At 31.9% G+C, this 72089-nt stretch overlaps 8 protein-coding genes, 1 long non-coding RNA gene and 2 pseudogenes across 10 annotated transcripts; 7 read left to right on the top strand and 4 right to left on the bottom strand.

Moving 5' to 3' along the window:
* Positions 1–911: 911 nt before the first annotated feature.
* On the bottom strand, positions 912–3273 carry LOC114125423 (uncharacterized). The gene is made up of 5 exons (XM_050203915.1): positions 2328–3273; positions 1945–2267; positions 1757–1889; positions 1409–1690; positions 912–1342 (listed from the first exon to the last, which is right to left on the bottom strand). Exons 1-5 carry the CDS (start codon positions 3271–3273, stop codon positions 912–914), a joined length of 2115 nt encoding a protein of 704 aa, XP_050059872.1.
* A 14689-nt stretch (positions 3274–17962) lies between these two features.
* Positions 17963–19024, top strand: LOC126551142 (THAP domain-containing protein 11-like). The gene is made up of 4 exons (XM_050203914.1): positions 17963–18131; positions 18304–18424; positions 18490–18633; positions 18910–19024. The coding sequence occupies exons 1-4, from the start codon at positions 17963–17965 to the stop codon at positions 19022–19024; spliced, it is 549 nt and encodes a 182-aa protein (XP_050059871.1).
* Positions 19025–23720: 4696 nt separating this feature from the next.
* Positions 23721–24628, top strand: LOC126550613 (uncharacterized). Its single transcript, XM_050202443.1, has 3 exons — positions 23721–23819; positions 23899–24151; positions 24386–24628. Exons 2-3 carry the CDS (start codon positions 24083–24085, stop codon positions 24626–24628), a joined length of 312 nt encoding a protein of 103 aa, XP_050058400.1. The 5' UTR covers positions 23721–23819; positions 23899–24082.
* On the bottom strand, positions 23809–24692 carry LOC126550619 (uncharacterized). Its single transcript, XR_007604694.1, has 4 exons — positions 24553–24692; positions 24376–24481; positions 24210–24300; positions 23809–23942 (listed from the first exon to the last, which is right to left on the bottom strand). It is a non-coding gene; the product is annotated as an uncharacterized LOC126550619 (long non-coding RNA).
* Positions 24693–29142: 4450 nt separating this feature from the next.
* Positions 29143–29953, bottom strand: LOC126550609 (uncharacterized). Its single transcript, XM_050202439.1, has 2 exons — positions 29468–29953; positions 29143–29388 (listed from the first exon to the last, which is right to left on the bottom strand). The coding sequence occupies exons 1-2, from the start codon at positions 29900–29902 to the stop codon at positions 29362–29364; spliced, it is 462 nt and encodes a 153-aa protein (XP_050058396.1). The 5' UTR covers positions 29903–29953; the 3' UTR covers positions 29143–29361.
* A 6048-nt stretch (positions 29954–36001) lies between these two features.
* LOC114121461 (uncharacterized) lies at positions 36002–41913 on the top strand. The gene is made up of 4 exons (XM_050203912.1): positions 36002–36352; positions 36470–37736; positions 38251–39330; positions 41870–41913. Exons 1-4 carry the CDS (start codon positions 36002–36004, stop codon positions 41911–41913), a joined length of 2742 nt encoding a protein of 913 aa, XP_050059869.1.
* Positions 41914–41957: 44 nt separating this feature from the next.
* On the top strand, positions 41958–43973 carry LOC126551141 (uncharacterized). Its single transcript, XM_050203911.1, has one exon. It carries the CDS (start codon positions 41958–41960, stop codon positions 43971–43973), a length of 2016 nt encoding a protein of 671 aa, XP_050059868.1.
* Positions 43974–45013: 1040 nt separating this feature from the next.
* Positions 45014–46340, top strand: LOC126550605 (uncharacterized; annotated as a pseudogene).
* Positions 46341–53957: 7617 nt separating this feature from the next.
* On the top strand, positions 53958–54831 carry LOC126551140 (uncharacterized). The gene is made up of 3 exons (XM_050203910.1): positions 53958–54097; positions 54156–54654; positions 54714–54831. Exons 1-3 carry the CDS (start codon positions 54025–54027, stop codon positions 54829–54831), a joined length of 690 nt encoding a protein of 229 aa, XP_050059867.1. The 5' UTR covers positions 53958–54024.
* A 3823-nt stretch (positions 54832–58654) lies between these two features.
* Positions 58655–59588, top strand: LOC126550608 (uncharacterized). Of its 2 annotated transcripts, XM_050202437.1 has the most exons (5): positions 58655–58783; positions 58862–58945; positions 59005–59097; positions 59157–59243; positions 59334–59588. In XM_050202437.1, the coding sequence occupies exons 1-5, from the start codon at positions 58702–58704 to the stop codon at positions 59546–59548; spliced, it is 561 nt and encodes a 186-aa protein (XP_050058394.1). In that variant the 5' UTR covers positions 58655–58701; the 3' UTR covers positions 59549–59588. The 2 variants fall into 2 exon arrangements, with proteins under 2 accessions (XP_050058394.1, XP_050058395.1); XM_050202438.1 differs by lacking the exon at positions 59005–59097.
* Positions 59589–59855: 267 nt separating this feature from the next.
* LOC126550603 (putative nuclease HARBI1) lies at positions 59856–62147 on the bottom strand (annotated as a pseudogene).
* Positions 62148–72089: the final 9942 nt, after the last annotated feature.

Here is a 72089-nt window from a genome sequence, read left to right as displayed (position 1 = left end):
ACCATCGGAAGATAGTATACGGCAAAATAATAAGTCTCTATTGGACTCTGAAAGTCGTATTTCACAGCTATTCGATAATTATTCAGAGACCGCTACGTCGATCGGTATTACCAAGGGAGACGTCATTCGTGTTATCGATACAATTAGTCATATAACTCAGGAATTGGAGGAAAATTCTCTTTCGGAACACGGGTTGTTTATTGCACAGCTACACGCACGTTTGAAGACTGTCGAGGAAAGTTATATTAAAAAAAGTTAATTACACTTGAACGAATCAGATCCGAGTTGTACTAGCACTACTAGCACCTGCTACTAAAATATACATATTATCGTGATATGCATAACACGTATCTACGTATATACTTATATAAATACTTGATATCGAGGGACAATAATTTCAGTTGACCTTTATACACGATCGCGTTTGCTAGTCCTCACACTAACAATGTCATCGTCGGCTATCGTGGACATTCAGTGCGTTCTTGGTGCCGGCAATAAGTACATGATAAAATAAATGTCTGTAGTCGACACGGCAGAAACCTGGGTGAGCCAACACTGGATTTTTAAAAATTCAAACTCTAAACAGGACAACAAGAGCCAGAAAACGAATAAATGGCTCGAACGTAATTATCATCAACTATCCACGGAATACGGTGAGGTCGAGTACGAAGAAGTAGGCAGAATATTGAATTCATTGAAATTCGATTGCATTTTCGTGAAGGGTGAGCAGAAAAAACAACTTCTCACGGAGTATATACCACACGTCGCCGTCGTCAACATCGAAGACTTGGGTTGTCCTCGATTGGATCAAATATGTGATGGTGATGTAACTCTACCCCGCTGTATATTTCATATGGAGTTTAATCCTAAACAATGTACATTCTACAAAGTTTACGCCATACGTAAATGGTTCAGACATAACTCTTAAAAATATGTATTTTAATTCTACGTATGGCGGACGATGACTTACGGCACGGCCAGTCACGGCATGGCCATTCACGACACGGCCATTCACGGACACTCACGGTACGGTCTGGCATTGATATACTGTGCCGCTTCAACGTCATGTGATTTCGGACCACATGCCCTCGAATCCCCTTGGCCACAAGTTTTTCGCCCCCCTCGATTTTGTACGCGTAAGATTTCGCGCGGAGTGCGATGAATTCGTACATAGTACGCCCAGCCGTTTCGTCCTTGAACGATCCCGGTATTTTCTTACGCGTACCGACGTAGCAGGGGTGGGTGACGAGGAGATTCGAGGTGTCCATACGTTCGAGGAGTGCGGGGTTGTCCACCAGGTCCTTGTAAAAGTCTTTCGTGTTCACTCGATACACCAGGGAATCTATATAAAAAGCATTACGTATGTTACATATAAGAGTGTAAATAATATTTATTATTTGCTAAATACCTGTATCCATGTACATCAGTCTAATCGAATCGTTGTAATGCCGCCGCATCACGTTGTAATGATAGTCGTACATTAACTCCTTGCTTATTTCCAGGACGGCAAACCCTACGTAAATAGGTTTGGAGAAATATACCTCACTCGTTTGCAATGATACAGCGGCCAGATTCTCGGTGTACGTGGTCACGTGTTTGAACGTTGGTTTATTTACAAGTTTCCGCATTCGTCGCGGGCAGGATACCAATTCCATGGCGATACGGTTCCGAACGCATTCCATAGTTTTCCCTGTAAATTCGAATAATAATATAATACAGTCCGATTAATGACGAGCTGTCTGATATATTTATTTACCGAACACCGCGTTATTAAGCAGTTTGTAGAAATCACGTTCAAATTCGTTGCCAGCCTTCTTTCTCATCTCGGTATTTAAATTTATATATTTAGCAAGCCACTCCGACTGTCGGAATTCCAACACCCTGTGAACCTATTATAGAGATTAATTTCACGTAATTTAATTTAAGGAAAAACAAGTATATTACTTTTTCCACTATCAGTCCATTAGCAATGGCCTGCTTTAAATTCCTATAGTGAACAATATACCGCTCTTTACGTTCAAGGGTGGCCATTAATTTGTTCACTTTCGATCCTGGAGGCACACCGTTCCGTGGTAAGAAGGGGAGATCGTTGTGCGCGTCATGCAGGTTATCGGGATAAGCGATATCGACCTCGTAGACACGTCCAACGTCGGATTTGTCGGTCATACCGTCCAACAGCTCTAGAGAGCGATCCAAATCCCCCTCGTACCACTTGAACCCTCCGTAGGGCATGTATTCTCCCATGGCATACCCGTACAAGTTGTTGCCTGTTATACAAGGTTTTAAGTTAGTGTAAATAATTAATTATATAAACGATGTATATTTACAATCCTGGTAAACGAGCCATGACGGTGGCTTCTCAGCATCGTATCCCGGTGACTTGGGATTGTTCGCTCGACAGTACCGTTCACTGGCCTGAACCAACCCCCCTCTAATCCCCTGTTCCATAAACAGTTTCATGTCGTAATCCGTGAGTAACTCCAGTGAGACGCCCGTATACCTCAACATGGCGTCGAACGTAAACCCCGGCGCCGTATAATAATACACGGGGTCGAGGTTATACGTCGACATGCATAGGTCGCGGAAGTTCTCCATCACGTCGACCAGAAGGAGAACGTCCACCTTCAGGTAGAGGTCGCTGTAGTCACCGAGAGTCGTGCAGTTGAAATGTTGCCACACCTCCATAGCGTGCACGTAGTCCTCTTCACAAACGTGCTTCTCGGACAACATGCTGTAAAACTCGCGTTTCGGCGTCAGCGCGGTCTCCTCAAGTCTCGACCATTTGTCGGTATACTCGTACGGAAACACGCCCTTTCGCGTGACAAGTGGCATATCGGCGGGCTGGAACACCTTGGCGGTCTCCCGGAACTTCTCAAAGTCACCGGGCTTCGTGAGGAGGTTCCCGGCCAGCTCGGCCAGGCTCGAGACCATGAACCGACACGAGTCCAAGAACCTCACACTGAAGTCGGGCATGACGCGCTTCGAGAACGAAATGTAGTTCTCCTCGGTGTTGGGGATCACCGTTATCGACTCCTTATCGTAATCGAATTCGGTCACGATAAAATGTGCGTCATATTTCGAGAGGTTGTGAAGGAAGCACTGCACAAACTTGGGTGTGACGAGCATGAGGTTGCACGGCGAGCAGAGCGTATGTCTCAGCCATCCCGACAGATGACAGTGGTCGGCGACTTTCCGCCTGGTCTCAGTGAACGCTAACTTGCACATATCGCACACACTCTTCGCGTTGTGCGCACGTAACTCCTCCACACTCATTGAAATCGGCACATTAGTCGCCTTCAGTAGATCACCCAACCTGGTGGTCACGCGATTCCGAGCCGCGGTATACAACCGGCGTTTGCGGTATGCCGTATTTTTCCATCAGCGCTACGGGTACGTCTGCCGCCGCCCTGACAAAGTACCCGTAGCTCATCGGATGATGTGCGTGTATCCCGTCAGTGCTAGCCCCCACCCGCTCCGTCTGTTTTTCGAGTAGGGCTTCAAAATCAGCGTATATCACAAATGGATGACGCTGCATGTTGGCCCTCCCCTTAAACTTGAGCACTTTCCCCTCCTCCGGCATAACTGGTAAAATCGGTTTATTAAGTCCGCATAACCGCATATTATGTTGTTGGAGAGCCTCATAACCGCGTAATTTATTTTTTTTAACCTGCTCATCGAATGATGTGAAACATCTCTTACAGATAAAAAGTCGACTCTCATGAGATGTTTTCTGACTCCGCACCAATCGAGAAAAATTAGAAATGTATGTATAGTGCATTCGTTCTGAGCCTTCAAACACGAGAAGGTCAAAATGTTCGGCCTTCTCGTTCTCGACAACTCTGATTGGATACACTACACTCCCTTTACTTACTTTTTCCCCCTTACCCACCTTTCCCCCCTTACCGGGTTTCAATCCATATACGTTTACCGACACCCCTTTATTCCGTCGTTCAAATATATGGATTTCCGAAATAAGTGTCGGGGAGGATAGTTCGGAAAAATCGTACCGATGCTCTTCATTATAATAGTTTTGACCTACACGATTATGGTTGACTACTGGAACGTGTCTGGCTAGAATAGCCCACTTGAAGCAGTCATCGTCAATATTCATTGGATATACGAAGACCCTCCAAGAGGGGTATGTTCATAGATACCTAGCAGTAAGCCATCGATACTAGATAGTGTGAAGCCCGACCCCTTTTTTATATAACGATCTTCCTCGGACATGAGCACTGCAAAGTCCTCATCGACCATAGCACTCATATCACTATTAATGTACGCCTCCCTCGACACGGTTTTAAAAGCTCTGTCCTCGGCTGGTAATTCCCTATGTGCGTACACGCTCTCCAACTTCAAATTATATTTGATCGGGTTAATACGCACGCAATAATTGATTTTTTCAATCAACTCGAGTTTTATCGAGTCTAAAAACGCCGGATAACTCACAAAGTTCTCGGTATTCCCCCTATAATACCATACTACGGTTCTATCAAGTGCAGAGTCGAGTTCGATAAAACCCGGCGTATTAACCATTCCTATGAGGGCTTTTTTAAACTTTACAATATTACGCGCCGAGTTGGTTTTAGTGCGTTTAACTGACGGAGCGGGAGGAGTGGGGGCTTGCTGTGGAATGGAATCATTCACATTTGACGTGGATGCAACACTATCTACGATACCCACCGAACCTTATAGAAATAATAATAACAATTATTATTATTATCGATTCCAATACATTTTAATAATATAATAATTACTACACACTTAATGACTGCTGATGCTACTGCTGCTGTCCGACTGCAATACCCATAGCCAAATTATATTCAGAACCATACTTAACAAAACCTATTAAGAATTAATTATAGAATAAAAGATTTTTCTTATGTAATCTATACTAAACATACTATATATTATTTTCATATAAATTAATATAAATTAATATATATATAAATATTTAAATTATTTATTCCTTAATTACACACTCTAAACAATTTTATATTCATATAATATTACCATAATAATTTTATGGAAATGAGCGCTATTAAATAATTATGAATATTAATATACAAATTTAGCAATGAAATATATACTAGGAAAACGATGAATTATTATTATTTTAATTTAAGCTAGTATCGGTTATTCGTTTATATTATTTTTCAATAAATAGAAAATTCGATATTCGTAAATATAAGCCACTAATTTTATATATAGATAAATACTTAATAAAATACATACCATGTTTTTTCTGTACGTGATCGGCCAAATTACTTTGACGGGTGAAATCTTGTTTGCAAGGACCGCATTGAAATTTAATTTGTTTGTGAGATTTTTCATGTCTCAACATATTAGATTTTACAGTGAAAACTTTTTCACAAACACTACACTTAAACATTTTCACGTAAGAAGTCTGAACTGATAACAATAGTAAACTGTAGACTGCTTTCAAGAGCTTGAAGAACAGTATAACTCCTTTGAGTAAAATCAGGTCTCTTATATATGATACATTTTTCCCACCCATATATCTATACAACGTATGATAAATATATAATCACATGCCAAAATGGAAAGTGATGTCCTACACATAAATAGCCTTTTCCTAATGACTTGTAGTTGAAAGAGAAATAATATATAACTAATAACAACAAGGTGTTATAGAAATGTCAAGTTGTTATAATATTAATACTGCAGGTGATAATGTATAACATGGGGTACATGGAAAAAACCTCTACGTGGTGTACCCCAGGCAACGTTTCTAACGGCTAATTTTTCCAAACCCAGGCGCATATGATCTCTACAAAACTAGATAAAAAACGGCCCTTATCAGGGCCAGCACTGACGATCGCCTCATGTAACATTGAGGGTATAAACTCAAATAAGGAAGAACTGCTTGCTGAATTATGTAAAGAAAATTCATGTGACGTGCTATGTGTGCGAGAAACACATAGGAATGAAGGTATGAATAATCCAAGAATCAATGGGATGAAGCTCGTTGCAATACGCCCACACAGGAAGTATGGAAGCGCTATATTTGTCCGCTCCTCAATTGATGTAACGACAAGCCAAATAACAGAGATAGATGACATTGAGATTCTCACTATAGAAGTTGGAAAATGCACTGTGACCTCTATTTACAAACCTCCTAACTCAACATTTGCATTCGACAAACCAGCTAACTTCGACACTAAAAATATTCACATTATTATAGGAGATTTTAATAGCCACCATACCAACTGGGGGTACGACGAAACAGATAATAATGGCGATAAAGTTGAAGTTTGGGCAGAGTCCAACAGGTTAACACTAATCCATGACCCAAAACTACTACCATCATTCAACAGTGGTAGATGGAAAAAAGGTTATAACCCCGATATAATATTTGTAAGCGATATGATAGCTCCCCAATGAACAAAGAAAATCGGAAGACCGATATCACACACGCAACATCGACCCATATTGTGCAAAATTACAGCAGTGATTAAACCATGTGACACTCCATTTTTGAGGAGATATAACTTTCAAAAAGCAGACTGGTACACCTTTACTAAAGCCCTAGATGATGCGGTAACCACACTGGAACCAGTAAACGAGAACTATGAACCCTTTACAAAGTTAGTAAAAACCATCTCCAGAAAATACATACCAAGAGGCTGCCGAATAAAGCACATCCCAGGGTTAACACCTGATTTAGTAGAAACTCTAGAACAATACACCGATAAATATGAGGCCGACCCATTCGATGAGGATACGATAGAAAAAGGAGAAGAACTAATGAACTTATTAACTGAGGTGAAAAGGAAACGCTGGTGTGACCTACTAACAGAAGTAGATATGAAAATGAGTAGTAAGAAAGCATGGAACCTCATTAAGCACTTAGACAGTAATCCAAGAGAAAAACCAAAGGTTCCATTAATAACACCAAACCAAATTGCACACCATATTCTAATGAACGGTAAAAATAAAATGACAAAACCCAGACCTTATAAACCGAGGATTATACGAACGGAAAACAATGAAACGCATGAACTTGGAAATCCGATCCTACTTACGGAACTTGACGATGCTATGGAGACACTAAATAATGGGAAAGCGGCCGGTTTAGATAACATGTTCTCAGAACAGATAAAACACTTTGGAAAAACACAAGACTATGGCTGCTAAGTCTTTTTAATAATATCAGGAGTACTTTAAAGATCCCGAAGATCTGGAGGAAGGCGAAAGTAATAGCTCTGCTGAAGCCAGGTAAGGAACCTGATACTCCATCTAGCTACCGGCCAGTCTCTCTATTATGTCACACATACAAACTACTCGAAAGAATTCTTCTAAACAGACTATGCCCTGCCATTGATGACCAACTCATAAAGGAACAAGCTGGTTTCCGTCCGGGGAAATCATGTACGAGGCAGGTATTAAACCTAACCCAATATATTGAAAATGGGTTCGAAGAGAAGAAAGTTACCGGGGTATCCTTTATCGATCTGTCGTCCGCGTACGACACGGTTAACCATTGCTTATTGCTTTCTAAAGTATACCAGATAACCAGAGACTACAAATTTACGCAAATCATCCAAACATTACTGAGTAACCGAAGATTTTTTGTAACACTAGCCGGGAAAAACAGCAGATGGAGAAATATAAGAAATGGGCTACCACAGGGAAGCGTTTTGGCCCCCACGCTTTTTAATATCTATACCAATGACCAGCCCATATCTACGGATAACAACATAAAACACTATGTATATGCAGATGATTCGGCAATTGCTGTACAAGAAGATAGTTTTGAAGCAGTGGAAACAATACTTTCTAAAACACTGGACCGTTTAGGAAACTACTATAGGGCAAATTATCTGAAGCCAAATCCTAGTAAAACCAATGTAAGTGCTTTCCACTTGAGAAACAAGCAGGCCAACAGAAAACTGATAGTGAAATGGGAAGATGTAGAACTAACTCACTGTAGCACACCCACATATTTAGGTGTGACATTGGATAGAGCACTAACATACAAGACCCATTGCGAAAAAACGAGTAAGAAAATCAATACCCGGAACGGTCTTATACGGAAATTAACGGGATCAGCATGGGGCACACAACCACATGCGTTACGGGTTTCAGCGATGGCACTATGCTACTCAGTAGGGGAGTATACATGCCCGGTCTGGAGAAGCTCTACTCACGCGAAGAAAATAGATATCGCCTTAAATACAACATGTCGACTAATCACAGGATGCCTAAGAAATACACCAATGGACAAAGTTTACCTACTAGCAGGTATTCCACCACCATCAGTTCGACGTCTGATATCCTCTAAAATTGAACGCGGTAAACAAAAAAGAGACACGAGGGACCCCATGTACGGCCAAAATGACCCCACTTCTCGTCTGAAATCAAGAAAGTCCTTCCTAAAGATAACTGAAGAGCTAACGGAAACACCTTTACTAAGCAGGCTAAATGAGTGGAAAAAACTGATCACGGACACCAATGGTAAAAGATGGTTGGAACCAGCAGAAAGATTACCTCATGGTAACAACCTAGACTGGCCGGTATGGAAGACACTGAACAGACTGCGTGTTGGTGTAGGACGGACAAAAGAAAATATGAGAAAATGGGGATATGGAGAACAAGACATAACTTGTATATGTGGGCAAGATCAGACAACGTCACACCTACTTGTCTGCCCAAGAGGGCCAAGTCCATGTACACAAGAGGACCTTATGATAGGCAACAAGAAGGCGGTAAATACAGCCATATACTGGACCAAAGAAAATATATAATTAGCACGCAATACTTGTTACCATTATATTAGTGTGTTATTATTATTCATATTTTACTTATTTGATATTATTTATTTAGTTTTGTTTTTTTTAAATTACAAGTTTGTTTTAAATTTAATTATATGATGCCTGACACGAGAAAAAAAAATGTATAACATAGATATGTGATAATCTTAATCGTTTTGTTTACCATTACTTTTAAATCGTTGTAGAGTTAATAGCTGTATTGAAATGTTATAGATGAAATATGAAAGTATACGTGACACTTTCATTTTTCACATCTATAAAAGATAATGAGACCTCATCAATAATTACTTATTTATGTTATATATTATATTATTAATCGGCTACTAACTCTCAATAAACTAAAATTAACTAATACACTTTTTTTAAACGAATGTATCCTGCACATGATTTTAAATATCCGTAAATTTTTAACTAAATTGTATTGAGTATATTGAATTCGACTACTTATAATTTTTGGGGGGGAGGGGTAATGTAGTGGATAGGAATGGATGGGAGGGGGCATGGCCGTGCACGGCATGGAGGGGAGGGGCAAGGTCGGGAACGGCATGGAGGGGCATGCCATTGATAGGCATGGCGGGGCATAGCACGCGCACGATAGGGAGGGCGGGGTACCTGGATCTCCTGGATTTGCGGGGGATACAGAACCGACTAAAACATACTACTTGAACAGAAATTAAATTAAAATTAAATTTTATCGAGATTAACAGATATTTACCTAAAGAAAAACAAAACTTATAGGTGTGTAAAAGTATCCAGCCTTGTTTAAATTTTAAAGCTATAATATAAGAAAAACTTGTAATTCCCCCTCTGACCAAAAAGACCTTTTTTTACACTTGTATAATATTTGTGCCCACAATAACACAACCAACAATCATTGCCGGCATGTTCCTCGAAATCAAAATGTACACCTACCAAAAACATATTACTCGAAAACTATGTTCACTGCTCTTCCTGTTCGCCTCCAAGGTAGAAACAACCACATGGTACGGCGGTCGCTCAAAACCAGCCTTCCACTCCACGGCAATACTCAGTTGTACAGTGCCAACTAATAAATATACATAATAAAGAAAAACAAAAATAAGAAGAAGAAAAACAACAAAACAAACACAACATACCATAAAACTCGTATTATATCGCCACAGTTATAATTTCCGAGCGATTTGAAAGATCGCAAAACAGCTACTGAAGTAAAATATTACACAAGAAATAACACAAAAAAACACATCAGCAATTCAAAACACCAAAACACAGATCAAGCATATTCTACTACAACATATTTCAGACATTACAACTTCATAGTTCCATAGGAAGAAATGTATGAAACAAATTAAAATTTGTCAAAACATCAGTAGTCATCAATAATAAAACAAATATATTTATGTAAAGCAACCATCTATACAGTTTGGCCAACAAACACAAATGCGACCTGTTTGCGCCAAAGTGCCGCGCAAAAGTAATGGTAGGACTGCGTACGTTGCCCCAACTGTCGGCTTGTGATTGTTTCTGTTATCAAGCTGATGGTGGACGGCGTACGACAGTCCGTTATTTTTTCTTAAAATTATTATTTTGTACAATTTTATTTCATTATGGTTTTGTCCACTTTTTTCTATTTTTATTTTTTATTATTTTGTTTATATTCTTTCTGCTGCGCGACAGTGTCATCAATTATTTTGCTAAACCTATTATTTTATTGTATCTCGATGACACTGTCCGCAGAAAAGGTTATAAAAGGCTGGACGCACCAGCTCCGATTGCCTTTTTTCATTTATTCGTCGGTCTGCAGACATAGGTCTAGTCTTTTTTTTTGTATCAAAGCACATGCCAGAGTTTTTCCTTATTTTTTTGGCATCCTCAAGTATTATATTCAACTCATTGGTCTGGTAAGATATCGTTCTGAGACGATCTCTCTGCAATTATTATATTATATTTTTCTTTGTAGGGTGTTCATTGTTTATACATTTCTTGTTTGTGGCGTGTTGTCCTGTGAATTAGTCGTCAGCGGTTACCTAATTGGTCGCACGTGTGCGGTTGTTCATAACATTGTATTTTTGTATATTATTATTATTCATACGTCCCCGGCACGGTCGCGTGGGATAAAATCCACCAACTAAGGTAACCGCCTGTGTTATTACTGTGAGTACTTTGTTTCATTATATATTTATATTATATTCATGATGTGCTAATCAAGCACTTTAATATTTATATTCTGTAACGTTATTTGCAATGTGCTAATCAAGCACCTTAATATTTATATTTTATATTTTGTAATGCAATGTGCTAATCAAGCACTTTAATATTTATATTTTATATTTTGTAATGCAATGTGTTAATCAAGCACTTTAATATTTATATTTTGTAACGTTATATGCAGTGTGCTAATCAAGCACCTTAATATTTATATTTTGTAATTTCATATGCATTGTGCTAATCAAGCACCTCAAATCACATTCATATTATATTCATAGTGTTTTGTATTGATTTATATATTTAATTTTATTATGTTATTATATTCAAATCATTCACATTAATTTTGTTTTATTATTATTTTTGTTATATAATTTAATACATGGTGTGAAAGCACATTAAGTGTTATTTCTTACTAGCATTTAATGCGAGTAGCGCCAACACGACCATTCACTTATTACAATCAAATTACATTATTTTTGCACGGAGCAGAGGAATAAAATATGAGGTCATATTTTTTGTAATTTCGGGGACTGTTGTATTAGGATTTAACGAACTTCAATAATTATTAAGCAATAATAAAACAAAACATTTAAATAGGTTAAGATAACAATTGTGAAATATGGTGTTGATAAACTTTTATATTTTAGCTAGCATAAGTAATCTAGTAAACAAAACATAGTAGTAAGAAATGTAAATAAAAATTGTTATTAATCGGGTTAAAATAATAATTACGTAAGCTAAGGTGTATGAATTGTACATTTAGTATATAAGAGATATGGTTAAGGCAGCAAAGGGGTCAGTGGTGGTGATCGTGTGACTCGATCACCACCGGACGTCGTGTTCAAATAAAGTACTTTGCGTTATTTTGTATTTAACTTTATTTTGGTATACTCCCGAGTATACGACAGTAGGTATATAATATATAATATATTATATATTTATATACCTACATTACATTGGTACGAACTACCAGGTAGTTCATAAATATGTAGTGCTGTATAATATAAGACAACATTGGTGTATAAATTATAATTTGGAAATTGGAATCAACTATAGCTTAAAAAAATGTGCACTAGAACAAAAAAATATTGGAAAATTAACTATTGGTCTTGAAATTAATTAAAAGGAATTTGTTAAAAGGGTCCAGAGTTACATTTTTGACTGAACTAGTATATAATATTCTATATATTATATTATAAATTATAATAATATATAGGTATATTCTATTTTTAAATATTAAATACAAATGTGGTATTATTTTCAAAGACAAGTGTTATATTATTATAATTAATTTAAATAAAATTATAATTATATTTAATTTAAATAAAATGCTCGAAAAACTATTCATAAACAAAATTACTAAATAGGTACATACTTTTCAATTAAAGCTTTCAAATTTGTAAACTACAAATGAGTGTTTGGATGTTGGACCCTCAAATGGGAAATTAAATTACTGGTATTCCCTCCTTTGGACTCAAACCGTTTTCTACATTTACTAGATATGCCTCACTCTGCTGTGAAATTCGGTCTAAGTGAAATTCGATCTAAATGATATTCGGTCTAAGTGATATTCACTCTAAATGAGTACCCTAGATCAGAGACGGGACTGTAAAGAAAATATCGTAAAAAGTCTAGTAATCACAATTTTAGTTAACCTAACCTCCGGTGGTTTGGAAGTAGCCGAGGGAGTCCTAACCTAACCTTCGAGGGGGTTGGGTGAAAATCGTGTTATCAAAAACCTAACTTAACCGTTTCCCATTGCATGCCCTGTTCTTTTTGTATATAAAAAAATGTATTAAGCGAAAATGGTAGTCGAGTGTCTAGCTATCAATCATCACATCACGTACCTAAGTGTGTAGGTATCCTAAATCTATATCTGACAATACAATCTGCCTGCGCCTCCGACATCGAAAGTCTAATGTTGAATTGTAAGATAATAAGTATAAAGTTGAATAACATGGGAGCATTCGAGTCGAGTTGTCAGTTATCATTCGGAAAAATCGAATTAAACGCCATTAAACCCACCACGTAGGCAATCCGACTGCGTCGGATCGCGGACGATGTGTGAATAGTAAGTTATGATACCAATATATTATAATATGAACAATCTCATACCGTGTCCCGTCGCATGCCTGGTTCTTTTTTTTATATTATAAAATTTATTTAGGGAAAATGGTAATTGAATGTCTAGCTATCATTCGTCATAATATGATGTAAATCAATGTCCGAAAGTTAAATCCATAATTGTTATACTTCCTAATGTCAAAGTTCAGATGTTGTTTTTGATATGTAGGAAACTATATAAAACATATCAAATGTCATAAAAATTGAAAACATAAAAATTCAAAATGTACTCCATTAACGCGTTGTAGTACTACACTTTATATTATACTAATAATAATCGTAATAATATGGTATTAAAAAAAAATCGTAGACGTATGTATTTTATCGTATAAGAGAAAGCAATAGCTTTAATTTTCAAAATTCAAATTAAAAAATCAAAAAATAACTTGAAAAGAATGCAATAAATTTAGAGCGTTCGGGTGGCCGTGTATATCAAATCGCCGCAGTAGGATCGATTATAATATGTATTATGAAGTAAAATTAAAATTGGGATTAGTTACAATGAATACAAAAATAAGTATTTGAGTTGACTTTTCTACAATTTTAATTTATTTTTTTATTTTTTATTATTGTAGGTGTTTGAAATATTTGAAATTTGAATTCAGAATAATTTTGAAATGCAAAAGAATTACACGATAAAATAGAAATTAAGTATTTGAGGTGGGTCTAGCAATCAGTCATCACCTAAAGTAAATCTTTGTAATATGTACTTTAAAATACATCATCATTTACATAATAAATTGTAAAATAATGTAATAATACATTATGTGCATCATTAAAGGCATTTTTTCCATATACGTTTTTCAATTTTAATTTAAAAATTGTTTTGAAATTTTAAAAATACATAAGGTTTATATCACACGTGATAAATACAAAAACAGGGTAGGTAAATATTTAACCCATCTTTGAAATCCTTTATTGTACCAATATTTTACATAATTGACCAGTGTCGTGTATTCGTTATATAGTCAGTATTATTAATATATGTGAAGGAAAGATAAATAAAATAAAGAATATTAACAACAAACAGAAAATAATCGTTTGATAATTATAATTTATAGCTCAGCATTAATGAAATATAATAAGTTGTTAAATAAAAATTAGACAATTTATTGTAATAAATGTATTGGTTAATTCAGAACCAATTTAAAAGCAATAATGCTTTGTAAGTATAAATATGAATGAGTATGTATAATGTTCAGATAACTGGTTTACATTAAACCAGCATTTTAAGCATAACGTCTCATAATATATAAGCTAAAAAAAAAACATTAGTACAAAAAAAACATGGTGCTTAGATGACAGATGTTGTATATTGTGCAATCGCATCTTATTATTATACCTAACCTAGATGTGCCTCGCTCTGCTGTGAAATTCGGTCTAAGTGAAATTCGATCTAAATGATATTCGGTCTAAGTGATATTCGCTCTAAGTGAGTACCCTAGGTCGGAGACGGGACTGTAAAGAAAATATCGTAAAAAGTCTAGTAGTCACAATTTTAGTTAACCTAACCTCCGGTGGTTTGGGAGGAGCCGATGGGGTCCTAACCTAACCTTCGATTGGGTCGGTGTGCCTTGATTTCTGGGCTGGTGGAAGCCGCCTTTGGCGCCTTCGAGGGGGTCGGGTGAAAATCGTGTTATCAGGAATTCGATGGAAAATTGTAATCGGGTGTCTAGAAAAGAATTAAGTGTCTAGCTATCAGTCCTAAACTGGCGTAATACTGTTTCCCATTGCATGCCCTATCTTTTTGTATATAAAAAAATGTATTTAGCGAAAATGGTAGTTGAGTGTCTAGCTATTAATCATCACATCACGTAACTAAATCTGTATCCTAAATCTATATCTGACAATACGATATCATATCGTACAATACATCATACAATATCGTACAATCCATCTGCGCCTCCGACGTCGAAAGTCTAATGTTGTATTATAGGATAATAAGTATAAAGTCGAATAACATATTTTGAGCATTCGAGTCGAGTTGTCAGTTATCATTGGGAAAAATCGAATTAAACGCCATTAAACCCACCCACCACGTAGGCAATCCTACTGCGTCGGATCGCGGACAATGTGTGAATAGTAGGTTATGATACCAATATATATAATATATATTATATATGTATATGAACAATCTCATACCGTGTCCCGTCGCATGCCTGGTTTTTATATTATAAAATTTATTTAGTGAAAATGGTAATTGAATGTTTAGCTATCAGTCATCATAATATGATGTAAATCGATGTCCGAAAGTTAAATCCATAATTGTCATACTTCCTAATGTCAAAGTTCAGATGTTGTTTTTGATATAAAAGAAACTATAAAACATATCAGATGTCATAAAAATTGAAAACATAACAATTCAAAATGGGAGTTAACGCGTTATAGTAATACACTTAATAATATGTATATATACTTATAATAATAGCGGCCGGTGTGCCTCGGTGTAAGTGTGCCTCGCTCTGCTGTGAAATTCGGTCTAAGTGAATACCCTAGGTCGAAGTTGGGACTGTAAAGAAAATATCGTAAAAAGTCTAGTAGTCACAATTTTAGTTAATCTAACCTCCGGTGGTTTGGAAGAAGCCGAGGGGGTCCTAACTTAACCTTCGAGGGGGTCGGTGTGCCTCGATTTCTGGGCTGGTGGAAGCCGCCTTCGGCGCCTTCGAGGGGGTTGTGTAAAAATCGTGTTATCAGGAATTCGGTCGGAAATTGTAATCGGGTGTCTAGAAAAGAAATCATACACTAAAAAAGTAAGAAAAGTACTGAAGTCGAGTAAATAAATACGAAAAATGGTAATTGAGTAGCTATCAGTCCTAAACTGGTGTAATACCGTTTCCCATTGCATGCCCTGTTCTTTTTGCATATAAAAAAATGTATTTAGCGAAAATGATAGTCGAGTGTCTAACTATCAATCATCACATCACGTACCTAAATCTATGTCTGACAATGCAATCCGCATGAACAATCTCATACCGTGTCCCGTCGCATGCCTGGTTCTTTTTTTTATATTATAAAATTTATTTAGTGAAAATGGTAATTGAATGTCTAGCTATCAGTCATCATAATATGATGTAAATCAATGTCCGAAAGTTAAATCCATAATTTTCATACCTCCTAATGTCAAAGTTCAGATATTGTTTTTGATATGTAAGTGTAAGAAACTATAAAACATGTATTATTTTTTTAAGTATTAAGTAAAAGATAAATATTTTTAATTTATCAAACATATCAATTCAAAATTACGTACTCCCTAAACGCGTTGTAGCGTACTACACGTCTACACTTTATATGTATATATACTTATAATAATCGTAATAATATGGTATTGAAAAAAATCGTAGACGTATGTATTTATCGTATAAGAGAAAGCAATAGCTTTAATTTTCAAAATTCAAATTAAAAAATCAAAAACTAACTCGAAAAAAAATGCAAAAAATTGTTGGATACGGGCGGAAGAGACGTTAATTAGAGCGTCGCCGTAAAAATGCGCCAAAGGCACAGCCAGAGAGGGAATCGAACCCGTTACCTCCTATTACCTACCACGGGGAACTTACGCCTTATCCTATCGACTACAGTTTAAGCTGGATACTGATGCCGAATCTCGAGCACTTAAACCGTTTCTGTGTTGCGACGAATTTTTCGTTCAGCTCAGTTTTAATTCGTATAATTCGTGCGTAATAAAGCTTAATTATTCTTATTAATTATCTATTTAATGTATATCTGTAACACTACCTACTTAAATACCTTAATCATACATCTATTTAACGTATTTAATAATAAATCTACAAAATAAGCCGTTAACGTTTCTCAAAGCAACGTACAGTTGAAATACTCATATCTGTAGGTATTTTTATAACATATTATAATCATGTACACGAACATTGTATTGTTTGGTGAAATGTCGTCTAGAAACACACAGCAAAAAAACAACCAACGGTTTAATATAAAACAACATCATTTTGTATTATAATATACAAATTATCAGGCAGATCGGAAAAAACAGTCGAATAAAAAAAAAAAATCGAAGGAAAACGTCGTCGTACCTACTCGGAAGACTCCAAAACGCACGGAACGGAACGGAAAACGTTCGGAAAAGTATGAAAATCGTAAAAAAAGCGAACATTTTTCGAAAAACCGCATAATAATCGAGCGAAAATCGAAAACGCGTTAAATACGTAGGTATAAAATACTATAACAAAAGTGTCATAAACATTTCCTACAGAAACTCTTAGGTATGATTAAGAATATTTGCAATTACAACTTTGACTTACCTAACTATACCTGTACTCAACTCTTTCAGGGGCTTTTATATTATGAGACATATCAATTTTATATGTAAATGAAGAGTATGCCATCATATATACCTGTATAATAATTCCGTATAATTCGTGTGTAATAAAGCTTATATTAATATTAATTGTCTATTTAATATAATGTTTCAAAATACAACAACATAATATTTTAATATAACAAACAGCCGATAAAAAAAAAAAAAAAAAAAAAAAATCGAAAAAATAATAAAATCGTCGAAAACCCGCGAAATAATCGAACCTAACCTAAGAAAAACGCGTTATCGAGACGGCGGCGTTGGAGAACCATCTGTTTTCGCGATAACGGCGGCGGCGGGCTATGGAAGAAAAAAACGGCGACCGAGGCGCACTCTTTTCATAGTGAAACGAACTATTGTTCACGCTTTATTATATAAGACGTATTTTCCGTGTCTATGATATTGGTGTTTGATTATTTGTTCTTAAATAGTTATTGAATAAATTATATCTACAACTGTCACAGTGTATTATACTTATTTATGGTGTATTGAGTACAGACAATATTTTATTATTAACATTTTAACTTTTATCATGCCGGTTTGTGTTTTTGAGGGGTGTTTTAGTGGCAGCAAAAGAAAGGATAAAGCGAAAAATGTGAATGTTCATCTTCATAGATTTCCCAAAGATACTAATTTGCGAAAAATATGGGTGAAACAAATTAAAAGAGGATCGAATGTTAAACATATTAATTGTGAAACAGGTATAGTACTGCTTTGAATACAAATACGAATACTTTAAATTTTTTTATTACATACAATTATACATTACTTTCTTGTAACTACTTAAACACAGAATAGGTTGACACTTACCATCTGTGCTTTAATAACAAGTGTCATTATGTTAGTATTTACTATTCACTGTATTGTTTCTATGTGTTGTGTGCTCTCTTCATTTTTCCACACACTATATTACTGATAAGTCATATGCACAAAAAATAGCATTATATTCACCGAAGTGCCAGAGGAAATTAAAACCTAATGCAATACCCATAACGTAAGCCTTAAAAGAAAAAACTAATTAGGTAGTATTCAATATTTTAATTATTTTAAATATTCTAGTAAACACGGAATAGAATATGATGATATTCCATGTAGGGAACGATCAAGTTCTGTAGGTCCAGACACACCGCCAGTTAATTACTCTCCTGCTCTGATTAGAACCCTTTGTGGAACGTTCACAGTAATCGAATCGGATAGAGTAATGTAAATTATAAATTTTGTAACACTTTTACGTATTTACTTTTATTATTTACATTGAAAGTATTTTAAATAAATATTTACAACAGTTTGCACCGTGAGTACATCAGTGAAGTAACTCAAAATACATAATATACTAGTGCATAATAAATAATGTTATTTTTACTATTAATAAACATGACGCGTAACTCAAAACCTTCAATTTTCGAGTTACTACAACACTCATATATTCACAGCGCAAATTATGTTGTTTTCACGAATGTTTTACTAATTCAATTTTAGAGAACCTGAATCTAGTAGCTCATGTTCTGTACGATCAAAACTATTCAGCAACTTGTGTGATGAGTTAGATGTACTTCCATTAGCTGAACAAAACATTAGCAACGACCACAGATGAAACAACTCTAAAATACCTATACTAATGTTGCATGAAATGTCTTTGTGAAATTAGTTGATTAGTTGGGTTTAATACATTTTCCTTCTATGCCTTTTGTGATAACATTTACTTTGCATGATATTATAATGGTGTTTCAACAATCTTTTTGTTTGTTTCAGTTTTGTATATAACCCCACATGTTATATGAACAAAAAAATAATCAAAAAAATTGTTTTATTTTAATCTTCATTGATACTCATGTTCTTGGTTTTTTTAGGTTTTGCAAATAAAAATGCCTATTAGATCAAGAACTAGTTTTTGATGGTGTAATTATTATATTTTATGAACAAATTTTAAAATAAAGATTACAAAATATTATCTATCTATATTGTTGAATATAAATTATCCAATTAAATAAATAGTACACATAGCAACTGTTTGTTTATATAGATTGTATTTATTAATTTTTTTATGACATTATATAAGATATTTATAAAAATATAATACATACATACATAGTATTTTAATTACTAATATAATAGTTGTATAATTTTTATCATGGTTGTAATACAAATTGTTGATAGTTATTTTTGTTTTTATATGTTTGTATTTATTTAGTATTCTACTGTTGCTTTTTTATGTTTATATGTTTATGTGATGAAATTTTGTTTTTGTTCTTTACCGTGTTATTTTTTTATAAATCTGTAGACTACGGGACATTATTGATAAATATAAAAAAGAGAATGATGAACTCAAAAATGAGCAAATTAAATTAAAACAAATTATTTCAACAATTCCCTGTCATAAGTGCTGTAATTCTTTTGAGCTTTAGATAGTTGCTTGGAAAAATATGCAATTGGTGCCCAACTGTTGTTCATTTCTTTTTGCTCTAGTACTGCTCCTATAGCATTGTCGGATGCATCTGTAGTTAATGCAATTATGGCATTGCTCCTTGGGTGTGTGAGTAAGGTAACATCTGCCAGTTCTGTTTTGCACCGTATAAATGCCTCTTCTGTTTCTTCAGTCCACTGGATTGGTCTTTTGTCATTCTTAGATGTATGTTTTAAATAGTTGTTCAAATTCCTTGATTTTTAGCTGCTCCAGGAATCCATCTTCTATAAAAGTTTATCATTCCTAGGAATCTGCGAAGCTCTTTGACTGTTTTGGGTGGTTTGAAATCTTGTATGACTGCTATTCTTTCCTTATCTGGTAATGTTCCTCTTTCTGATATGTTGTAGCCCAAAAATTAACAGATTTCTCACCGATTGTACTTTTTTGTAAATTTATAGTTAAACCATATTTTTGAAGGCGTTGAAACACAAGGAGTAGGTGTTCCTTATGTTCTTCTTCATTGCTTGATGCTATGAGTATGTCGTCAATATATACGAAACAAAAGTTTAGGCCTGTAAAAACTTCATTTATAAACCGTTGAAAGGATTGAGCTGCATTCTTAAGTCCGAAACTCATCCTAACAAATTCAAATAATCCAAAAGGAGTTATTATGGCTGTCTTTGGAACATGTTCTGGATGTATAGGTATTTGATGATAGGCTCTTTTGAGATCCAAGGTTGAGAAGATAGTTTTACCTGCTAACATGTGGCTGAAATCTTGAATGTGTGCAATCGGATAACGGTCTTCGATTGTGATTCCATTTAGACGCCTGTAGTCGCCACAAGGTCTCCATTCATTTGTTCCCTTCTTCCTTACTAGTTGGAGTGGTGATGCCCATGGGCTTTTTGATGGTCTACATATGCCCATTTCTATCATAGACTCAAATTCCTTTTTAGCTATACTTAATTTCTCAGGTGACAGCCGCCTAGGTTTTTCAAACACTGGAGGTCCTTTAGTTTCAATATAATGTACAGTATGATGTGCACAACTTGAAGTAAAAGACTGCGCTGCAATAACACTTGGAAACTGTTTGATTATGTCTACAAATTTTTGTTCTGATGTATAAGTTTTAATGGAACATATTGCATGGTGTGATTCGATACATGAGGTAGATAAATTAGTAATTTTATCTATTAACTTCTTGTTGCGAATATTGACCATAAGATTAAAATGATACAAAAAATCAGCGCCTATTATTGCTTTGCTTACTGGTGCTTTAATAAATTCCCATTTAAATGTCCGCCTTAATTTAAGATCAACAGTTAAAATTGTCTTACCATATGTATTGATGACCGTGTTGTTTGCTGCGAACAATTTGAGGTCGGTAGCGCCGCTCTGTTTAGCACTACATGGAATAATCGAACATCTGATCCAGTGTCAATAAGAAACTGTTGACCAGATACTTTATCTGATATAATAAGACGATGGCTGATGTTACTGTTATTTACATTATGGCAGTCTGGAATCAGTGTATCTAATGCTGCCTTAGTAGATACGATTTCTAGTTTTCCGATTTAGTTTTAAAGGTATTATAATGTTTGCATGGTTCTACACACTTTTTTGCCTTGTGCTTAAAATTGGTGTGATAAAAACATAATCCGTCTTTTGCTGGTCCCCAAATCTTGAAACCTGAGCGAGATCTGGACCTGGAACTTGTTCTCTGTTGATCTTGATCTTTCCTAGAATTGCGTTCTAACTTAAGTTCTGCTACCTCTTTGATCAACTGTTTCAATAGCTCAGTTGTCGGATCACTTGCTACCGCTGCAACAACGCGTGGTTCTCCAATTTCTCCGATTTTGTCAGCCAACTTTGCGAGTTCTTCCACAGTGCCACTTGTGACAGCGAGACAGGATTGCATAGCGATTGGAAGATGTTGTAACCATAAGGATTTCAATAATTCCGAACTCAAAGCTACTCCTCCTAGACGTTGCATTTCATTAAGTAATGTAGATGGTTTTCTGTCACCAAGTTCTACTTCACTCAGTAGTTTTCTTAATTTTTTCTCTTCGCTGTCTGTGTAAATACTGACTAACCGTGCCTTAAGTGTGTCATATTTATTGTTAACCGGTGGTGTTTGTATTATGTCAGATACTTGAGTTAGTATTTCAGTATCAACGGCAGTTATGACATGGTAAAATTTTGTAGTATCATTGTTAATTCCGCCAAGTACAAATTGTGCCTCTATTTGTGCAAACCAAATGTTTGGATCACCTTTCCAAAATGGTGGCGTTTTTATTGCGACACGGTTGACGTTTATGTTTGCTGTTGAGTCAGCCGAGTTTGGTTGGTTCGCCATGTCTGTACTCTACGACTGTCGTCGTAAGTCACCAATTGTACGTGTTATGTATAGGAATATAAATATTACACAACAACTGCGTACTTTTAGGTTTTATTTTATAAATTTTGAAACAACTTTCTAACAAAAACTTTTTAAGTCAACTAAACGTTAAAATTACAAAAACTACAAGAAGTGTGTGGAGTTCAAATTGTAGACCAAGCGTTATTTTACGCAGTGTCGCCAATGTCCCCACATATATAATATTGGATACAATGTTGTGGCAGTAGTTAATGATATAGGTTCATCCAACATTGGGTTATGGCGAAACTTAAATATATCTGTTGAAAGGACATCATTTCAACATCCAATAAGTTCAACAAATATTTTTGTTTTTGCTGATACTCCTCATTTAATTAAGCTGGCTAGAAATCATTTTCTTGATAAGTCAGTATCTTGTAATAAACTTTGTTTCATCAAATAAATTTTAATTTATGGTTTACTATAGAGATGTTGTTCTACCAAACGGTAAATACATTGGTGTGAATATTATAAAAGAATTGTTGAAAGTAAATGATAATAATGACTACAGAATTGCATACAAATTATCTGAGCGTCATATTTTGGTAGAAGGTGCATCAAGAATGAATGTTAAACTGGCAGTACAGTTATTTTCAAATAGTGTTGCCAAAGCAATAAGTTTCTGTGGAAATAAAAATATAATCACTGATTACAACCGGAAAGAGGTAACAACAAAATCATCAACTAAATAATTTTCAACTATAAATATGTTATTGTTTAATATAATATATCATTAGGTATTCATATTTATATTTAATATATTACTCAGTGACGTCCTTAGGGGGGGGGGGGCGAACAGGGCCCAGGCCCTAGGCCTCGCGCATTTTGCTTAAATTTGGGGCCTCGCGTTTGAAAAATGTAATAAAATTAGTTGTAAAAATTGTTTAATTTTCGTAGCATTTAAATCGTATGTTTTATATAATTAGTAAATATCAAAAATTATACCAAAATAACGATGTAGATTTAACAAAAACGTGTTACAAGTATTATATAACTATTTATAGGCTACAGAAGTGATCCAGTTATTCAACGATTGGTTTGACTTGTTAAACACTCAACAAAAAATAGACAAAAATTCATCTAGTTATGGGTTAGCTTTAGAGACACAAGATGAATTATTGAACAAAATGTCTTATTTTGTAGCCCAAATGAGAGTACATGGCAAAAAAAGTCAATTGCCTTTCCAGAAAGGTATACTTTAATAAAATTGAGATCAGGACCGGGTGGCAGAGTTAATTGGCTTCAGTCAACCTCAAAGACAAAACTTTGGAAAGGAGCTGAGTACACGTTGCCTGCCTTGTACTGATCTCATTTTAAATAGATTATAGATTATAATATTTATTAAAATGTGACAAAATTTCTCCCAGAACTATAAAAATTATGATTTTTAGGTATATTAATAACAAACAAATAATTAAAAGCCTTGTTGAATGATTTAAAATGCAAGAATATTTCTTATATAATGACACGAAAAGTTAACCGGGATGTAGTTGAAAACATGTTTAGCTTTCTCAAAGGAATTTGTGGAGCAGCACTGAATAATATTACACCGTTACAATTTAAATATGCGTACATAACAATTTTTTTTATATTATTTCTATATACATTACATTAAAACATAAATTATTGTTCAAATCTTATTTTTTAGTCTCAGGTGGTACATTTTGGGAAAACATTCAACCGCAGTATACACTGAGAACAGAAATACAGAAGATGGCATAGAAACTAGCTTAATTTCAGGTGAAGAGTGTGTTACTAGTTCAATGTTTAGGTAATCTGAGGTATTAATTAATGAAACTGACTATTCACAAAATGAAGAACTGGCAAATATTATGAGTGTTGAAGGTTCAGTTACAATTAAAAATGTGGATATGAATATACTGGATCTCTTTGAAAAGAATGTAAGTGTAAAAAATAAAATAAAAACAATTTAAAATATTTGTACTCAAATCAAGTTACCTGGATTTAGTGGATCTCATTTTTCACCAATATTAAGTAAATTTGTTTCTTATTTAGTAAATTAAATTAGATGTTTTTTCCTTCCAGTACCCTATAAATATATAAAACAGAAATTAAGTTAAATAATACACATAATCTAAATTTTGTGAAAAAATAAGATCTCTACATTATTTTAGATTGAAAATGAAGAATCATTTGGAGACATAGAAAAGGAGTGCGTTGAATATGTAGCTGGATATGTAGCACATCGCTTCATCCATAAATATCCATACCTGAAGAATGAAGAATGCAATAGTACACAGGAGACATCATGGATTCAACATTTATCTAAAGGAAATCTTACAATTCCATCACCAACACTAGTCAACGCTGCTCATATTTTAGAAAATTTGTTTAAAGAACTCCATGGTGATGGGTAGACAAATAAACCAAACATCATTAAAGACTTATCAAACAAACTGAAAGACAAAATTACAAATTTACCATTGGAAGTGATACAATGTTTGATCCGCACAAGAACTTTTATTCGAATGAATAAACTTAATAATGCTTTGTTACATAATTATAATACTGTAAAGCAAAATAACAAAAATAAAATACAAAAGTGTATAACTTAAAGAAACAAACTTAAGTAATATTGTAATTATTGTAATTAGATTTTACATACCATTATATTATTGAATGTTTAAAGAGCTAAAATAAAATCATTATAATATAAAACCCTATGTAATATTTATTAGACCATTAACTAAAAGCGATTAGCAAGATTAATATTATAAAATAAAAAATAATATCTTTATATGTATATTTAAATTTATCATGCTTATGAGAGATATGACGATAAGTGATTACGTATAATTGATAATACGCGCAAGCCAGCCGCCATATTGTGCGCACCACAAAGTTGATGACATACCTGTTTATTTTTTCATGGTTTAGATAATAAAAATATTGTTTTCCCATTATATATGAATAATGTGGAAAGTAAAAACCATTTCGATCTGCTTTTAATTAATAATGGTATAACGTCACATTATTGTTTTATTAATGATTTTTGTAGACTTATTCGTAATCAAAAGACGAAACATAAATCTAAATTAATTATATGTAAAAGATGTTTTACAGTTTTTAGTAATATTCCTTGTAAATTCAAACTATGGGGTATTAATGGGTTAAAAAACATAAAAAAATTTGTGGTAAACATAAACTTGGAAGACCTGTAATGTTTGATAACGGTGATGACGATACTATTATTTTAAAAATTTTAAAAGATCTCAACGAATACCTATAGTAATTTATTCTGATTTTGAATGTTATTTAAAACCTATAATAAACAACCAAGACATTAAACCTAAGACATTGATAACTCATAAACATAAACCTATGAGTTATGCATTTTACGTAAACATAGATTATGATATTATACCTAAATATTTAATAAAAAAATATAAAATTCCAACAAAACTTCATGTTTATAGAAACCGTAATGCAGCAAAACATTTCATAAAGACAATGATAGATATAGGTTCAAAAGTGTGTAATCTTTATAAGATAAATATACCCATGGACAAATTAACTGTTGATGAAGAGCATAAATTTCAAATCATTTAAAAACGATAATTTATTTAAAGTAAGAGATCATAATCATTTTACAGGACGTTTTAGATCAGCTGTTTGTTTAAATTGTAATTTTGAATTAACTAATGTTTCATTTATTCCAATATACTTTCATAACTTAGTCTATGACAGTCATTTTATTGTTCGTGAACTTGGTTGTAATGAAAATGATATTCATGTAATACCTAATTCATCAGAAAAATATATATCATTTAGTAAAACTATTCAAGATAAATTCAATATAAAATTTATTGATACATTTCGTTTTATGTCAGAGTCTCTTAGTTCACTAGCTGATAATTTATCTGAAGACAAAACTAGATTTAGAGAAACATTAAAAATATTTTCTTTGTCGACATTAAATTTAGTTACACGAAAAGGTGTGTTTCCTTATGAATATATTGACCATCCTAATAAATTAAATGAAACTTGTTTACCACCAAAACAGTTTTTTTATAATTCATTAAAAGATGAAGATATTAGTGATGAAGATTATGCGCATGCTCATAAGGTTTGAAAAAAATTTAATATAAAAACATTAGGAGAATATAGTGACTTATACTTAGCAACAGTTTTATGTTTACTTTCTGATGTTTTTGAAAATTTTAGAGATCTTTGTTTACAAACACTTAAACTCGATGCTTCGCATTTTATGACCGCTCCAGGATTTGCATTCGATTGTATGTTAAAACATACTAATGTTAAATTAGAACGGATTAAACAGTATGATATTCAAATTTTTCTGGAGAATGGATTACGTGGTGGAATTTGTCATTCAGTTAAAAGACATGTAAAAGCCAACATTCCTAATATTCAAAATATTAATTATGATTCAAACAAACCTGTAACGTGGATAGCTTACTTGGACTGTGTAAATCTATATGGAAAATCAATGCTATCTGCTTTACCTCATAAAAATTTTGAATGGTTTGACGATTTGACAATAGATATAACACAAATTGAAGATGATGCTGAATATGGTTATATTTTAGAAGTAGATGTTATTTATCCAAAACAATTACATGACAATCATAATGATTTCCCATTTTTACCTGAGAATAAATGTCCTCCCAATTCAAAAGTAAAAAAACTATTAACAACATTAGAATCGAAATTTAATTATGTAGTTCACTATACAAATTTGAAACAGGCTGGTTAGTTAATGGCATCGTTAATGGATTAATGGTGAAAAAAGTTCATAGGATTCTGCGTTTTTCACAATCTCGTTGGATGGCACCATATATAAATTTATGTACAAATATGAGGGTTAAGTCAAGGAATGAGTTTGAGCTACAATTCTGGAAACTGTTAGTGAATAGTGTCTATGGAAAATGTATGGAAAATGTAGGAAAACGTATGTCAATGTTTCTAGTATCTAACGAAAAAAAAGCACATCGATTAATGTCGACAACAACATTTAAAGATCGAACTATATACACAAACAATTTAATGGCTATTCATATGAATAAGGAAAAAAATTAAATTTGATAAGCCTATTTATGTAGGATTTGCAATATTGGATATTTCAAAGTCGATAATGTATGATTTTCATTATAATGTAATGAAAAATATGTATAGAAATAAAATTAACATTGTGTATTCAGATACTGATTCGTTAGTTTACGAAATAAGAACTTCTAACTTTTTCGATGACATAAAACGAAAATTATTTTCTTACTTTGATACTTCAAATTATCCGACAAATCACTATTGTTCTAGTGATCGTAGAAAAAATCAACCAGGTTATTTTAAAGACGAATTAAAATCTGAAATCTTATTAGAATTTATTACTTTACGTCCTAAACTCTATGAATATAAAACAAATAAAGATGAAGTAAAAAGAGCTAAGGGTGTTAAAAAATATGTTAGTAATAATCACATGATGTTTGACGAATATTTAAATATATTAAATGCATATATTAATAATTCAGCTAGTCAACAATTATGTAAATCTATGAATTTTATACAATCAAAACACCATTTTGTTTATTCTAAATCTATAGATAAAATTGCTCTTAGTGCGAATGACGATAAAAGGATTATTATGAGTGATGGTATTAATACTATTGCATATGGTCACTATCGTTAAAAAAAAATAGTTTATTTTATTTTTTTTAATTATATAAAATTGATATAGTATTCAATAAAAATAATAATATAAATTAAATAAAATATAGGATAAATACAATTTAAAAAAAAAAAAAACAAAAAACAAAAAACGTTATTTATTCATTATTTTTATTTTTATTACTAAAATGCATGTTTAAACAATTAGCTAAACAGTATAACATTTAATTTTTCAGAATGAACAAACCTAGAATAATTGTTGATAAACCAAATAATATTCGTTCAAAACCTATAATTCCAAATTAGAAATCGATATTGAAAATCTGAGTGAACTCTATTTTATTTTAGACAAAGTTTTGAATCGATTGCCAGATTAGTAGCGATATGGTAGTAAAAATATTAACGGATTTATAATTCGGAAATCAATTAAAAAATAAATTAACATAAAAATGAAATAGATCCAAACATTGTAATAATCAAATGGTTTATACAATTAAAATAATAAATATTGATTGATACATTTCGTTAAATTACAAGTTCGTTTATTTACTATTTTAAAGTATCGTTTACATCAATCCACGAATTATGACTGTTGTTAAAACCTAATCATTTAACATATAATTTGTGTTTATTTTTTTTTATAATACGTTCAATGAACGTGTCTACAGTAGGTGTCGGGAAAAAATGTTTTTTTTAATTCTTGTGTATAAAAATAGCCTAATATTATATTATTTGAACTATCTTTTAGTTGATAAGTTAATGGAATTGTATTTAAAATGTTAGAAATAGTGAACACTTCTGTTGTCCAATTTGGTGTATAACCTTTACTGAAATTATGTTTATACTTAGATATTCTTACTTTGTCATTAATTTTAAATTTAAGTTTATTTGATGTATTAATTTGTAATGTTTTTTTTTTTATTGTAACCGGGTTGATCCGAGCTTCGTGTGGTGAACATTTTATTGTTGAATGTTTTGTATTATTATAATTATATACTAATTTAATAATTGAATTTATCCAATTCCATGAACCTGTTGATGTAAAATATTTGTAAATTTTATTTTTTATTGTTCTTATAACGCGTTCAACCATACCAGCCTTTATACTGCTGTATGTTGAATAATGTCTAATATGATACTTATTCATTATACTTTGAAATTCATTATTGTAAAATTCTGTTCCGTTAATAATTTTGGTTGATTTTTTTTTAATATTTTTATTATACCTTTTATACACTCCTTTGCTGTTTTATTTTTTAGTGCTTCTACCCACACATACTTGGTAAATGTATCTATAATAATTAAAATGAATTTAAAACCATTATTTTGTCTAGAATGTGGTTGCATGTCTATTAAATCAGCTTGCCAGAGATCATCTTTAAATCGTGTTACTTCGCTTCGTCTAGGAAATATTTTTCTCGCTGGTCCTTGTAACTCCTCAGCTAAACTTGTTAAGATTGTCATTATACTATAATATTTCTCTCGCGTAATTCTTCTAAAATTGATATAATTTCATTATTGACACCAGTATTACCAACATTTTGTGATGATGTTAGAAGATTTAATCTAGTTACTAGTTCATTCGGATCGTCATAATAAACTAATTGTGTTTGAGGTATTACATCTTTATATAAACCAGAACCTCTCTTAACCTTTGGGGTTGCAGTAAAATTAAACATTTTTTCATTCTTTGGATCTGTAGTCATAGAACTGTTTGGTGTTGGACGAAATTCAAATGGATCATTTGGTATAGTTGTATTATTATGAATATTACTACGTTTAGTGTTATATCTAGATAAATGATCGGTAATTTGTGCTAAACTTAATCGAGGAGTTCTTGAGTTATTAATTTTATCTATTTCTTCGTTTAATTGCTTTTCCTCATTTTTCATTCTATCGTATAGAGGTTTTACAACATTCGTCCATTTATGAAACTTTGAGGTTTTAGGTTTCCCATCTGCTTTTAAATGAGCTCGTGAAGTTTTTAAAATATCGTAATAAGATTCCATATCTTGTAGAGTTGTATTTTTTGGTTCTTTCTCACATAGTAAAGACCATAGTCCTTCAGTCCATGGATAATATTTATTAAATTAAATTTAAATTTATTACAATGAAAAAGTTACTAAAGGAACCCTTTATCATTAAAGATACAATCTAAACAATTTTTTAAAAATGGAAAAAAATTCCAAATTGCTTATGACCGACTCATGAGTTTTAAAATTGAAAATAACTTGCTTTCAAATTTTGTTCAGGGGAAATTCTGGGAGAAAAAAATATCTCAGTATGAGGGCAAGATAGTTTTTCCATATTTTATTTACATTGACGACTTTGAAATTAATAATCCTTTGGGATCACATTTCACTTATCAGTCAATTTCTGCAATTTATTACAACTTTCCATTAATTGAAAATAATTCTAAATTGTCAAATATTTTATTAGCAGCATTAATTAAATCAGTTGATTTAAAAGAGTTTGGTAATGACCCATGTTTATCAGTTTATCACAACTTATTGATGAAATTAATTATCTAGAAAAAGAAGGAATAAATATTGTAACTGAAACTGGTGAATTCCATGTTTATTTTACACTTGGCATAATATTAGATTATAACCTAGAACTTAATAGTATACTTGAGTTTGGTAAATCATTTTCTTCAAATTATTATTGTCGATTTTGTAAATCCCACAAGTTTATTGCAAATACATTGTGTGAAGAAAACACTTCATGTATGCGTAGTATTATAAATTATAACAAGGACGTGGCTAAAATGAATTTTAGTGAGACTGATATTAATAAAGATTCAATTTTGAACTCAATTTATAGCTCCCATGTTGTTGAAAATTATTGTATAGATGTGATGCATGATGTATTTGAGGGTGTTTGCCATTATGGCATGTGTCATATTATTAAATATTATATTTCAACACAAATATTTTCTTTATCAACTTTAAATATACGCAAAACAAATTTTAATTATGATACTACTGAAATTGGCAATGTATCTTCTGAAATAACTGAAATGCATTTAAATAAATTTCGTTTAAAAATGTCTGCGAGAGAGATGATGACGTTTGTTCATTTTTTTTTCTATTATAATTGAAAACTTAATACCCGAAAACGATGAAGTGTGGAACTTTTTCTTAACACTTATTAAGATAGTTGATATACTGCTCTCATTCCAATTTACTGAAAGTAAAATTTTAAATCTTAAACAATTAATTTATCAGCACAATTCAATGTATGTTAGGCTTTTTCAGGATTCATTAAAACCTAAACATCACTTTTTAATTAATTGCCCTAAAATTATCAAATGCTCAGGACCACCAAGGCATTACTGGTGTTTTAGGTTTGAAGGTAAGCATAAAGAGTTAAATATGTATGCACATGCAACCCCATCTCGGAAAATATCACTTTGACTTTGACTAAAAAATTTCAGTATAAGTTTGCTCATATTTTACTAAAACCCAGAAATCAAGAACTTATTTTAAAAGAAAAATATATAGTACACAGCTTATATTTAGATAAAATATACGACACATTTTCTCTTACATCTGTAAATTTTGTTTGTTACAACCAAATAGAATTTATGAGAACAATTTATAAAAAGGGATATTACTTAACAAGCTTTGTAGAAGAAATGAATTTATTAGAAATATTGGAAATAATAGTTTTTAATAATCCCCTTATTAAAATTCATATAATAGTTAAACAAATTAAATTAGAAAACATTCATTTACACTTTGAAGCATTTGAAGTTAATAATGAAAGAATAGTTATGAATGATTTTGAAATTTATAGAATCGATAAATTTAGTGGTCCACCCATTAATATAACTCCTTCTTCTACTGGGAAGTTAATGATTCGCTTAAAATAATTTATTTAATATATTATATTTATTGTATAATGTACTCTTTATAAATATGTAAATACTGCTTTATTTATTTATTCTTTATAGCTTTTAAGTACCTACAGTTTTTAGTATATGGCTATAAACCATTATAATGGACCCTGGAAACAATATTGCAGATACCCTTTCAACTAATGACGCTTTGTAGTTGCAAGATTGCTTTAATGATATTCATACAAATTGAATTTATAAATAATAATTCATTTAATTTATAAATATATATACTGTTGTATACTTGTTTGTGACTATGATCAATACTTGGCATTTTGTTTATTAAATAACATATAAAATTGAAATCATCCACACTACAAATACCATTATTGCAAGGTTATGAATATCCTATTGACGATTTGCAACCATTACATGATTTGCTAAAAAGTTGGAGATTAGAATTTCTGTATCAAACGTTACTGGGTTAGTGTATCTTTATGTCATTCAATAATAATACATACTAGGTATATATTTATATTTTTAGTTTAAATTAAATTAAAAATGTTTTAGATGAATTATTGATATGTAAGTTCTAGCAGTTGTGAAATCTGTTAATGTTAATGAACTTCTCAATAAATTTCTATTAGCAATTATAATACAATTTAGTCACTACTTAGAAAATTGGCAAAATACTCAGAATGCATCATCAAATAATAAGTTGGACACAATACTACCAAAAATTACAAAACCCTTCATTCAAGAAGAAACTGTTGTTGATATTAATATAAATCTGGGTGATATATTAACCTCATTTACAACTGGAACAATGATTATTGATTATTATAAGACAAACAATATGTTCAATGACAATATAAGATCGTTATTAGTTGAGACTGTTATAACTGTAGGGCTAAGATTTATATGCATTTGCATGTTTTTTTTCCTTAAGTCCAAATTTAATGGTTGTCAGATGTGTCCACGATTTGGCTTGTTCTCGTTTAAATAGTACCAATTTTTTTTTCATATTTTGAACACAATGTCTAAACACAAATAACCTAACCAAGATTTTTGGGGTTTTGACTTTTCTTAACTTAAATTTTCAAATTTTTATGATTTATTGTTAATTTTAAATGGTGTTTTTTTCATAAAATCGATAGTTTTTGGTTTATCCATCGAATCATTGTAAATATAGAGTATAAATTTTATCTATCTAAGATATCGATATTGATTTAACTCCAGGATAAATCGCGTTATTTAAATATGCACCAATAACCTCGTATGATGCGGAAAGGAGTTTTAGTCAGTATAAATCTATTTTACGTTCAAATCGCTGGATGTTTGTATTTGAAAATTATTGAAACAACACAACATAGTAGAATGTAATAATAATAAAATATAAACTAATATTTATTGTAAATGTGATAATATAAACTAATATTTAATATTTTCATGTTTTTATTTCGGCTGGTACTCCCAACAAAACTATTGCTAGGAAATTACCAACAGTATAGGATTAGAATATGGATGAAATGACAAAGAATAGCGTATGACAAACAATTGGGACTAATATTGAGAATAAAATAAATTGAATAATACAAAACGAGGCCTTAACTTATGTTAGTACTAATATGGTCATAGGCGACCACTGTAAGTAAAATGTAATAATAAATAGACCAAATACGATCGGGAACAATAATAATTTAAATAATAATATATCAGTCACGCGCGGACAGTCGTACTGTACGCACACTCTTTTACGGTGTCCCGTGTTATGTTCGATTTATCGCGTCTAATCCGAACCGTTTTCTACGTATTTTCTACTACTCAACGTGGTTTCTGAACACTTCAAACCCTGCACCGTCAGCTCAACTCACTGACCCCTTGTGTACAGGGAGTACCCAGTTTGGTATATATAACTATAAGTGCGCTAAATAGTACAGTGTCTGTTGTTTGTATAAATAATTTCACATCCAAGGCACCGTTACTCGCGGTGACCTTTGGACCTGCGATACACTCGCGTTTCTATCATAATAAAAATTTTACTAATATACGACAATTAATAATTAATTGGGTAATTATGAGCTCAACAACTAAGGACAAAAAAGATAAACAATTACCAGATAAGCGTTCAATGACAACATTACCTAAATCGAGTAATAACTCAACAAACGATAAATGGATCGAAACAAAGAAAAGAAATATCTCTTCCTCCAATTCTGATCCCCCTTTATCACCAATAGTGCAACATAAAAAAAAACTGTTCTCTTCACCAAACAGATTTGAATTACTCAGCGCAGCTGAAACATCCAATGAAGATATTATCTTCGAATAATCACAGCCCACCACTTCAGTCCCTGCTCATCCGCAAACAAGCCACCTCCTCCAATATTTATTAAAGGAGTCGAAGATTTCCCGGGCTTATGTACCGAACTAATAAATTTGATTGGCGTCGATAATTTTTATTGCAAATCTACTACGGATAAATTAAAAATTCAAACATCGAACCCAGATTCTTATAGAACTGTAGTGCATTTTCTAAGGAAAGAAAAAGCCGAGTTCCACACTTATCAATTAAATGAAGATAAACCAACTCGCGTAGTTCTGCGTAACCTACATCCCTCTACTCCGACTGAACTAATTAAAAGCGAACTGGAAGTACGACTATTCGAAGTAAGGCAAGTTACCCAAGTATTACACCGAATCAATAAACACCCCCTTCCACTCTTCTTCATCGACTTAGAACCCACAGATTTCTCACAAGGTATATACCAACTGGATTCCTTATTACATACAAAAATCAAAATTGAAGAGCCTCACAAGCCAAAGATCATAAGCCAATGTCAAAACTGCCAAGCTTATGGTCACACCAAAGCATATTGCGGATATATGCCTCGCTGCGTCCGCTGCGGAAACAATCATCACTCATCTGCCTGCCCAAACTCGCGTCAAGATCCTATGAGATGCGCCCTTTGTTCCGGCAATCACCCGGCGAACTATAAGGGCTGTTCAACATACAAAGAGCTCCAGCTCCGTAAGAAACCAAATACAAATAATTTTAATCAACATAATCTTAAGTTTAAACCAAATAATGTTAAAGACAGCCACCCACCAACTGACACTCCATCCAATTATCCAACTTATTCTCAAACGTATGCTCAAGCCACCCAGAATCAACCTCCTCCCCAAAATACTCCTCCATTAATTATAGATTCAAATACACAAATGTCAAGTTTCCTAAACGAATTTAAACTCCTAATTATTAACCCTTTAATTACATTACTTACTAAAGTTATTTCCAGTTTATTAGATAAAAAAAATGAATAGCTTAGCCACTAACAAATCACTCGTAATTTTACAATTTAACGCAAACGGTCTCAAAAACCATATTAACGAGTTACAAAATGTATTATATCACAGACGTATAGACATTGCGCTCATTACCGAAAAGCATTGCACTAAATATTCCAATTTCCACATACCCGGGTACATCTTACTGAAAGTTAATCATCCAGACAACACAGCACATGGCGGTGTAGCGATCTTCGTCAAATCCACTATTCATTTCCAACCACTCCCCAACTACTGTCGTGACCACATACAGTCTTGTATGATATTGATTAAATTGAATAGTATTCCAATTACCATAGGAGCTTTCTACTCTCCTCCCCGACATAATATAACTAATATCATCTTAACCGACTTTTTTAACATAGTTAAGAATAATTTTATTATAGGAGGGGACTTCAATGCCAAGCATCAAGCTTGGGGCTGTCGCGTAAACAACCCTCGTGGCGTTGTTCTGCATAATTTTATCAACATAAATAATCTTAATATACTTTCTCCACCAAAACCCACTTACTGGCCTTCATCCCTTAGAAAAAAACCAGATATTCTGGACATTTTTGTTGCAAAAATACCCAGCAGTTTATACTGTTCTGTTAACCTTTAATTGCGTATTCAGGGGTGTTCTTAACACCCCACTGCTGTAATATTTAAAATAAATTATATTTTATGTTGGTCACACTGTTGAGGTCCTCGGTATCTTTCTATAATATAGTATACTATACTTTACTATCATTAAATCATAATTTTTAAAGATAAACAAGTTATGATAACATTATTATCAGCTTAGGGTGTTCTCAATACCCCACATACGTATTTAATTTCAAAAATTATTACGATTAATTTTTTTTTTAGTTATTTTTATTTCGTTTATAATAGTACTTAGAAGTATTTTAACAGTGATATAAATTATAAGAAATTTACTAGTATGACATCTGAAAAGGAACTAGAGAAAATAAGGCAGCTTTTGCAAGAGGTAAGTGATGACGATTGTAATATTTTTGATGACTCATCGAACAGTGAATCAGATATTTGCGAACCTGTGTATAGAAATAGTGATACCGAACCTTCTGATATTTCGGATACCGAAAAGTCGACTTCGTCTGATGATGAGGACGACGAACAATTTATGATAGGCAAGGACAAAAAAACTAAGTGGAGAAAATCTGTCATTACTAAAAATGTCCGAACAAGAGTTCAAAATATTGTTATCCAATTGCCAGGTCCTAAATTCATTGCCAAACAAATGAAATCTCCATTAGACTGTTTTAATTTGCTAGTAAATGATGTAATTTTAAATTTAATAACTGATTGCACTAATATTTATATAAGGAAGGTACAATATAAATATAAAAATAAAAGTTTATGTCGACTAACTGACGTTGTCGAAATCCAGGCAGTTATTGGTTTACTAATCATAGCTGGTTCATTTCGTGCCAGCAAGGAAAATTTAGTTGACCTTTGGGCTGTTGATGGTACTGGGATAGATATTTTTCATGCTACCATGTCAATGGACAGATTTTTATTTCTAATGCGTTGCTTGCGATTCGATGATATAAACGATCGTGCTCAACGTAAAGAGCTCGATAAATTAGCACCAGTTAGAGAACTGTTTACAATATTTGTTCAAAATTGTCAAAATGCTTACACAATTTCAGAATATTCAACAATTGATGAGCAACTAGTTGCTTTCAGAGGTAAATGTCCTTTTAGACAATATATACCAAGCAAGCCAGCAAAATATGGCATAAAAATTCAAACTTTATGCGATGCTCGAACTTGGTATGTATTGTCAATGGAAATATATGCGGGAAAACAGCCTGCAGGACCCTATGAGCTGTCGAATGCTGCCAAAGATGTTGTTCATAGACTAACAGAACCAATTGAAAATACAGGTAGAAATATAACACTTGACAACTGGTTCACAAGTATACCTCTTGCAGAAGAGCTTTTACAAAAAAAACTAACTTTAGTCGGTACTTTACGAAAAAATAAACCTCAACTTCCCCGTGAATTGATTGACATAAAAAAAAGAATTCTATATAGTACTATATTTGCGTATAATAACCAAATAACTGCACTATCGTACGTCCCGAAAAAAGGCAAGAACGTAGTTTTGATTTCAACAATGCATTCAAATTCAAATGATATTGATTCTACAACCGGTGATGCGAAAAAACCTGAAATCATTTCGTTTTATAATAACACTAAGGGAGGTGTTGATACAGTAGACAAGATGTGTGGAACTTATACTGTAGGAAGAAGATGTAAACGATGGCCATTAGTAATTTTTTTTAGAATATTAGATATCGCAGGAATAAACTCGCAAGTCATTTTCGTATCAAACAATCCAGAAACAAAAACTGTTCGAAGACTTTTTCTAAGAGGGTTGGGACTAGATTTGCTAAAGCTACAAGTTTCAAAAAGAGTTACAACCAAAACCGTCCCTAGAAGTTTACGTTTAGAAGCAGCAAAATATGCTAATCTCCCGGTGGAAAAATTGAAACAATCTTCATCACAAAACCGCTCATCTGGAAGGTGTATAGTATGTCCGAGAAACAAAGATAAAAAAACTAAATGTTCGTGCTATAAGTGTAATAATTTTATGTGCCAAAACCACATGAAATTGATTTGTGAATCATGTTTGGAAGAAGAAAAATCTGGTAACGATTCTAGTGATACTGTTTGATTTTTATTATATTTTTATTTTATTTTGTTGAAAAAACGTAATGTTATGATTTTATTTTATTTTGAAAAGTATTATTATTTATTTTATTTTGTTGAAAAGGATATGTATTATTTTATTTTGTTTTGTTATAAAAAGGATCATTTTATTATTTAATCTAAAACAGTTATAATTTGTATTTAATTTGGTATAATAAATTATCAGAGCTATTAATTTAGCAGTTCAATTTTATTATTAGTTTATATAAATTTAAATATTTTAAACTTGTAAAAACCATGATACACAAGTAAATATATTACATAAAAGACAAGTTATTTTTGAATGGTTTGTTTACTAACTGTTATTTAACTGATCAAATAATTGTTGATATGTTTCTGTGACCCTAAAATAATTTAAATTACGTCTTATTATATCGAACAATGAAAACACCCCACATACTAAGTTACGTACATTTGTATTACATACCTAACTAAAGGTTAATAATATATTAGATCTAAACTCGGATCATTCCTCAGTATTACTCAATATTTCTGCAACCCCACTAACTCGTACTGAAACACCTAGATTATTTTCTCCTCAAACTAACCGTTTACAATTTCAAAATATATTAAACGAACAAGTTAATCTTAAAGTCAAACTAAAATCTAATCTTGATATTGACGAAGCAGTAAATAATTTAACAACTCTCATACAGTCAGCTGCTTGGGCAGCTACTAAACTAGACAATCCACCTAACACTTATTCTAATTTCCAACTCGTTCCCGAACAAATTCGGAGCCTTATTGTAGAAAAACGTAGAGCTAGAGCTAGATACCAATCATCCCGGCTCCCATCCCACAAATCAGCATACAATAAATTAGCTAATTCACTGAAAAAGGTCCTAACTAAACATAAAACAAATGAATTCGAACAAAAATTACAATCACTATCTAGTACAAATGGTAGTCTCTGGAAAGAAACCAAGCGAATGCTTAAATACAAAACTCCATCGTGCCCACTAAAAAATGCAGACAATACTTTAGCTATCACAGATAACGAAAAAGCCGCTGTATTTCAATCTCATCTATATGAAACATTCCAACCACATAATGATATCCTTATTCCACAACACTTAGAAAATGTTGAAAGGTATCTAAACTCTCCACAACCACCCGCTTGCCCGGTAAAATACTTCACACCCAATGAAGTAAAAAACATGATAATTAAGTGTTCTCGTAAGAAATCTCCTGGCTTCGATTTGATCACAGCGGAAGTCGCTAAATGGCTGCCAAAAAAGGTTATTGTGCTCCTAACCTATATTTACAATGCAATCATAAGACTCTCATATTTTCCACTAAGCTGGAAATATTCACAAATAGTTATGTTTGCCAAGCCGGAAAAACCTCCAGATACCCCGAACTCGTACAGACCTATCAGTCTCTTACCATACCTTTCAAAAATCTGTGAAAGGCTAATTCTTAAACGATTGTCTCCTCATATACTCGAAAACAATATACTCCCTACTGCACAATTTGGCTTTAGAGCTAAACATAACACGATTCACCAAGTCCATAGAGTGGTTGATGCTATAAGTACATCCCTCGAAAAAAAATGCTATTGCACAGCTGTCTTCTTAGACATATCCCAGGCCTTCGACCGAGTATGGCACGAGGGTCTACTGTTCAAACTTCGAAAATTTTTATCCCCACCGCTCTTTCTTTTAATCAAATCCTATCTCACAGATCGCCACTTCCAAATACGTTACGGCTCATCAACTTCAAATATAACCCCGATTTTCGCCGGTGTACCTCAAGGAGCAATCCTCTCCCCCTTGCTCTTTAACATATATGCCTCTGACCAGCCAACAACTCCAAACACCACTGTTGCCGACTACGCAGACGACAAAGTAATTCTTTCAATTCATAACGATCCAATCATAGCCTCTTCTAATTTACAGTCTCATTTAAATTTACAATCCAAATGGTATGAAAAATGGCGTGTAAAAGTAAATCACAGCAAGTCGGTTCATACAACTTTTACCCTCAGACACGGTCAATGTCCAAATGTTACAATAAATAACATACCAATCCCACCACTCAATGCTGTTAAATATTTAGGATTAATCCTTGACCAAAAATTAACTTGGAACAAACATATAAGAGCCAAAAGATTAATCCTTAATGCTCGATCTAGATTGCTAAAAACAATTTTATCAAAAAATAAATTTACTAGCCTAAAAACAAAACTACTTGTATACAAAACTCTCCTTAAGCCAATATGGACATACGGATTACAACTCTGGGGATCGGCCAAAAAATCAAATTTAAACAAAATTCAAGTCTTTCAGAATATTACCCTTAGAAAAATCGCTAACGCCCCCTTCTACGTCTCTAATGAAACTCTCCACCAAGATTTAGGTATCCTACCTGTTGTAACTGAAGTGAAACTATTTTACAAACGGTTTTTCGACAGACTTGAAAATCACCCTAACCCTCTAATAAAAGAGCTACATACATTCTCACTACCAGGAAATCCACAACGTAGACTTAAAAGGAAATGGTGTCGTGACCATTTAAATTAATTATCCCGCAATTACCCTAAATATAACGCCAAGTAAGTAAGTGTCACTAATGGGTGGCTTCTTCCTCAAGCAATCCATGTTTTTTTTATACTCTTATCTTATACGCTTATTGTGCAAAATGTATAGATTGTGTATGTGCATATGTAAAATAAAAAAAAAAAAAAAAAAAAAAATGATAATATCGTTTGCAAACGAAAACGAACACAAATCAACAATAAATAATAATGATAGTACGACCTGATAGCACGTACTATGTAGCTGTGAATGTCGTGGCGGAACAGCTAGACCACTTACGCAATACTACTGTAGTAAACCGACGTTTTTAGTATAAAAACGTAATTCTTAAGTCCAGTGGCCTATAATTATATCACGCCACCGAGTCGGACCACTAATGCCGTTTCCTGATTGGATTAAACACATCACGCCATTTCATAGACGTAGATCATCCTATTATCCATCACGGCATGTTCCATATAAATATGAGTCCTCATCATACATTTAATCAGAGTTAGTTAAGAGTCAGTTAGACTTAGTCAGTGTTGTCACTTGCTCTCCGGTAGTTAAGTACTTGTGCTTACGCAAACGAAAGCCTTTTCATTTATTGTTTTAACAAGTTAATAAACGTATCAATTATCTTATTAATTTATTGTTAACTTATATACCTCATCTCTCCAACCTACGACGGAACGTGCATTCGTCGTAAAAGAAGCGTGCAGTAACTATCACTGGTTACTACACTACGTACCTACATTGTAGTGATAGTTTGTCGCCGATGATAATAATAATGGCCAATAGTACACGCACTACAATAATATTTGCGCACTTGGCGGACGAGCGATGATCGTATATTATAGTAAACTTTCGCACTGCGACGAGGGACGGGCGATAATGGTATATAATAATTTTCGCACTGCAACGAGGAACGGGCGATGTTTATCGACGTATGTACGGAGAGGTTTGCACAGACGCACAGTAATATTATGATGTTGCAAACAAAGCGGCAACGGACGACACGTACAGGTCGTCGCGGCTACGTCTCCGGTACTGGGGAAGTGGGGAAGCGTATGCGGAGTCACCGCCGCCGTGACCAGTGTTGCCAATTTAGCTGTTTTATAGCTAAAACTAGCAATTCTTTAAGGAAGCTTTGCTAGAATATAGCAATAGATAACACAACAAATACAAAAACGAATGATAAAGGGCTCATGGCTTATCCATTCTTTATAATCTATGGTTTATAATATAAGGTTCTATGCATAATATGAATATATGATAATATACCAACATTTCCCGCATACATTTAAATAATATTATAACTATTATTTATTGTAAATAATCATAGGTCCCAAACGTTTTATTATGTTTGTTTTTTTGTATTAGTTGAATTACAGATTAATATAAAAATACTTTTAATGGTAATATAGTACCAATATGTATTATTAGTATTGGAATTGCCAGTAATGTTTATATTTCAAAGGACAAATAGAATCTTATTCCCGTGTACATTTTATTTATCTGTAGAATGTACTTTAACATTGTGTTATTCACAATAGATAAAATCGTAGTGATTCCTCGTATTCGTAATATTGAAGTGTAAAGTGTATTATTATTCAATAATATTCAAGTGCTAAGTGTAAAAGTATGGGTAAGCCACAATACTTACAAAAGTTTCGTAAAGAATGGCTTCAAGACAAAGACTTAAAAAATTGGTTACTTGAAATTGATACAAATTCCTCTAAAGCCAGATGTAAGTATTGCAAAACTGAAATTAATGCCAAGCGGTTTGATTTGTTGATGCATGCTAAATCAAAAAAACATTTAAATGCTGTTGGAGTGGTGTCGACGTCTAAGTCAATTTCAACATATGTTAAAGATTCAGTAGCCTCAAATGCAGCTGCAGGGAGTTTAAGTTTATTTATTGCTGCTCATTGTTCGATATTATCTGTGGATCACTTAGGAGTACTTTGTGCAAAACAGTTTAAAACTAGTGAAGCAGCCTTAAATTTATCATTGCACAGAACAAAATGTACTGCTATAATAAATTCGGTTTTAGCCTCACATTTTGTGTCAAATCTGAAGCAAAGTATTGGTGATAGTTACTATAGTATTTTAATTGATGAATCAACAGACATAAGTGTGAACAAATTTTTAGGTATAACTATTATGTTTTTACACAGAGAAATTGGTGAAGTTGTATCAACTTACTTAAGTTTAGTTGAAATAGAAGCTTGTGATGCACAAACAATAACAAATACTATTAAACAAACACTTATAAATAAAGGGCTGCCATTAAACAAATTAGTAGGCATTGGAACTGATAATGCATCAGTGATGATTGGAGTGAATAATGGGGTATATAAGAAGCTAAAAGTTGATGTTCCTTCACTTATATTAGTACCATGTGTTTGTCACTCTCTTCAGTTAGCTGTGTCAGCAGCTGCAGCTGAATCATTTCCCAGACATATTGATTTTTTAATAAAGGAAACTTTTAATTGGTTTGCTCATTCGTCATTAAGACAAAATGAGTATAAAACTTTGTATAAAACAATAAACGATGGTCATGATCCTCTCAAGATTGTAAAGTCTTGTGGTACTAGATGGTTGTCAGTAGAATCCGCTATAAGTAGAATTTTGGATCAATGGCTGGAATTGAAAACATTATTTAATATAGTTGGATTTAAAGAACGTTGCTACACCGCTGAAGTTCTGTATAATATATATAATGATGAAACAAATTTGGCTTACTTACATTTTTTAAAACCTATTTTATATGAGGTACAGTTGGTAAACAAATCGTTTGAATCAAATTCAGCAGATTTAACAAAATTATTATCAGATTTGACCAATTTAGTAAAGTCAGTTGGAAAAAAATTAGTAAGTCCAACATGTAGAGAAAGTTTATTGTCATGTAAAAACATTGAAAGTTTTGTATGTTCTAAACCATACTTGGGATATATGTTTGAAAATAAAATTAAAGATACGAAAATGGATTCAAATGCAGAAATGCAATTAAGAAATCGATGTCAAAAGTTTTTAATATTACTTTTTAAACAGCTTCAACAAAGACTTCCCCATAACATTCAGATTCTTGAAAATATTTCAGTTCTTTCAATAAAAAACACTCTAAGTCTAATAAAAGAACCAATCATACCATTAACTAACCTAATGCAATTAGAAAATGATCAAATAAGTAAAATTGAAGTTCAGTGGAACAATATTTTAAATGTAAAATGGATTGAACATACAAACACTCAAAAGTTTTGGAGCGAAGTTTCAAATTATCGTGATGCATCTGGATCAAATCCATTCTCAGAACTAAGTGAATTTGCTACAAGATTGCTCGTGTTGCCTTGGTCTAATGCCGAAGTGGAGCGACTTTTTAGTCAAATGAACTTAGTAAAGACAAAGATCCGTAACAAGATAGGTACAAGGCTATTAGATTCACTTCTTACAATAAGAGCCGGATTACGGAGACACAAAAAATGTTGTTCGGATTATGAGTTACCTTATGCCGTATTAAAACAGATTGGTAAACAGGAAATGTACCAAAAACAAAATATACCAACATCTTTTAATTCAATACAATCTAGTTTTTCAACTATTCACATCTCTGAAAACAACGAAGAAGTTATAATTGATGACCCTAGTTGGTTTTAATTTAAGTTACTGTAATTTATAAGCATATTTGAAACACATAACATTTATTTTGAATATAGTATTTACTAGTACCTAATAATTTTGTTTTTATTTTATATAAATTACTGATAAGGGATTAAGTTACAACTGATAATTGATAACCAGCAAGCTGAGCAGTAATAATTAGTAAACATGAAAAATGAAAATGTGGTTATTATCACAGAATAGAATATATTTTATATCTAGCTATTACTAGCTATTTTGAAGTTAACCTACAGCTATTTCAGAGTTATAACTTCTGGCAACACTGGCCGTGACCGGTCGGCCGACAGATAAGCTTATCGGGCCTTAGGTGGTGGACACTGCATGCAGGTGCAAACGGTGATTGTGGCGTCAACAAACAATAAATTTTGAATTATGATAAATAATAATACTCTAGAAGTAATAAAAATTTGTTTTTGCATATTTTGGTAAATAAAATGCTTATTTTACAATTTGTTATTGCATATAAATCCTAGCCCTAGGTTAGGTTAGCTAACTTATTAGCTATATATAATAACTACAAAAAAACAAATGTCAGTTAATTTAGCTGACCATATTGGGAATCAAATAATTGCAATGTTTTCATCTGAAGTAAAAGTAAATTATATTTCAGTATAAATTATTTTATATATATATATATATATATATATGACACTATACTTAAGTACTCCATTTCAAAAATAGTGCATACTATTTACTATTTTAATACAAAATTATTGTAGTAAATAATAACTTTAAAAATAATAATTATAAAATTTAATAATAACTAAAAATCCTAAAGGTAAAATTTATGCAAAATTTTATAATTCTATGAGAGCTTTAAAAACTAGTGACCTAATACCTTTAATTGTTCATCATGTTAAAGTTCCTGTAAAATCAATAAATCGCAAGCATTTTGGTAAGGATTTTTAAATGTTATTAAATGAAATTTATATTATTTGTATATATTATTTATTGTTTATAATTATAATTAAATTCCAGAACCAGAGACCGGAATTGAGTACATATTAGATAAAATTATGCAGGACCAAAATTGTTCATTTCCTGATTTTGAGTTTAACTGGAAAGCTACGACAATATATAGGTTAAATGAAATTCAAAAAGCATTCACAACTACTGATATATTAAACAAATGGATTGGATATACACTACCTCTTGGATACAGACTGGTAAATGAATATTTAAATTTCATCTATAAGTTCTAACTCATAAGTAATTAGTTATTGTGTATTATGTTTATTTAGATTGATATTGATTTTCATACATTGTACCCCAACTGTCCTAACTTAGTATCAATTTTTGAAGACAAATCAGAACAATTAATTGATTTACTAAATGAAAAAATAAAAGATAATTCAAGTCGTACACTATTTAAGAGTTTGAAGAATTCATCAAACATATTATGTCAAAGTAAGAATTTTTTTATATACCTACCTAGACTTTTAATATGCCTTACTTATGAAATGAGAAATTTTCTGTTACCAATCTTGCATTAAGTATATCTAATTCTCAACTATAATACAGATTTCGAAAAAGCCTTTGATAAAATAATTTATACATTACTTATAAACAAGTTGGAAACTATTGGTATATTGAATTCTATCATACCATTACAGACCAATTGTTTGAAATCTTAAAAAAATAAGATGTTTCTATGCTTTATAATTTCATTAAAATAATCTTTTATAGGGATTTTATAAAAATTCAAAATTTAAAATGTTATTTTTAATTTGTTGTACCATATAGTAGTAATTTTTAAATATTGTACTATACTGTTATTGTAAATATTATTTTTGTAAATGGTGTGGATTTCTGTAACAACGATTACTATTATACTTTATTTATATTCTATGTATTTATATTTTTGATCATAGATGGAAAAATAGTGTTATTTTATTCATTACATTCAATATTTGTTCCAACGTCCAAAAAAGTGACTAAAGACTATTAAAGGGAAAAAAAGTTTAGTGAAATATTCAATCAAAGACTCACAGAACAGCTTTATGGTCTTCAAAAATATTCAGTCTGTGAAATAGAAGAATATATTACATGCCGCAGCAAAGAAAAGAACCCTATTTAGTCATATATATTAATAGTTGGTACACCAATTGATCCAAAAGAAGAAATACTTGTTTTTTTTTTTATTCTACAAAATATAAAGTGTTTTCAATTTTACATGCAATTGACGTTTGTTTTAAGATATTCCAGTTATTTAATTTGGAATATCCATCACAATCAATAGCAGTTTGGATATTTATTCAAAAATACTTTTTTTCTCTTACTACAAAATTTGATAAACCTTGTCACCTATTAGGTCAAATATTATCCGATTTAACTAATAATTAAGAAATATATAAATTTTTTTTTTTAAAATTAAAAATAAAAACCTATAGGTAATAGGTACCTACATTTATTTGTTTTTTACTTTTATTAATTCATATTAATTTCATATAAAATAGGTAAAAAAAAATTTTTTATATATTATTATTATTAATTAATTATTATATTTCAATAATTTTAATATTTATTATAAGTAATACCTACTGATTAAGTATATTATAATTTGTTCAATATAATATGTATGGTTTCAATTTTTATTTGTATTTATTTTACCTATAACCAATAATAAAATATAAATTATGTAATAATAGGTATAATACATTTTTATTGTTATGGTAATAATATTTAATTATTAAGATAACATTGAAAATATTGTAATTTACAATATCATAATTATTGATATTACAATATGTAAATAAAAATCAACAATATGATGTATTGTTGGTAAAACATTAAAATTGATTCAATTAACAATATTTGATTATTGATTTGACAATTTTACTACTAGCGAATACAACAATAATATTTTCAAATTGATAAAACAATAATGTTGTTCTACATCAATAAGAGCATTGTCAAATCAACAATGTTCATTGATTGAATCAACATTATGCCAAGATTCAACAATACAATTGTCAAATTGATACCATATTCTTGTCGGCTCTATAACAACAAGATTATTTTCAACCCAACATAGTTTTTTATCAATATGACTGGTTTTTTTTTTCAGTGATAGTAATTTGTGTTAAATTGTTGATAAATGTAAAACTTTTACTTAAACTTGAACAATAATAAACATTATAATATGTAAGCTATAAGGAATTTCACTATATTTTATTTATTCATAACCTAAATTCTAAAATGTGTAAACAATTGATTCTTGGCTATGAGAATAAATAAAGTCTAAAATGTATAGTGGTCTGTGACGTATCGAAAGTTCTCCAAGTAGTTCACAGTGTCAAAAAAATAAACCACTGATTTAAATATGTTTCAAAATAGTATAAACATAGTAATTTGTATTTTATACTCCGTTCATTCATTTTACTAATTTTAATCTCAAAATATTATTCAATAAGATATTATATTTGTGTGACACCCCAGACAGCAATTCGAAAACATCAATATTATAATAACTTTAGAACTTGATTAAATAATGAATATATTTTTTGTAACATTATTACAACATTATAATATACTGAAAAACGTAATGTTAAAATTCAAATATTTTAGTAATGTGCTCTTTAGGTTTTTTTTGTAATATTGAATTTTAAATCCTATAATAATATGATTTTATTAATTTAATATAATGTTATTTTTAGAATATTATCTGTATGTTTTGTATTTATTATATTTATAATATTTTAATTATAATTATAAAAAAACATTACAAGAACAATAAATACAGAATCTAAAATAGTATTTAATTTTAAATGTTCTCTATTCATTTCAAATTAATTAATTTTAAAATGTAACTTTTTAAATTTAAAACAATATTATATTCGTAACGTTCTATTGTTATATATTTTCTTGCAGTATTGCCAGTATAATTATTCATATTAAGTTATAATCATATGTTAGTGATACTTAGGTATTAGGTATAAATGACTAGGTATATTATGAGGGCGTGGGAGAACTGGCGTATTCAGAGCGGCGTGAATTTTTTTAATAGTGGCCCAAAAACAAGTCACTTAGAAAATAATATATGTAGTAGGATATAAATAGCGGTTCTGCTGCCCCCACGCACCTCCCCCCTCCTTGTCTCGTCCCTGTCTCGTTCTTCTACTACGTCATGTCTCGTCCTCCCCCCACCCCACCCTCGTCTCGTCCTTCAACTACGTCATGTCTCGTCCTTCCCCCCACCACCCCGCCCTCGTCTCGTCCTTCTACTACGTCATGTCTCGTCCTCCCCCCACCCCACCCTCGTCTCGTCCTTAAACTACGTCATGTCTCGTCCTCCCCCCCCCCACCACCCCGCCCTCGTCTCGTCCTTCCCCCCTCCCACCACCCCGCCCTCGTCTCGTCCTTCTACTACGTCACCGTATGTCTCCACGCACATTTCCACCCTCACCTCCACCTGTTGTCATATATATATAATTGTACATAGCATATTATTGTACATGTCATATTATTGTACACATATATTTATTTTGGTATTTATACATTTTATTGTGTTCACTTAAAATATTTGCAAAAAATATATAATATTCTGGGATAGAATCGAACCGGTATATGTACAAACTTAACCAAACATATTTTACCCACTTCGACTCTATCCCATTGAGAGATATTAACAAAACTGATATATTTAAAGAAATATAATATGGGTCATATAAAAACTATAGTTGCTCATTTGCAAAGATCTATATAATAACATCACACCTACTAGCGGGTGGCGCCACTATACATTTTCGAAAATCAAATATATTTAAAGAAATATAATATGGGTCTCGATGATCATTTTTTAAAACTAATATCAAGATCGCATTTTAAGAAAAAGACGGGTATTTTTTCAAAGTAAAAACGTACACCCCCTATCAGTGGGGTTGTTAGGCACATTTTACGAAAAGCAAACATAGTTTTCGATTATTCAGTCTTATATTTTACAGCGTATAAGGCAGTACAAGATTTCTTCAGCTAACGAAAAATTCATCAAGTCCAAGCTGTTAAACGTAAGTATTTGGTTTTACAATAATAATTAAAATATTTTATAAGTATACATAATCTAATTCTTAGATGACGAACAACTACAATGAATTCGACATTCAGGAAATAATCGATAAATCACCTATATTCCCGTCATCAATGTTAGAGAGTACGACTATTCCATATAGTCCCATAGTATTATAGTAAGTTATTAATTTTAAAAAGAAATAAATATTATTTTTTTGAAATTAAATTAATTGTTATTATTTAGACTCCACCGGAAGCTTTTTCACCTGACATGTCCCCATCATCAATGTCGCCAAGCATGTTACACATGCTTCCGTTAAAGACTCCTCGCGAGTTTCACAATTTGATTATCGGGGTTATTAAACAATGCGAGACCAAGTCTTCTTCCTGGGGTGACGATGAGGACGAAAATCACGAGCTGAATATGGTTATGGAGCGGTATGAAAATACCATCACCGCCGCATCCGATGACTGGGGGGGGGGGGGGGGGGTAACGAAGAAGAAAATGTGGAATTAAATAACCTTATGGATATGTATGAGATTTAGGAATTGTCTAGTGTATTATTTTTGTAAGAATTACAGTGTAATATAAACATTTTTTTCATTTATATAATTGACTTATTATTTTAACTTAGTATTTAAATATTTCAAACATTCTGGTTAAAATAGTAGATGAAAACGGTTCTCTACGAATATAAACCTTGCCATTTATTGTGACAATGGGTAATGTATTATGCGATCGCCATATAATGCAGGTGTTTTTAGGTCGTCCCATAAGACGATGGTCATTGTCAAGGACACGGACCCTGTTCGCCACGCCTATTGCGGGTGAGTATGGACCCACCCTATAACATATTGGCTGAGATAAACAAATAATATTTTAGTAAAAACACGGATTTACCCCCTCCCCCACCAAAAAAAAAAAAAACACTGAGATTTCTATTTCTGGGCACTTGCTCTGTTGTCCACCATTGCAGGATCATTGTGCCACAGTTCTTTGTACGAACACCTCGCCTTTGGTACACTTCTGCTCTTCGTTATTACATTTTATAAGTGTTTTATTTTTTAACGTTATATTTTTCATCATGTATAAATGCCAGCAGTGTGCCTCGGTTTTTAAGTTAAAAAAAAGTTTAGATAGACATGAAAAATTACATACTGGTATACTATACCGATGCACAGTATGTGCAAAAACATTCAAAGACGAATTCAACTTGAGGAGACATTTGAAAAAAGTTCACGGTATTTATACAATTTTTTTTTTATTTTCTATACTTTCAATATTAGTTTATCTGTAATATTTTTCTAAGCTATCCTTCACGCACCCGCTACATTGAGTCCTCTACGAGAGAGTGTTATTAAGTATGCACCTCGTATTAACCGACCTGCTGTTCCAACCGACAGTTCAAACATAATGTCAGATGATGACATTTGTATGGCTGCCATGGACAACTTTGAACAAGAACAGGAGGATCGAGAATACTGTATTGAAATTGCACCGCAAATTTTTGTTCCTGATATTCAGGCTGGTTGTTCAAACATAATGTCTGATGACGACATTTGTATGGCAGCCATGGAAAATTTTGAAAAAGAAGTGCAGAACGTTAATAAAGGTTAGTGTTATTTATTACGATCGAATTAATTAGATTTTTTTTAAAAAAGACTACGATTTTATTTGTCCACCTTGGATTAACAATTTTTTTTTTTTTTAAATTTAAGATTCTTATACTACCGGTGTTAATGGTAAACGCGTTTCCACCGCCAACACCTCATCCGCTGTTAGGTCGAAAAAAAAGCGTATACATTTTGTACAATCCTCCGGTTTTGTAGAAATCTCAGCCTCTAAAGCCCGAAAAATTGTGTGGTACTATGCTAAAAATACGGGGGGTATCCAAAATTATACTGACTTTCTCCGCTCTCTCGAATCCGAATTAAAAACACGAGTACAGGAGCACCCTATTAAGTTCAATTAAAAGTTTCAAGCTTTAAAAGCTTGAGGCCAGCTATAGTATTCCATCAGTGCCTAATTCAATGGAGAATAGGGCATTTAAAACATCTGCGGTCGAGATTTTTGTAGATAGCGATATTTCGACAATAATACAGGGGGCGTTTGATAAATTGTTAAGTGAAAACGAAACATACGCAAGTAGAGGGAGCGGGTTTACATTAAAAAGCATAGACGGGTTAATGTTGACTACATATAAATATATGCCTATGGGAGGATCGTCATACATACAGTTGCCTGCGTTTATTGATAGGAAACGGGCCACTATTAACCCTCAAAATTTAGACCAGCAATGTTTCAAGTGGGCGATTCTCGCGAGATATGTAAAGGGGCCGGTGGCATGTCGTGTCGGTGACAATTATAAACAACATGAAGGCAAGTACAATTTCGAAGGCATTTCCTTTCCAACGCCTTTATCTGATATAAAAAAATCCGAAAAAAATAATACACGTGAGTCCATAAATGTTTACGGCCTTGAAAAAAATTTATTCCGACAAAAAAATATCCGACTTAAAATGTATACCCAATTCGTGTAGTAGATGAGGAGAAGTCGGACCATTTTGACTTGCTTTTTACAACGAGTGATGACATCTCGCACTACACGTATATAACTTAGTTTGTCGCGACTCGTACGGTCGCAAAAAACTAGATATGAACATTCGGTATATTTTTGTAAGCGATGTTTTTGTACTTTTGATAATAGACTACTAAAGTTCAAGTCTAATGGACGTGAGGAGTTGGAAGAGCACAAATTATTCTGTGGGGTACATAAGCCTATTTTTCCGGAAATGGCAAAAGAGGGGGAATGTACAAATTTTAAAAAATGGAAAAATACCGTTAGACAACCATTTGTTATTTACGCTGATTTCGAGGCCTTATTAGTGAAAACGGACGAGGTAAAGGGTGGAAATACAAAAATTATTCAGAAACATGAGGCGATGAGCTACGGATTTTTGGTTAAGGCAAGCGATGACGTGCCGACGGAGCTCATCGAAGAATATGAAATACCTACAGTGCCGGTAGTATACAGAGGCGACGAACAACATGAGGACGTAGCGAAATGTTTTGTTGAGGCTATAGTTGCGGTCAGTTGGAAAATTGAAAAGTTAATGAAAACTAACATTCCTTTGACCATGACCGCAGAGGAAGAAAAAACACATCAAGAGTGTAATACGTGTAATTTGTGTAAATGTATTTTAGTCAGTGGCGAAAAAGTTATAGATCATAATCATCTGAACGGCAAATTTAGGCAAACTTTGTGTTCAAAGTGTAACTTAGAGTTACAACAGCCTAAATTTGTACCGGTATTTTTTCATAATCTTTCCAACTATGACTCACATTTCATAGTCACTGAACTTGGATTTGATACTGAAAGCATATCCGTTATTCCGAATAATGAAGAGAAATTTATATCTTTTACAAAACATATAAGTAGTAAGTTCACTATTCGGTTTATCGATACGTTCAGGTTTATGGCGTCTAGTTTATCGTCTCTGGCTGAAAACTTAATTACACAAAATTTCGAAAACTTCCTTGAGACAGCTAAACATTTTGTCCGCGAAGATATGCCTCTTGTTACTCGGAAAGGTGTTTACCCGTACGAGTACACAGATAGTTGGGACAAGTTGAATGAGTCATGTTTACCGGGAGAGGACGATTTTTATAGTACACTAACCGAGTCGGGGATTAAAGAGGAAGATTTCAAGCACGCGAAGGCGGTCTGGGACAACTTCAAGTGCAAGACGTTGGGCGAGTACAGCGATTTATATTTAAAAATCCATGTTTTGTTGCTGGCCGACGTTTTTGAAAACTTCCGTGACGTTTGCATGTCCACGTATAATTTGGACGCAGCCCACTATTACACAGCACCAGGCCTGGTCTTTGACGCGATGTTAAAGTATACAGGTCAAAAATTAGAACTTTTGTCTGATTACGATATGTTGCTGATGTTTGAGAATGGTCAGTACATCAATATTATTTTTGTAAAAAAAAAATGTTTTTATAATAATTTATATAATTAATTTTTAGGTATTCGTGGTGGTTTGGTACAAGCGAGCATGCGATATGCAAAAGCCAATAATTTTAAGTCCCCGAATTATGACGAAACGAAAGAGAAATCCTGGTTGGTGTATCAAGATTGTAAGTATAATTTTATATACATTTTTATACATTTTTTAACAATTTTTTTAAACTTTAATAGGTAACAACTTGTACGGTTATGCAATGTCGGAGTACATGCCGTATGGTAATTTTAACTGGGTTGAGGTCGTGTATACGAAGTAGATATATCATACCCGAAACACTTGCACGATAAGCATAATGATCTGCCATTCCTACCACAAAATAGTATACCACAAGGCTCAAAAGTGCGGAAACTTATGGCGACGTTTGAGCCTAAAGTAAACTATATTGTGCATTATAGGAATCTGCAGCAGGCAATTGATAACGGGTTGATAGTTGAAAAGGTAAATATTTCATTTTACATTATTTTAAAATAAATGTTTTAACTTTTTTTTTTTTATAGGTACATAGAGTCTTGGAGTTTAGCCAGTCGGATTGGCTTGCCAAGTATATTCAGTTAAATACCGAGATGAGAAAGAAAGCCAGAAATGATTTTGAACAAGATTTTTTTAAGCTCATGAATAATGCGATTTTTGGTAACTACTGTTAAACTTTTTAAAACTTTTTTTCAACTTTTTTTTTCAACTTTTTTTTTTTTTAACTTTTTTTTTTTTACAGGGAAAACGATGCAATCTTAACGCAAGGAAATAAAAATGGAGTTGGTATCATGCGAGCGCCGACTCCAAAAACTTATAAATAAAACTACATTTAAACATTGTACAAGATATAGCGATACCCTTAGCGCTGTCACTTTAGAAAATAAAATAATCAAATTTGATAAACCTATAAATATTGTTAAAAATTTACTTTATATTTTATATTATACATTGATCAATAAATTTTTATTTTTTATTTTCTATAGGATTCGCGGTATTGGACATTAGCAAAACTTTGATGTATGATTATCATTATAATGTGATGCAGAGGCACTATGGTGAAGACATTACGCTTATGTATACTGACACAGGTAAATGTATATTAAAACTCTTCTCTTGTGTATTTATTAATTAATATCATTATTACAGATTCACTAGTGTATCACATTATGACTAATGATTTTTACTCTGACTTGTTGGAAAATCCAAACTTGATGGATAGGTTAGACACGGCAGACTTGCCATCTAACCATCCGTGCTATACAACATCATGTAAAAAGGTGCCGGGTTTTTTTTCTGACGAGTCAAAGGGTGATATTATATCAGAGTTTTGTGCGTTGAGGGCGAAATCTTATGCCTATAAGATTCACTCATCAAATACGTCCGATACTGCAGGAAGGGAGAGCATTAAAGCTAAGGGGGTCCGACGTCATGTGGTTAAGAATCACATGACATTAGAGGACCACAGAAAATGTCTGTTTGGGGAAGCCGGTGTGAAGGCTTACCAAGAAAATGTGTCTATTAGATCATTTAAGCACAAGCTGTTGACAATCAAAACAAATAAATTGATGCACAACAGTTATGATGATAAGCGGGTTGTGCTAGATGATAAAATAAACACACTATCTCATGGGCACTACTGTATAGAGTAAGTTATCATAATTATATTTAAAAATAATTTTACTAATTTTACTTATAATTTTATAGAAAAGATGAATCTGAGTATTGGCCTGGACTCGATTTGCTGTTGTATTCTGATGGGGAGCCATGGACAGATTCAGATAAAGAATTACATAGATTGCTTGTACAATGTTTAATGGAATAGTTATACCCTCCATTTTTGTAAACTGTTTATTTATAAAACCATGTTATTTGTTTGATGTATATATATATAATTAATTATGTTGTAGTATGTTTCGGATAAAATGAAGGTAAATATAAAACAATGTTAAAATGTAAATATTATTATATTTGTTAAAAAAATTATGTATGCGCCCAACACAATGGGCCGAAGGACCACTCGGTACTGACCGAGACCAATGCAGGCCAACAATCGGCCAACTCTGGTTCGAAATGCCGATTAAGGGGCGGGTAGGCAACCGAATATACTCGCGCCTTATATATGTCGAGTAGGCAAATTTATGCGCACGACGATGACAATGGAGGAACGGGAAGAGATTTAGTCATAGAACACGGGACGAAGGATGATAAAGGTTATTTTAAGGGGGACGGGGCCCTGTGGTCGATCCGGTCTGGTGCAATGACCACAGGGTACAGATACAATATGTGGGGCAGTACTTAAAATTAATTCTTAGTAGTAACTTAAGAGCTAAGGCAGATGGTCAGCGTGCTGATGACTGGCCCGACTGGACGACCCGGGGTGGCCTCTCACACACCCACACTGGGTGCTGGCGGACTTACGCGGAGCAGACCCGTTACCATAGCTGATGAGTGACTGCAGACCCAAAATCGACGTTGTCTCAGAATGACGATTGCGGTTGAGTGAGTTGTGGGAAGAGTCTGTACGGCTCTCAATCACACACTTGTGACCAGGATAATAATACAAAAAAAATAATAAGAAAAAAACTCACTCAATTGCTCTAGACGGAGTCAGTTTGATTTTATTTTGTATAATACCAAATATAATATAATAGTTGTTCGTGTCGCAGTGACAACGAGAGATCAGAGATACCGACAATTTCGATATATATACCTAATAGTTAGGGTATACTAAAGAAGATATGGTTTACAAAAGTGTTTCGACTCAACAAAAAAAGGAGGTGCTATAAGAGCGACCGTATAAAAAAGATATATAAAACGAAAGAACTCATACACAAAAAAAGGGCGTTGGCCGCAGACGAAGAACAACAATAATAATGAAAAAAAACATCAGTAGTACGAAACAAGATACCAAGATAAGAAAAAAAATATGATAATCAAACATCTGCGGTAAAAGGCCGAACAATAATTAAATAATATAATAAGAAACAAAGAGAATAAATATACAGATAACAATAATATTATAATAATTAAACAATTAAACATATAGGATGGAGTGGAGTGCAGGAGACGGGAGAGAGATAGGACGGCATCGTCGAGCACATCGGCGCGACGATAAGCGATTCGCTTTTGGCGCGAACAATTATATTACAATAATAAATGTTAAAATATTATTTAAAAAAATTATGTTACAATAATAAATGTTAAAATATTATGTTAAAAAAATTATGTTACAATAATAAATGTTAAAAAAATTATGTTACAATAATAAGTGTTAAAATATAATATTTTTATGTTCACTCCTTAGGTTTCTTAATTTCAGCGATATTTTCTGCATCATATTTCTACAAGGTCAGATATTTGAGATTTCATGTAGTCCACAAGTAGAATGTTGTGGTAGAATATTGCTAAACTAACATTTAGCTTTTAACAGTGACAAAATTGTGTGTAATATACCTTGGTTTACTGAAAATTTACAAGCCCATGATCTCAATGTCGATAAAGCTAAGAAAAATATCAGGTAATAATTGAAATTGTAAAGTATGTTTGTATGTTTAATTAAGTTTATTTAAACATGAATACCTGGTAAAGGATATTTCTTTTTAGATTCTGAACGGAGTGAAGAATGTATTGATTTTACAATGATGTATGTTTTTTTTTTTTGTGTGTGTCTGTGTACAGCATAACTAGTCGAAATAATGCTCCAATTTCAAACTATGGGGGTGGTTTCCGATGTAAAAGTGAATATCCTTGGTGCATTATAGAGGTAAAAAACAGTTTAGTTAACTTTACAAGGTTAACATTTTCCAACAGTTTTCAAAAAAATCGAGAAAAACAAAAAAAAAAAAGCGGGCAAGTGAGTACCGCTCTGCTGTACATTAGGTGCCGTATGGATCATTATTATATATTATAGGAGTGTTAAATTTGAATCCAATGATAGTTATCATTGTATACGAAAAACGATTCTGAACGAAGATGATTTGTCAGCCTAGGATATAATTTCCAGTTGTTGGTGAAAAAGGTGGTTTATGTTTTAATGGCCTGAATACACCAAAATTTAAGTTCTTTTATAATTATTGTAAGCTAAACTTATGAAAAATCTTGTATTAAATTGTCAACTCTTAGCTACCTATACAAACATTTTTATGAATTATACCTACAAAATAATTTGCAAATATTCATAATTTTAACGAATTTTCGTCAAAATTTGAACTTTAACTCTACATGGTGAAACCGGCCATTAGTGTTGTATTTTTAATCCTTAGTTATAAACACAAAAAATTTTATGATTTTTCAACTTCAAATAATTTGCAAATATTCATGCTTTTGACGGATTTTTGTCAAAATTTGAACTTTAAATGCTAATAAAAAAAAATTGTGCTTATGTATTCTTATAATTTTTTAATCACTATAATAATAACTTATGAGGAACTTTGCATTAAATTTTCAAGTATTTTGATAGGGCCAAAAAGATTTTATCGACACATAAAAAAACAATTTTCAGAAAAATTGAAAATATCAGTTGTCTATAAATAGCTCAAAAAAAGTCAAAATATTTTGAAAATTAAATCACGTAAAGAAAACGAGAATCTTAATAACTGGTAAAATTTTCAAGTATCTACGACTTATACTTTTTGAATAATAACAAATATTTAAAATCGTTTGAGGATAAATCGTTATCGTTACGCTATTTCGTTAAAATTTAAAATTCAAACGCACTTAAAATTTTTCCTATAATGATGCTTCGAGTTTTCTCTATAGATACTTGAAGGTAAACTTATGGAAAACTTATGGCCGGTTTCACCACGTAGGAGTTAAAGTTTAGATTAGTTAACTCCGAGTTATCCAGTATCCCAGGGTTATAATTTTTTCGGTTTCACCACGGGTTTATAGGTGAGAGTTAGTTAATCTGAGGTTAGCTTACGATTGGCCCATACATTGGCCTGTTCCAGAGGCCTTTAATAAGCTTGATTAAGTTGTTAGATTACCGTTTTTTTCAAATTCATTTGCGTTTTCTACTTTTGTAATTAGTTAACTAATTAAGTTCTTTTGTCTTTTGTCGTGTTTTATTGTGCTTTGTTTTTTCTGCTACTGCCAATTTTAATATGGAAACAAAACGCAAAAGAAATGTTAATTTTTGTAAAACAGAGGAAGAATTGCTTGTTGAACTTGTTAAGAAATACGAACAAGTAATTGAAAATAAAAAAACTGATGCTGTTATGTGGAAGGAAAAAGAGTTGTGTTGGACTCAACTTGCTGCAGAGTTCAACAGTGTCGGTTTATTAGTGCCAAGGACTGTTGTACAATTACAGCTGAAGTACAAAAATTTTAAAAAAGTTGTACGTAAAAAAAGTGCGACAATAAGGTAAGTACGATTGAGATTTATGTCGTGACGATTCACATCTATTTTCATTTTTGTAAATTTTCTTCTGTCATATTAAAGATTAGAAGGTCTAAATACAGGTGGTGGAAAAAACCAGGCTCAAGCCCTTGATGATGTCGAGGAAAAAATAAAGAGCATTATCCAACTGTCTGTCGAAGGCATGGCTTCTGTTTTTGATACTGATAATGACAATGATGTAATAGGTAGGTAATATTATATTTTGTAGTTATGGTGACCATAGGTCTCTATTTTAAAAAAAGGTTGTTATATTGTTATATTATTAAATTAAATAGGAAGAATTATATAGTTTTCATGATCCATTTCGACTGTTTTTTAGACGCTGTAATGGATGAACACAAAGAAAATGATGATGATGATGATTGCTACGTTACTGGTAATTTTATGTTTCAAAATATAACAGTTACAATTTTGTTTTGTTAAATAGAATATAAATATTATTTTTTTTTTTTAGTTATGCCTGATGATTTCGATACCCCAGAACCAGAGTCAACTACAGTTTTATATAGTACACAGACGGAATTGTGGAGTGATCAAGGTATATATGAATTATATGTTTTACAATAATATAAGTTTTAAAATGTAACCTTCTTTAAGATGCAAGTACCAGTAAAGACCAGGAATTGAATGTTATAACACCTCAACATTTTACATCTAATGCCAAACAGACGGAATTGTGGAGTGATCAAGGTATATATGAATTATATGTTTTACAATAATATAAATTTTGAAATGTAACTTTCTTTAAGGTGCAAGTAGCAGTAAAAAACTGCAATGGAATTTTGTTACACCTCATAATTTAAAATACAAGAAAAGCACTCCTCTCAGAAGCAATAGTGAGTTAGCAAGTTCAAATTCTAAAATAATTTTGTATAATACTATTTTACATACCTAATAAATTTTAATAATAATAAATAAATTTTCAGACAAACGTCTCAAGAGTAGGACTGCAGAGGCAACAAAATTATTAAATCATAAAGATCAGCTAACCGAATTGCAGATTAAATGTTTAGAGCAGGAGTTTAAAATCAATGAAGTCAAAAAGAGGAATGTTATTTTGGAAGAGCAAAAATTAAAACTAGAAATAGAAAAAATGTTGTTGGAAATAGAAGTACTTAAAAAAAAAAATAAAGACCCATAATAACTAATAATAAAAATAATGAATACATATTTACAATGAATCTTAATGTTTATTTATTTATTTAATAATAATATATATATATACTAACGGGCGAAGCCCTTTACAACAATTTAACACAAACAATTGAATTTAAATAGCATATAGAAGTTTAAACATGATAAAAATACAACAATAATAATAATAATAATAATAATAATAATAATAATAATAATAATAATAGTAGTAGCAAAAATTATTATAATATATTATGATAAATAGTGCATTTTACATTTTTTAGAGCATTTAAGCCATAAATATAAGACCAACTTCACTCTAAATTGCCAAAGTGATCCCTGATCAGACGATCTCGTTCTTGTCTGCCTCTCGTAACCCCTATTAAATTTGGAAGATTAGCTTCTATAATATTCTCAATATCGTAGCCCTCTTGCAGGATGTCATTTGGAAGTTTATCGTGCAGGTCAATACACATGTTATGGATAATAGCACACGACACAATTATTGCTTGTGTATTAATTAGGCTAGTTGTTATTCCTTTGCTCAGCACAGGAAACCTTCGTTTAAGAACACCAAAACACCTGCAAAATTATAACAAAATAACTCTAAATTAGAATTCAGTTCTAAAAAAATATTCAGTGATAATTTTGTTTGCCATTTAAATTCAAAGACAATGATTGAAGCTAGGTATGTAAGGGTCAGTTTGGTAGCGTGCAATAAAAGTTAAATTGAGCATCCATTTGCAATCTACACCCATTGCATGACTAACTTTATTTATATTACTATTTAGTACAATAATGTTGTTTAACTACCTTGAGTGATAGTACATATACGAGTACATGGGCGTATTAATGTGTAAAATAAATACAAAAATATTATAGTTTTATTTATGGATATCACAGCTGAAAAAAAAATAGATAGGTATTCAAAGTCATCTCGGTGGAAACCTAATAATTAATAAACTTGATAATCCATGAAAATCAGTTTTAAAAATTTAAATCCGTCAAATCAAATTCCTTCAGTTTTGTCTGGCTTTTTAGTCTAAAATCACTTTTTTTCATCGACTAATGAATAATGACATTTATTTAAAAACTAGCACTCCTACATTTATAAATAATATAAGAAATTATTTTAGTTATAATGTACATTTATATAATGTAAATATAATTTTTACCTGGATGATTAAAAATTATTTTCAAATAATTCTGTTTAGTACCTATTATTAAAATAAAAGTATTTTAGAATATAAACAAAACCTAGCTGTTGAGCTATTTTAATACAAATTAATAATTATTAAACCTAGCTATGTAAGATTAACATATTAAAGATTCCCTATTTATTATAATTATTTAATTTCTTCACAAAAAAAGAATGTGAAATTTAAAATTTACTATCAAAAGGATTTAAAAGTTAGGTGTTTACATTTTACATACAAGTTGAAGCTTTTTTTACATTTTAAATTCTGTATTATACTATTTTAATACATTTAAAAAAAAATGTATTTTCAAAACAGAGGTAAGAAAGAATGGTTTGCATAAAAGTAATATATTTAAAATGATGATGCCTTTGTTTGTATGTGTTTCATTTTAATATTCACCTTTCAATAACATTTCTTGTCCTGATATGGCTTTCATTGTACAACTGCTGGCTCCGTGTGGTAGGGTTCAGTAGAGGAGTCATTAGGTAAGGCTTAACTTCGTAACCACCGTCTCCTAATAGGTATCCTTTTAAAATTCCAGTTTCAAATTTACTTTTGATTAAAGAGTTATCAAAAATAATTTGATCATGGCAAGACCCTGGCCATCGTGCCACTATGTCCATAATCTTAAGCCACGGATTACAAATACATTGTGTATTGATAGAAAAATAACCTTTCCTGTTTCGAAATGTTTCTGCATTATCTCCACCTACAATATTCATGACAAACCATAGTTTAAACATACAGAACACATTTATGACAACATATATATTTTATAATTTTATAAGTTATTTGCTTACCTGGTGATTGAATTTTGATGTGAGTGCAATCTATAGCTCCTACCACTCTAGGGAACCTACTACAGTTGTAAAATCCCCTAACAACTTTTCTCATGTCAACAGCATTTTTTGGAAAATAAATTTATTTTGATCTATGCCTTGCTATGGCTCTACAAACTTGATGAATGTATCGACAAGCCGAGGATTCGCTAACACCAGTAAAGTCTGCGACAGTTAATAAAAGTGATCCTGTTGCAAGGTATCTCAGCATCATGTATAATTTACAAGGTGCTAATATAGCTCTGTTCCTGAAACAAAACATAATATCTTAGGTGCAAGAAAATAAAATTTAAGAATAGAGAAGATTGTTTTTTGATAGCAACTATATTTAACTGTAATTAAAAGTTACTAACCTTTGAGAAGGTGGAGATATATCTGCTTCTATCAAACTCAATAGAGTGCGAAACGTTTCTTTAGAAGTTCGAAATCTGCTTATAAAGTCATGGTTGTCATACAATTCCAAGTAGTTTACTCGTTCATAAAAAATTCGTGGGCGTTGTTGCAATGCAACAACCGCTTCGCCAATCTCGTCATCCTCATAATAATCAAATAATATTCTTTGATTCATATTTAACAAAAAAGTTGGCCGGTTAAAAACCAAAGGTTTATAAAATCAAGTTTATAAACACTAGTTAGTACACGACAACATCGACAAAACAAAAAAAAATACCTAACCTATAACATTGATAACCTAGAGTTAGCTCGTTATTACCTAGAAATATCAGGAGTTAAAATCCAAGAGTCAAGAATTACATTAACCAGGGGTTATCACTTAACTCTGGGTCGTGAAATTACTTTTTCGCGCTAACTTCGAGTTACCGGTAACTCACACTTTAACTCTACATGGTGAAACCGGCCATTAGTGTTGTATTTTTAATCCTTAGTTATAAACACAAACAATTTTATGATTTTTCAACTTCAAATAATTTGCAAATATTCATGCTTTTGACGGATTTTTGTCAAAATTTGAACTTTAAATGCTAATAAAAAAAAATTCTGCCTATGTATTCTTATAATTTTTTAATCACTATAAGAATAACTTATAAGGAACTTTGTATTAGATTTTCAAGTATTTTGATAGGGCCAAAAAAATTTTATCGACACTTTAAAAAAAATTTCTCAAAAAAATCGAAAATTTCAGTGGTCTATAAATAACTCAAAAAAAGTCAAAATTTTTTGAAAATTGAACTGTATATAGGTAACACTGACATAAACATTTGGTGAAAATTTCAAGTATTTACAGTGATTAGTTTTTGAATTACAACCATAAAAAAAATCGATTTGGTCGAAAACTGGTTTTGCGTAAAAATTGCCGTTTTTCCATTTTTATGAGTGTTTGAAATTTAAATTTTTACAAAACCGCGTTAAATAACGGTTTAGCCTCAAACGATTTTTGATATTTGTTATTATTCAAAAAGTATAAGTCGTAGATACTTGAAAATTTTACCAGTTATTTAGATTGGCATTTTCTTTACATGATTTAATTTTCAAAATATTTTGACTTTTTTTGAGCTATTTATAGACAACTGAAATTTTCAACTTTTCTGAAAAATTTTTTTTGAAGTGTCGATAAAATTTTTTTGGCCCTATCAAAATACTTGTAAATTGTATACAAAGTTCCTCATATGTTATTTTTATAGTGATTAAAAAATTATAAGAATACATAGGCACAATTTTTTTTTTATTAGCATTTAAAGTTCAAATTTTGACAAAAATTCGTCAAAATCATGAATATTTGCAAATTATTTTGTAGTTCAAAATTCATAAAATTGTTTGTATTTATATCTAACGTTAAAAAATTCAACACTAAGTTTTCCATAAGTTTTGCTTCAAAAAGCTATAGAGAAAATTTTAAGTCATTATAGGAAAAATGTTTTAAGCGTTTGAGTTTTAAATTTGTATGAAATCGGAATATTTGTTTCAAAATAGAATATATGACAATATTTAATTATAATATATTATAGACTGACAAATCATCTCCGTTCAGAATCGTTTTTCGTATACAATGATACTTATCATTGCATTCAAATTTAATCTACCCTAGTCCGAGGTCCACCCTACCCCCTAATGTACAGCAGAGCGGTACCCTACTTGCCGACTTTTTTTCTCTTGAATATATGTACCCTTTAGGGGATATACTTCTTAAGCCAATTGCAGATGATATATCTTTATTGGACCATTTATATACATATTTTTTTATTTAAAATTAAATCAATTTGAGTTGATATAAGATACCAGAGAGTTTTTGTTGAAATTTTATGTTAAAAAGCTGTTCTTCCATATTTTTATCTTTTTAAAATTAATTATTTGCTGTTGTTGGTAACTGTTTATATTTTTAAATTTATTAAATTTATCCTCTAATTACTTAATTTTACTCTGTGCTTCTTTCAATAATTTTTGTAATTTATGCAATTAAATTATGATTTGTTTATTAATATAATATGTTTTATAATTAATGTCATTAATTAAATACATGTCAATCTCATGTGGATCATAATCATCTGTTTATGTACTACAAGATGAATTATGTACTGTTACACATTCATCTAGAGAGACAACAATTTCTTCTATTTCCATGTCAGTAACATAACTGCTTTAATAACAAATTGTAATAAGTAAAATCTAATGTTTTTTGAAATAATGTATATATTTACACAATTAAACTCTTTTTGTACTGACCTAATAGAATAATTTGAAATATTTTCAGAGTTATCCTCTACATTCATTATAAAATTAGAAAGGTGACAATTAAGCTTTGGAATAGCATCAAGTTTCAATTTTCGCTTATGCATTGAGAAATAGTTTAATAAACTTTCTATTAATGGCTTACAATATGCATCGTCATCAAAATGTAAAGAACATATAAAAGCCGTAAGTAAAACTAACTTTAAGGAAACCATAAATTATTAAAGAAAATACAAATGCTTGAATATTTATTTAAATGTATATCAAAAGTTTGCTTAAAAACATACATTGTTTTATTTTTTAATTACGATTACCAGTTGCATAGAACCATTTTTTTGATATTGTGTATCTTGTGGGAAGCGATGAAAACGAATGTGACTACGGTCTATATTTGTGAATTCCTTACGCCTTCTTCCACCAGAACACCTCTTCACTGAACACCAAGACATTTGTATGATTTTATAATATAGCTACTATACTACTATATTACTTATATTCCATAAAAGTATTATACAGTATGCTACCACTATGAAAAAAAGGTTGCTATCACTTTCACTTATTTCTATTGTAATTGATTGTTACGGACCTATACTGTCCGTACTAATAATTATATACTCGTACACATAAGAGTGTGCAATGTCACAATTTTCATATTTTATAATTAATACTACAAGCATACGAGTACAGGACACGAGAATGTGGAATATTATATTAATATATTAATTTAACGATTAAAGTAAAACCACACGTCTCCTTACCAAAGTCAAAACTCGATGTCACTGCTGTAGTGAGCCGGTCCTGGTGAAGATGGCTCAACACGATTTAACGACGAAGTCCACTTTGTCGTCTATCTTCTTCGGAGAGCGTAAGAAATTTGTAGTAAATAAACAACTCGTTTTTTATAAGTTTGAAAATCAAGTTATTTATTAACTGAGACAGAGTAAAATAATAATATTAACGACTAGCCCGATGTGTTGTTAAGTATAGAACAACGCCACCGGTCCATGCGTATTTGAGGCTTAACTATGTCTGAATCTTAATACTACCACAACCCTTTTTATATAAAACTAATCATGGACGTAGTCCCAGAATATACGTGTGTGTCATGGTAAACCGGAACACAAGTTTCGTGTTTACTAAGACACAATTATTGAATGCGTATTAGCTTTCTAAAAATTCATATAACTAGATCTATAAATAATATAAATAATATAGGTACGTATTTTAATTCTACGAATTCATATAACAAGAATATAATACTAGATCTATAAATTGGATATATGAAATTATTGCAAACAGTATCAGCTCAAAGGTAATAAAAATAAAGGAATAAAATAAAGTAATATGGTCGGATTACTACACTGCGATTCGATAAGAATAATGTGTTAAAATACATAAGCAATCTTTTCGGACATCTCGTATGACGGAGTCACCACCCACTCTTTATAAGAAATCATATATAAGGGAGACCGAGACGATAGCTCGACAGACGGTTAGGGATATCGATGACACTCAGAGGCCGGTCGTAACACCACTCACCATCTTATTATATACTTACTTTTAACTTATAATATTTGTATTCGTGCAAGAACTATTTTAATAAACAATTAACTTGTACTTGAACAACCACAACGTATTCATTTCGTACGTTGATGTATGAATCGACCTAGTCGGGACGCTACATAATACATTATTAATATTTATAATATTTATTAAACCTATTTATTTTTAGATATTTTAATTGTAGTGTAAGTAATATTAATATTATCATGTTTACCAAAATACAAAATCTAAAATTTTTTAAGATTGTTAAGCTACATATGTAGAGTGTATAGAGTTCTTCATTCTGAGTAATATGCATATTGGAATTTATTAAGGAAATTATATTATAAAATTTAAGTAAAGGACTTGGTAAATAAAATAAATAGTCAGATTTTAGGCAAATAGTAATTTATATATTTCAAAACAATAATAATGTGTACATTAATTATTCTCTAAATAAAATAATTAAAACATTAAATTACTATATTCATACTTAAATAGTATACAATCAATAACATGTTATAAAATGATAAGACGTGAACATGTAAATATTAATTTGTAATACAGTTATATTTTCAAACATTAATTAAATAAAAATAAAAATGCTGTATAGTAAGTTTTGAGTAGGTCTCTGTAAGGGATGTGCTAAATTTAAATAATGCCACGCAAAGTGATTGAAACATCTTCACTGGTGGCTGACGTCATATTTCAATGGAAAAAACAATGTTATGTTATTAGTTCCATGACTGCGCTGTCTACTGCTATAATCGGTTAGTAGCTGTCATACCTAGTTATTTCTATCATGTGGAAATACTACTCAAACGTACATCAAAATTTTTTATTTTGATAACGGCAAAGAATTTTATAAGGCAATATTCGATACATTGATGAAAAAGTATAACATACACATTACACACATAGGCGTAAACTGGAGGGAGAGGAGGCAACTGCCCCCCTAGAAAAAATTTGGAGGGGCAATGCCCCCTTTGACACGGTCGTGTCGCACGAATACCGCGATCTCACCCGCTAGACCCCCTTGCCTAGGTATCACCACTCGTTCGATAATCAATCGGGACGCCCGAGCGATTAATCGAACCAGTTTCTGAGTCGGCGATGAGCACCGAAGCTCCCGCGGCGTGGGTGACGACCGCCGAGAGCTTCGGCGGCGTTTGTCTGTCTTTAACCGCGCGTTACGCTACGTCTCCGTCCGCCGATCATCAGACCGCATCTGGTAGCGACAGTCGCATATTAGTTATTTTATATATTATTATATATATATATATATATCTTCTTTTCTTTTATTCGTGCCTCCGATATATTATGATATTGTTATTCTAAAAGCACAGTTTGTTTTTTTATTATTATTAGTAGTATTATTATATTAACTTTTCCTTAATATCGTATATACTTTTTTGTTGTTTTGTTTCTCTTTCGTTTTCTTTTCCTATTATTATTAATATTATTTGTGTTACGTGACAAATTGGCTCCCCGAGGAATCGTACAAGACCCAGGGATTAAGTACGAGTACGGCGAAACCGTAAGTAAATTTTATTTTGTGTCACATAAAATAGCTGCTTACGTAATATTTCGCCAAACCGAAAGTACTAATTTAGCTCGCTAGTTAGGAAAGACCCCGATAAGTGCGACTTGGCCGGCAACGAGTGTCAGCCTTGACGGAAATAGAGAGTAAATTGTATGATGTATTTATTAAACTAAAATTATACTTTACCTAGAGTTACCACTAATTTTTCAAGAGGTGAAATACATTCTCTCACATTTCTTTGTTAACCCGTTAAATCTTCTTGAAGTTTTTCCATTTATTCATTAAATGAATTAACAGACATTCTTAAATAATTAAAAATTTGTCTTCATATTTTCTTAAATCATAATAAAATAAATTGAATAGACCTTCAGTAGAACGGCCAGACAGTAGTGGATGTACCCAGTACTTTCTATTTTTTTTCGTTTACGTACAACATGACTGTACAGATATGCTTCACATGCAAGCTCTTCGACTTTCATTTTGGAACTAAACTAAATTCTTTTGACAATTCAAAACACAGAAGCGCGTCTGGAAACATGAACTGTGGCGATGCTTTTCTGGTAGCACTGCCATGGTGGCTTCGTGTAAGCGCCACAAAATATGGTTAACATATAATATTTATTTTATTATTATATATATATTATATTACCAACAACCGACACACACACACACACACACATACTCGCACGCCGTCCGCTATATTTGTTTCATTTTAGATTCTGAACGAAATGATGAATGTATTGATTTTACAATGATGTGTTTTTTTTTTTGTGTCTGTGTACAGCATAACTAGTCGAAATAATGCTCCAATTTCAAACTATGGGGGTGGTTTCCGATGTAAAAGTGAATATCCTTGGTGCATTAATTCTTGGTTGTAATTCAAAAACTAATAATTGTAAATACTTGAAACTTTTACCAAATGTTTATGTTAGTGTTATCTATATACAGTTCAATTTTCAGAAATTTTTGGCTTTTTTTGGGTTATTTATAGACCACTGAAATTTTCGATTTTTATGCAATTTTTTTTTGAAGTGTTGGTAAAAAAATTTTGGATAACCAAAAAAACTTGAAAATTTAATACAAGGTTCCTTATAAATTGTTCTTATTGTAGCTAAAAAAATTTAAAATTCGTTAGTCACAATTTTTTTTTTATAAGCGTTTATAGTTCAAATTTTTACGAAATCTGTCGAAAACGCGAAAATTTGAAAGTAATTTTGAAGTTGAAAAATCATAAGATTTTTTTTCTTTTATAACTAAGTTTTGAAAATTTGGAACAAGGTTCTCCATAAATTTTTCTTCAAATTCTGTAAAAAAAACTCTACCGCATTCAGACAAAAAATGTTTCTGAGTGTTTGAAATTTAAATTTTTACAAAACCGCGTTAAATAACGGTTTAGCCTCAAACGATTTTTGATATTTGTTATTATTCAAAAAGTATAAGTCTTAGATACTCTTAGATACTTGAAAATTTTACCAGTTATTTAGATTGGCATTTTCTTTACATGATTTAATTTTCAAAATATTTTGACTTTTTTTGAGCTATTTATAGACAGCTGAAATTTTCAATTTTTCTGAAAATTTTTTTTTGAAGTGTTGATAAAATTTTTTTGGCCCTATCAAAATAAAAACATCTTCCATGTAAACCACATACTTCATACCAAGATAAAAATTGAAGAACCATATAAAATACGCGACATAGTACAATGTCTCAATTGTCAGGAATATGGTCATACAAAAACTTATTGTACACATACGCCAAGATGCGTTCGATGTGCCGAACATCACCCCACCTCAACTTGCCAAAAGCCTCGCAACCTTCCTGCCAAATGTGCTCTTTGCCAAGGTGAACACCCTGCCAACTATAAGGGATGTCAAATTCACAAAGAACTTCAAAAACTACGCAATCCCAACTCAAGAAGCAACCAACCAACTTCAATCAACAACCAACTCAATCCTAAAACCACAGCAAAAGCTCCTTCGGCGGAATCCGACCCCTCATCTTCCCACAATAGAACATATGCAAATGTAACATCAAACCATGAACCACCAAAATCTAACAGCGACGAGCCAGACCCAGGTATTTTTCTATTTAAATTTATCAGTGACTTCCAAGCTCTCATAACACCCCTCCTCTCTCTCTTCTTACAACAGTCCTAGCCAAACTTACAGCACAAAATGACAAATAATACCCCAACTTCTAAATCATTACTAATTCTCCTTTGGAATGCAAATGGCATTCTTAATCATACAGCCAACCTTCACTCACTCTACACGATAAACGCATTGACATAGCACTCATATCCGAAACACACCTTACTAACCGAACAAAAATACATATTCCTGACTACACAATACTCAGATCAAACCACCCAGATGGCACCGCCAACGGAGGGGCGGCAATAATAATCAGATACACAATTCTCTATCACAACGTCTCTAAACTAAGTAAACCTCACATACAATCTTTCACCATACAAATTATATTAGACCATTCCCCTATCTCTATCTCTGCAGTATACTGTCCCGGGTCCCCCTAACAAAATAATCTCACCAATATTATTTTAGAAATTTTTTTACTCCCTCGGGAACAAATTTATAGTAGGAGGTGACCTGAATGCAAAACATACTCAATAGGGATACCACTCAAACTCACCCAGAGGTAATTCTCTAAGACAGGTTTGTAATTCCAAAAACTACTCAATCATTTCAGTAGTATAAATATGGCGTCTGGCTCCATTTTTCAGCGGAGATGAAAAAAGTTTGAGGGGGTATGGTCCCCTTGCAGTGTAAGAAATTCCCGCTGTAAAATGGAGCCAGACGCCCCATGGTTTTTCTAACCATTTCTTAGTATAAATATGGGGCGTCTGGCTCCATTTTTCAGCGGAGATGAAAAAAGATTGAGGAGGTATTGTCCCCTTACAGTGTAAGAAATTCCCGCTGTAAAATGGAGTCAGACGCCCCATGGTTTTTCTGAAAAAAAACCTAGGTAAGTAATTCTCCCTTCCACACGTTATTTGATTTGATTTCACATGCATTTCAATTTTTTAATATAATCAGTTTAGTATATAACTATACATGCACAAATATACTATACTTAGTTTATAAATATGCGTTGAAACGATCATATCTGTGTAAATAGCATCTGTGTTTCACGTTTATTTAAGTTATTACATTTATTCTATTCGTGTTTAATTTAAAACATTTAGTTTGTACTAACGGTTGAACAATTAAGTCGTGTTATTTTTTTTTTTATTATTTCTCTGGTAAATTAGCTTATTGATTTGTTTTTTTAAAGTATTTATCTTAAGCTTTATTGTAACCATGAATTTACAGAAATTTTCCAACGATTTTCCATCTTTAGTTCATTTAGTACGAAATAATCATATCCAGTACATTCAGATTATACCACATTTATGTCAAGATTAAAAACATATAACTCATATCCATCTACTTCATGTCAAAATAAATATTCGTTATCTGAATCTGGTTTAAATATACCGGTGTAGGTATTATAGTTGAATGTTTTTTCTGTGGACTTGTCTTACAAAAATGGTCAACGATGATATACCATGGGTCGAACAAGCAAAATGAATCCTAAATGTATATTTGTATTACTATGTAAAGGAAATTAATTATAGAAATGTAAAAAACGAATATGTAAAAGCTAGCCATGTTTGTGATTGTAAAGTCTAAATCAAATGATATTACTTGTTAGTTTACTTTGATGTTTCTTATTACTTTTTATAATTTATTTGTATTTCAAAATAAATATTGAATTAATCAACTTAAATGTGTTAATATTGATTTTATACCTCGTGAACTTGTTGTCAAGTAAGATAACGCGTCTAATTATAATTAAATATATTAGATTTAAAAAAATTGCAGTTTCGGGTTCGACAGATCAGGTAAGTAATTCTCCCTTCCACACGTTATTGATTTGATTTCAAGTTCACTTCAATTTTTTTTTAATGCGATCAGTTAGTATATAACCATACATGTACAAGTAATACACTTAGTTTATAAATATGTGTTGTAACGATCATATATGTGTAAATAACATCTGTGTTTTTACGTTTATTTCAGTTATTACATTTATTTCTATTCGTTTTTAAAAATTATCATCAGAAATCGTCTATATCAAAAAGATCACGTCGTCATACAATATGAATCCATCAATTGTTGTCGCAAAATCAATATTCAGTATTAGACCTTTTAACAAGAAAAGTGTAACGGTTGGATTTTTGGTTAATAAAACGATTTCTGTTATTGTAATACTAGAATGTAATGTTACTAAAATTGTTAACCTTCGATTTACTTCAGTGGTGTACACTAATGTGTGATAGCAATTATAGTTCAATAACTAATCTACATCTAATTGTAAACGTGTGAAAATAACTGATAACATATATTATTCAGTCAATTTAAATCAGTTAGGTAACTATTAAATTGCATGTTAATGATCATTTTATCACCTTATCATATACTGATACATCGTTTAAAACAATTACAACAATGTATCGATTCACATATTGTAGAAAAGCAGAAAAAAATTGGTTCATATCAGTCAACTTTTGATACCGTGTATTCATTAATTAGAGCAGACATCAATATCTACTCTACATCATCTTGTCAGCGAAATGATTTTACTAATCAGTATATTCAAAATTTTGACTTTAGCATGTGTTGTATACAGAACGATGATTCTGTTTTTTATATGAAATAGGTACTTCAATTCTACAAT

This window comes from Aphis gossypii, chromosome 3, assembly GCF_020184175.1.
Source record: "Aphis gossypii isolate Hap1 chromosome 3, ASM2018417v2, whole genome shotgun sequence".
NCBI classification, from domain to species: Eukaryota; Metazoa; Arthropoda; class Insecta; order Hemiptera; family Aphididae; genus Aphis; species Aphis gossypii.
This window is presented reverse-complemented; position numbering and strand designations above follow the sequence as displayed.

Bases quoted from the DNA above. Each gene is read 5' to 3' on its own strand.
- LOC114125423 (XM_050203915.1), bottom strand. From the start codon at position 3,273: ATGAGTGTGGAGGAGTTACGTGCGCACAACGCGAAGAGTGTGTGCGAT. The intron at 1,691-1,756 runs GTAAATAAATAT...TCGAATTTACAG, and splicing joins GCTTAATAACGCGGTGTTCG to GGAAAACTATGGAATGCGTT. The intron at 1,343-1,408 runs GTATTTAGCAAA...CTTTTTATATAG, and splicing joins ACTGATGTACATGGATACAG to ATTCCCTGGTGTATCGAGTG.
- LOC126550608 (XM_050202437.1), top strand. From the start codon at position 58,702: ATGATCCATTTCGACTGTTTTTTAGACGCTGTAATGGATGAACACAAA. The intron at 58,946-59,004 runs GTATATATGAAT...ACCTTCTTTAAG, and splicing joins GGAATTGTGGAGTGATCAAG to ATGCAAGTACCAGTAAAGAC. The intron at 59,098-59,156 runs GTATATATGAAT...ACTTTCTTTAAG, and splicing joins GGAATTGTGGAGTGATCAAG to GTGCAAGTAGCAGTAAAAAA.
- LOC126550609 (XM_050202439.1), bottom strand. From the start codon at position 29,902: ATGGAATCTTATTACGATATTTTAAAAACTTCACGAGCTCATTTAAAA. The intron at 29,389-29,467 runs GTAACTAGATTA...TATCAATTTTAG, and splicing joins ATGACGATCCGAATGAACTA to AAGAATTACGCGAGAGAAAT.
- LOC126550613 (XM_050202443.1), top strand. From the start codon at position 24,083: ATGAGTGTTGAAGGTTCAGTTACAATTAAAAATGTGGATATGAATATA. The intron at 24,152-24,385 runs GTAAGTGTAAAA...ACATTATTTTAG, and splicing joins TGGATCTCTTTGAAAAGAAT to ATTGAAAATGAAGAATCATT.
- LOC114121461 (XM_050203912.1), top strand. From the start codon at position 36,002: ATGACATCTGAAAAGGAACTAGAGAAAATAAGGCAGCTTTTGCAAGAG. The intron at 37,737-38,250 runs GTAACGATTCTA...ATAATATATTAG, and splicing joins TTTGGAAGAAGAAAAATCTG to ATCTAAACTCGGATCATTCC. The intron at 39,331-41,869 runs GTACATCCCTCG...TATTCACAATAG, and splicing joins TAGAGTGGTTGATGCTATAA to ATAAAATCGTAGTGATTCCT.
- LOC126551142 (XM_050203914.1), top strand. From the start codon at position 17,963: ATGCCGGTTTGTGTTTTTGAGGGGTGTTTTAGTGGCAGCAAAAGAAAG. The intron at 18,132-18,303 runs GTATAGTACTGC...TATTGTTTCTAT, and splicing joins ACATATTAATTGTGAAACAG to GTGTTGTGTGCTCTCTTCAT. The intron at 18,425-18,489 runs GTAAGCCTTAAA...TAAATATTCTAG, and splicing joins CCTAATGCAATACCCATAAC to TAAACACGGAATAGAATATG.
- LOC126551140 (XM_050203910.1), top strand. From the start codon at position 54,025: ATGTATGATTATCATTATAATGTGATGCAGAGGCACTATGGTGAAGAC. The intron at 54,098-54,155 runs GTAAATGTATAT...TCATTATTACAG, and splicing joins GCTTATGTATACTGACACAG to ATTCACTAGTGTATCACATT. The intron at 54,655-54,713 runs GTAAGTTATCAT...ATAATTTTATAG, and splicing joins CATGGGCACTACTGTATAGA to AAAAGATGAATCTGAGTATT.
- LOC126551141 (XM_050203911.1), top strand. From the start codon at position 41,958: ATGGGTAAGCCACAATACTTACAAAAGTTTCGTAAAGAATGGCTTCAA.